Here is a 72,089-nt window from a genome sequence, read left to right as displayed (position 1 = left end):
CATTTTTCTTCAAGGAGTCCTTCACTTCCTTCTCACTAGGACTCGGCATGAGTTGCCTTAAATTTTGTTCAAAGATGTCCTTGGTAGTTTTCTTTGCACTTTTCCATCTAGGTTTTACTACCTTCATAAGTTCATCAGGGATTTGTTGTGCAAGCTCATCTGGGGAATACTTCCATTTGCCCAATTTAATCATAATAGTATCCTTAATTTTCCTTTTCTCTTCTACGTTCCTTGTCTCATACTTGAGAAATTTGAAACATGCCATGCTAGTTACTTCTTCCATTTCCTTCAGTATTTCTTAAAGTGTAGGTGTAGATCTTTTGAAGATAATCTACTCGACTTCATCTTCACCTAACCTCAATTTCTTCTTAGATTTGGCTGCCCTTCTAGTGAATATAGCAGGGTAGGATTTGGTAGGTCTGGTTATGATGAACTTCTCGTTCTTCTTGGGAGGTGCTTCCTTCTTAGATTTAGATTCCCCTACCTCATCCTCTTCATCATCATCTTCTACATCATCACCATTGCCTTCTATTAGCATGAGAGTAGAAGTTGCTTTGTGTCTTTCATTAACTTTTCTATTCTCTTCCTTCCTGTGTTTACCAGCTTGAGGTAGCTTGATCTCAAGCTCAATTATTGCCTATGCTTCATCATAAGTTCTAAAATAGGTGGCTTTATGATCCACATTCTCTTTTAGTAGAGCTTCAAAAATATCCTTGGTGTCATCAATGTTAACCTCATACTCTAGAGGCTTAACCCATGCTACTCTATGTTTGACTGCCTGGATGCATACTTTGTCATAGTCAACCATGAAACAAATATCTTGCTCATATTCTTCCACAAGGCTCCTAGGTATCCTAAACCTATTTTGCATCTTCTCTTTTAATGATTCAAAATAATTATCCATTATGTTGTCAAAATTCTCATCCATTTCTGTTATATACTCATTGATCTAATATAAAACAGGAATATCCTTCCTCCATACTACTAAACCTTTGGAAGGAAAAAATTATGAACAAAGAAGAATAATATATGTCAAAAGAAAACCAAGTTATTCTTTGACACTTTGATGCTCTCCATTTTCTTGTTGAATTGGTTCAATAGTAACTTGGCAAGGTCAAAGGATAGATTATTCTTTACTACCTAGTATGTAGGATCAATAGCTTCACATGATATGTTGTTCAACCAACTAGAGCTATATATTTTGTGTGTAATCACATGTATGCCAAATTTTAGCTCCATGTTTGTTACGCCATTAAGCTTTATACCTCTTTCATCCCACTCGGTAAGAGTTCACTTAGCCAATTCGGCTCGACCTAGGGTTTTGGTTGTCTTTGCTTTGTTTAGCATTAGAAGCCCAGTGATTATGTGAATCATTTTCTTCATAATCTGAATGGGTTAGTCCAACCATAACTGGCCATTGTGAACATGGCTTAGAATAAATCTAATCCATTTGACATGAAAGTCTCTTGGCACATGTGAAATATGTGTCAAACCCTTGGTTTCCAAATGTTGATGTTTAGGCTTCAATGCACCATCCACACATAATTCATTGAACATTTCATTCATCTCTAGGGTTCTAAGTTCCTGAATAGAATAGTGGTAGAATGAATAGATGTCATGAACGAGTAATACCTTGGGTGGAATTTAAGACTATGCACCAATTGGGTCGAGCGTCTCTGCAATTGCTAGACTCAACTTGAAATTCGGTGCCTTGCAGTTGACTCCACGAACCAACATTTCAAAACCTTTCTTGACTTTGTTGCTTGAAGATGCCATTGCTTGGTAGGGTTTTTGAAAATGTGAGAAATCTTCAACAACAATTACTTAAATCACTTGAGGCTCTAAATTTTCTTTTCACAAATAGCTCTAAAAATTTGCAGTGAAACAATGCAATTGATACTTTCATTTAACGAATTTCCTCATTTTCGATCACCACTAATCCTTTGTACTTCATACTCGCTTGGTGACAGGTTGTCCTCTACTCAGTTTGGTCTTTAATGCTTGGGAGACATCTACAGCTCAGTAGAGTCACCAACACTTGGTAGGAACTACCAATTTTGTGTCTGTAACTTGGAAAAATATGCAACTCGACCTTGCTCAGTAAGGTCTTATGACCCAACCTTGCTCGGTAAGGTCTCCTACTTCTTATCATGCTTGGTGATCCCTATGCATCTTTAATGTTGATGTGGATATTTCTTCTTGCTGGCCAAAACTAATGTTAGATGGATTTTTCTTAATCATAGTTCCAATGATCTTCATAAGGAACTAAGTTGAAATGATTAAGCCACCCAACTCATTGACTTGGGTGTCATTCACTTTGTGATCTTGGTTTGCATTCTTTGGAGATTTTGATACCCATTGCTGCCTCATTTTTTCTTGATATTGTCAACTTTGGCTTTCTTTTCATCTTCAATTCTACCTATGTTCATATAGTTATTAGCAAGATGTCCAAGTTCTGTACAAATGAAACATCTTTTTGTAGTATCTCTTTTCCTCATGTGATATTTCACACAGTTTTCTCCAATGCGCCCAAATTCACCATAGTAGTGACATCTACACCATGTGTTGTAATCCCATTCAAATATTGCTTTCAGAATTTGTTCTGTTGGGTTCTGCTTCTTAGTTTTGCACTCTGAAGATTTGTGTCCTTGCTTCTTGCAATTGTGACATTTACCTTCAAACTTAGGGTTCTCTTTAAATTCACTTGCTCTATGATCATGCTTATTGCAACTATAACACTTTTTATTAAATTTTGCATTTCTATTACTCCAACATCTTTTTGATGTATGACCTATCTTACCATGATGATTTCAAGTAGGTCTTTTATTCTTTTTAACTCCTTGCTCAGATGATTCACCTTCTTTTGTGTATCCTATTCTAGCTTTGCCTTTGTGTTTATATTGACTTTGTTCATTCAATTTATTCATGCTCTCCTGAGATTTCATCATTCTTTCATAGGTTTTATTTTCAATGTTGAGATCATTCTACAGTCTTTCATTCTCTGATCTTAGATTCATAAGCTATTCATCTGCATTAGTGAGATGATCAATGGAGTCTTCTTGCTAAAGGGATAGTTGTTGAATTTCATTTTTCTTTTCTTCTATCTCTTCTTATCTTTGTCTTTTTCTTCCATGACTTTATTTCAATATATATGATAGGCTAAGTTACTAAGAGGGGAGGGGTGAATCAATAACTAAGAAAACTTTACTATTTAATTAATTACCAATTAATCCTTCATATGTATTTAGATCTAATTGCATGCATGAGAAATTGAAAATATTAAGCATTCAAAACACTTTGACACACAATTTTGGTGACCCAGAAACCTTCCAAATAGAAAGTAAAACTGGGGTGGGGATGATACCCACAAGCTTTAGTACTGCAGTATAAAGTTGGCCTATTAAGGCTTATAATGATCACTCCTAATGATCTACCCTGCTAGAAGCTATAAGGACTGCTAGGTCCACCTTGTAAAAGGATTTACAAACATACAATAAAGTATGCACTTGGTAAAGAGATTTACAAAAGACTGTTAAGTCTACCTTGTGAAAGGATTTGATTGATCCACCTGTTAGGATGAAACAATGTCTGATCTCTGATCTGCAACTTGGTTTACTGAATGAGATACCTTTGAGTGTAATGATCACCTTGCAATGATAGATAAATCTTTGATGCTCCTTATACTACTTGTAGCCTTGTACTTTGCTCTTCTACTCTTCTGTACTTGTTAAGTTATTGAGAGAGGAGGCGTGAATCAGTAACTAAGAAAGCTTTACTCTTTAATTAGTTACCAATTAATCCTTCATTTGTATTCAGATCTAATTGCATGTATGAGAAACTGAAAACATTAAGCATTCAAAACACTTTGACACACAATTTTGGTGACCCAGAAACCTTCCAAATAGAAAGTAAAACTAGGGTGGGGACGATACCCACAAGCTTTAGTATTGTAGTATAAAGTTGGCCTGTTAAGGCTTACAATGATCACTTCTGATGATCTGCCTTGTTAGGAGCTATAAGGACTGCTAAGTCCACCTTGCAAAAGGATTTACAAACATAAAATAAAGTTTGAACTCGGTAAAGAGATTTACAAAATATTGTTAAGTCTACCTTGTGAAAGGATTTGACCAATCCACCTATTAGGATGAAACAGTGGCTGATCTCTAATCTGCAACTTGGTTTATTAAATGAGATACCTTTGAGTGTAATGATCACCTTGCAATGATAGATAAATCTTTGTTGCTCCTTATACTACTTGTAGCCTTGTACTTTGCTCTTCTGCTATTCTCTACTTGTTACATTACTTGATTGTATTTCATTGGATGTGATACAATACATTACATATATACCAATCCAATTTACAAATCAACAAAGTCAACGACAATACAAGTTTACACAAAATACACAAAGTCGGTTCAAATTGTAGGAAGTTAGGTTCTAAAGACTAGCTCGGTGAGGTTCTAATACTCGACATCCACAGTCAATGCTCAACATCATCATGCATTCGATAGACATAGAAGCTTGGTCCATACTAATCACTTTCCAAGTAGTTTGAACTCGGTCTGCACGGGTGACTCGATGAATATTACGAAACTTAGCATATAAACTGAATCACTTGATTTATACTACATGGCTTGGTAAATGCTATAACTATGAACTTGGTATAAACTAAATCACTTGGTTAACACTAAGTGGCTCGGTCAACATTGGATTCTCATTACTAATATTGTAAACTCGGTAAGCACTACATAACTTGGTTTGCACTAAGGAACTTGGTAAACCTTATGAAGCTCGGTTTACACTATTGATCACCATTATGGTAGAAACTACTCGACACAAACTGAATACTATCTTTTGGATTTAGTAGCAACTATAGAACTCGGTAGAGACTAAAATTCTTGGTCAACTCTATTAACTATACAATATGCTTGGTAGATACTTACAATCTGAATAAGTGTGTGTCACTAAGAACAAACATGACTGTAATGTCAACAAACTTCACATAATCTAACTAATTGGATTTCTTGCTCTATTTTTAGCTTTCTAACTTCTTCTTAAAGTTTGGAATTCTTTTGCAATAGGTCTTTGATTACTTCATCAGGTTCATCTGAATTTCTTTCTAGACATATGTCTTCAATTCTTTCTTCAGTGTAGATATTGTCATTCATTTGTACTGCAAGATCTTTCCTTCTTTTTAATGATTGAGAGAGTTTCTCATTTTCTTTCTTGAGTTGTCCAATGGCCAATTCCAGATCCAACTTTTCATTGTCAATAGCCTTATCTAGCCTGTATACCTCTATTACCTCTGATGTTTTCTCAAGTTATTAAACTTTTGATGTGAGAACCAGAAGCTTTGATACCAATTTTTGGAAATATAAGGTAGGAAAGGTTACTAAGAGGAGAGGGGTGAATCAGGAACCAATAAAACTTTATCTTACTTCACCAATTAATCCTTCATATAATATTATGATCTAATTGCCTACATGAAAGAAATAAAACATTCATAACACTTTGACACAAGAATGGTGACCCAAAAACCTTCCAATTAGGAAGTAAAACTAGGGTGGGGATGATACCTACAAGCTTTAGTACTAGAGTATAAAGTTAACCTGTTAAGGCTTACAATTGACCACTTCTAGTGATTTACCCTATTAGGAGCAATAAGGACTGTGAGGTCCACCTTGTTAAAGGATTTACAAACATACAATGAAGTATGCACTCGATTAAGAGATTTGGCAAAAGACTATTTAGTCTACCCTGTTAAAGGATTTGACTGATGCACCTATTAGGATGAACCAATGGTTGATCTCTAATCTACAACTCTGATTTGCTAAATGAGATTCCTTGAATTACAATGATCACCTGACTGTGATAGATAAATCTTTGTTGTCCCTTGTACTACTTGTAGCCTTCTTTAATTTGCACTCTTACTCATCATATACTTTCACATTCTTATTTGGATATGATACAATGCCTTACATATATACCAATCCAAATCACAACTAACTTGAGTCGGCTACAATACCAATTTCATCATAATTCACAAAGTCGACCCAACTACTATAACTTAGGTTTTGAAGACAAACTTGGTGATGTTCTAAAACATGAAAAACATTGTCAATGCTCAGGAAACTTTGGCACTTGATTAAACTTGAAGCTCAATCCATACTAATCACTTCCAAGTAGCTTGAACTCGGTTAGCACTTTGTGACTCGATGAACATTGAGAAACTTGGTAGCTGCTAAATCACTTCGTTGACACTGCATGACTTGGGTAACACTAGATTTACATTGTTAACACTCTGAGCTCAATAGAAAATATAGAGCTTGGTTAACACTACAGAGCTTGAATAACACTATGATCTTCTTCACTTCCACTAAATAGCTTCATAGCCTCTGCTACACTTGGTTTGCACTAAACTTTGTCTTTGAAGCTCTATAAGCACTATGTAGCTTGACAAACACTACAAACTAACTTAGGTGCTTGATAGACACTGTATTTTGACTACTTGGCTCAAGAACAATAGAATCACTTGGTTAACACTATAAACTAAATGATAAGCTTGGTAGCAACTATAGAGCTTGGTAGTAATGTAACCATTTGACTAAGTGTTGAGTCATTGATAGACAAATTGACCTCATTTTGATTTTGACAAGGTAGTGACAAAACACTTAAGTGATACTCTAGCAGAATTATAGTGTGAGCTAAGTGCAAAGAGTAAGCCAAGCATAAGTTTTTAGACAGTGCATTCTGAGAAATATACTTAGTTAGTGCCAAGCACTAGTAGGTGTCGAGAAGATAGTATGTTCCAAGTCACTCAAGTGTCGAGCAAGTATATACATGCCAAGTGATTTAGGTGTCAAGCAAACAATGGATGCCGAGCTGTTTAGAAGCTGAGTAAGAACATTAAAGATATAGTGAATGCCAAGCATCATAGACTTTAGGTGTTGAGTAAATAGTTTTTGGCATAGTTGTGTGTAATGACACAAACTTCTATGTAAACCATTTTTGGGCTGATCTAATGATTGTGTTACGATTCTAGAAGATAAGGATGGATGTATATTGTGAATCCCTATGCATGAATTGCAACCAATTAGAAAAAGGGATGTTTTAATTGGCAATATGGATCAACCATAATCATTGATTCTAACCTAATCATGGTCTACCTATGTCTACTTAAGGAGACAAACCCTAAAAGAGTTTGAGTAACGAAGAAAAGTAAAGGATCATGGTGTTGAATCATTTTAATAGGTGATGCAAAGAAAATCTCCTAACAAAGTAGCCTTAATATGTTTCAAGTTCTAACAGACTTTTGTAAAATGTCTTAACCAAGTGCTTATTTTATTTTGAGTTAAAATCCTCTATTAAGGTGATACCTAATAGTCTTTGTAGCCTTTGACAAGGCATATACCTCACAAGATAGATCTTATATTATGATCAAATAATTGTAACCTTAATTGGGTACACTTTACAATTGTAGTAGTGAAGATATGTGGGTGTCATCCCCATTCCAATTTTACCTTCTCTTTGGAGGGTTTCTGGGTAACCAATATCTTGTGTCAAATGTTATTTGGTTTATGTTATGTATGAAATACATGGATAGTTATTTCAATTTACATATTTGATTTTGAGATGGATGTGAGGTGATCATATTATTGTTGATTCAACCACCCCCCCTCCTCCCCAGAATTCACTTTTCCATTAATTAATTCCAACAATTTGACATAATAACAATAGACACATAATCTTATGATGATAACAAATAGGCTCAAAAATATAGGATGCCAAACTAATTTTGGGAGAAGAAGTTGCAAAAAAAATGTTTAATCTAAATATGAGAGCTTATCTTATGGATTGCAAGGTTCAAGTAATTCTAAGAAAATATTTTCTTCATCTTCTTAAACCCCCACTTGATCTACCAATATGAATCTATTGATCCAATCAATGAGGGAAAGTAATGGACATGAAGAGAGTGGAAAATAAAATCCAAATTCCTTCTGATGGTGGGTAGTCATTTCTTGAGCTTTTAGGGATTTGATGTGGAGAGAATGGGGAAACATGGAACAAGTTCCTCTTTGTTAAGATTTATATCATAATTGTAAGGTCTAGGAATGGATCGTTCTTCACTGATATTATATAGTACTTTTTCCAAGTCCCCTAAATAATCTTTCTTGAATAATCTTCTACATAATGTATATATACAATATGTGTCTTATTCTACTATATTGGTTATTGCTACAAACATTGAAGGGATGTTGTTGAGAATACAATATCTATTTGTATTGAAGATGTATTATTTCCCTAAGATTTGATAGACAACCCCAATAACCAAAAAATTGGTAGATAAGAGGATCAATTTTAGATATTTGCCTATTATTGGACCATCAAAGGCAATTTGGAGGCAAGGTTCCTTAAGTTTGACTAGGGTATCCATTAGAAACCTTAGAATGAAGGGAAGCCAAAATTTAAAAAGGGGATATAAATTGAAACAAATATGATTGATATTCAAAGAAGGATATTGGGTATTACTTAAGAACATCTTCACATCTAAAGGTGAAAGGCCTAAGTAAGGAGGGAAGCAATAAACCGCAATAAAGAGTAGACTATAAGGAAAATGCATGACTTGAACGAGGATTATTATTGATAAAAGAGAGCTCATGAATAGAGAAAAATGATACACTCTAAAAGCAAAGGAACAAAAACAAACAGGAAACCAAAGAGACCAAAGAAGGAGGAGAATAAAATGTAATATCATAATTATTTAGATGGGGGTTAGAAAATAAGAGAAAGAAAGTATGATAACAAAGAATGTATTTTAGAGCCAATGTGAAAATTCAAAATTATGGTTAGAGAAACATATTATGAACAAAACAATAAATTATAACACTAATGATGAAAAAAAGATTAAAATGAAACATAGAAAGTATAAAGAAATCAAAAGAAATGTTTGAAGAGCACAACAACTTGGACCTCACTAACCTTTAATTATGTGGCATGGTAATCTTGTGATTAGATATCTGAAGATTATCTAGGCTACAAAATGAAATATGGTAGAGTTAGAGGGGAAACAAAAATAAACACCAAGAAATGAGGGCAAATAGTGATAACAAACAAAAAAAACTAGAAGAAACAAGGAAAGATAAAAATAAAGATAAGGAAAATCACATTTGGGATAGGGAGACTGCTAGAAATATGCTCCATATAACCATTTTATATATCCATAAATGGGGATGTTTCATTCGAAAATGTATTTTACAACTTTTCAAAGGAATAATACCTCCATCTTTGGATACCAAATAAAACATGTCGATAAAGAAATAGGGATAAGAGATTAAAAAATACAAACAAAATGCTAAAGAAATAAAAGGAAAAGAGATGTGAAGAGATGTTTAAAAAATAAAATCATCTATTGGTTCAATGTCGAATATATGCTAAATATTAGATATGCTAGGTAATAATCAAAAAAATGTTATTAGAATGATCTAGGCTTAATAAAAAATAGGGGACAAACTTGATAGCAAGCACAAATCAATGCGGATTAAATGAAGTAGAGTCTAAATTAGGAATAACCTTATAATCTAAATGAAATTGACAATAATCTTGATTAATTTCAAATGAATAAAATATAAGTCAAAAAATTACATCTATAGAAAGGATATCTCTAAATCACACAATTTCAGGAAAATAAGGTAACATTCAAGTAGTATTAGATAAGCATCAAATATTAATGATTAAAGTAAAGTATTTCATATGATAAGTAATAAAACTTGAGAGTTTTTTAAAACACAGAGAAAGAAATAAACCAAACTATACTTCTACTATACTAACTTTGAAGCTAATTCATTATACAAAGGTTGAGATTCTATTTCTATATACAAAGTAAGATTCTCTATTTTTAGATGCTAAGATATTATTCCAATCTACAATACTAGATTGAAGATCTAATCTTAGATTGATAACCAAAAACTTATCCAGAGAAAAAAGGACCTAGATTTTTTAAATCAAAATAATGTCCTCATCTGAGTCATTTGAATCCAATCCAATTTGAGCTTTAGATTTTTCTTTAGAAGAGTCCTTATAGGCGATTTTCTTCTGCCTGCTATTCTTTATCAGCTTCGGGAAGACAAATTTCAGCCTTTGTAAATTATTGAGGTTGATATTTAAGGGAATAACATAACCATAGGATTGAAAGTAAGGAGAAATCCAATATGGATTTTCTTCTTTGATGAAACCAAACCACCATAGGAGGAAATGTGCATCTTTTTCCATATCTGGCCAATTTTTCTCAAAGGTTGTATTATCTCTTATAATCATAGTAGGCTTCTTTATTATTTTGGAGAAAGAAAGTCTACTAATAAGGGCATCTTGTTAGATAACTAAGAGGGAGGTGAATCAGTTATGTTTAGTTATCCTATAGTCCCTTCGAACACTTTAGTACCAAACAAACTTCATAAACATCATAAGAATTTACTCAGTGTTCTCATTCAACTTCATAATTAACTCACACATTCAATTTACTTAAAATTGTTCTTTCACTATTTCTCTTATTATCGAATTTTAGTAATTAACTTGGTCATTAACAATCATTTACCTAGTTGTAGTAAAAAGTAACTACCATGTAAACCAACTTGGAACATGATAGCAATCACATATTTGACACAAAGATTTTTAACATAGAAACCATGTTAAGGAAAAAACCACTTGGGACTGGCAACCCAAAATTTTCACTATTGTGAAGTGAGCTATGCTAGGAGCAAACCTTGTTAAAGGTTTACATACACATTGTAAATGTGACCTTGCTAGAGAATTTACGCCAAAAGATCATCTAGACCTTATCACTACTTGATCCTACCTAAAGAGTGACCTTCTCTAAAGGATTTATAAACACCATCAACGTTATCATATAGGATTTCATAGACTTGTTAGGTCCACTTGATTAAGAGATTTTTCTTCTATAATGATTAGAAAGTAATAATACAAGTTGATCTGTTAGGTTTAACACTACATTGCTTGTTCAGATCTCCTTTATGTTTGGTCTTTTTCTAATTTCTATCCTCTGATCTCTTTACTTGGATGACTCACTTCTCCACTCTTTCTCTTTGCTTTAACTCTATTTTGATCTTGTCTCTTCTCTAATCAGTTCATGTGGCTCTTAGTTATTTTTCAACAACTTCAAACTTGATCTTCTTCCTTAACATTTGATCACCATTCAACTAGAATTATTAGCAACCAAATAGTTGCTCAACTACTCCTTAAATAGTAGTCTTTGTGCTTCCAGATTCATCCAATTATTATTGCATGATTTTCAATCTCATATTCATTGCATTTAGTCACTTAGCAAATAAAAATATATACTCATCCTTGTCCTTCTTCAATCTCCATCATCAAATCTTCATTGCATTTTTCCAACCATTGATCTTGTAAAAAACTTTGACTTGTGCCTTTAAACTTCTCAAACATTCTTCATTTCCACCAAAATTTGGCCCTAGATTCCAACTTTATAAACTTGTTATTTTTGTTACTCAATGAACATAACATTTCACTTGAGTAAATCAACACTCAATCAATAATACTAAACTTGCTTGGGTAACACTAAACTTTTTCCTTGCTTAGCCAACTGTTTGGTGAACACTGTCTTCCTTCTTTAACCTTGTCACTCAGTATAGCTTGTATAGTTCATTACATTACAATATTACATGATTGTATAAAAATCAAATGAAAATTACATTATCACTATCCAACTCATTCAAGTTCCCATTAAATACCATATTTATCAACTCTATCATCAACACACTTTTTGCAAATCCTCTTCATCAATCAAATTGATATAGCACTCTACTAAGTTAGCATAATGTCTAATCAACTAAGACTTGACATCAATGACAACACAAATACTAAAATGACTCTTTTACATAAATTTATAACATTCTCAATTACATCATCAATTGGGGATAACAATCTCCCCCTTTAGCATTAATGGCAACACATAACATATGATTTTACATTACCAAACATTACATAAGATAACCAATGTATGCATTGATAATGATACAACTATTCAACTCTTTATCTTCATTTTCATTCTATGTATCTCAATATGTATCTTCAAAAGAAAAAATTTTCTTTCAACATTTCTCACCCTTAGGATATGATCTCTTTTTTAGTTTCACCTTCATGTCTTTGATTCTTTCATATTTACTCCCCCTTTGAATAACATTTGATGATTCTCTCATCTTCCTCCCTTTGACATCAATAATTCTTTTCTTTACTCAATCTCTTCTTTTTCTTGTTCTCTCCATTTATTCTCCCTTGTATACTTCTCCTTTACATATTATCTCCCCTAGTGTACTACTAATATTCTCCTGTCTGCTATACTTCTCCCCCTTTGACAACAATGCCAAAGGTTATTATAAGTTCCAAGATGAAACTTATAAAACCTTGTAGTTATCCTTGTACCTTGCATGTACTATTTACATCAATTTCATCACACTCATCTTCACAACTTCAAGAAATCCTAAAGAGTGAGCTCTTGCATCGACTACAAAGATATTTTTGTTCATCCATGAATTGATGCAACATACATCTTCACCTAGTGAATTTTGGAGAGGTGTAGGACCTCCAATTTACTTCTTAGATACTCAACAACATCCTTAGGAATTGTCTTAGTAAATATGTATGTAATTTGTTCTTTAGACTTCACATATTCAAGCATTACTTGTTTCTCTTGTACTTGTTCCCTCAAATATTGATACTTGATTGATATATGCTTTGTTTTTGCATGCAGTACTAGATTTTTTGATATATTTATTGCACTAGTGTTATCATAATAAATAGTAAAAGGCTTGGTTATCTCTAGTTGCATACCTTCTAATAGTTGATGTATCCATACAATATTTGAACAATTGATTATAGCAACAACATACTTAGCTTCAGCAGTAGATTGTGAAATACAACTTTGTTTCTTACTTACCCATGTAATCAATCTTTCTCCTAAAAAAAATCTCCATTTCTTATGTTTTTTCTATCATCCACATCGCCAACCCAATTTACATTCATGTAGACTTTAAGATTAAAGTCATCATCTTTCTTACACCATAGGAAAAGTCTTTAGTTCCTTTAAGATATATGAATATGCTCTTCATAGCAGTCATGTGTATCGCCTTTGGATTAGATGAAAACCTTGCAACTATACTAGCATCATGTGAAATATCTAGTCTACTATGTACAATATATTGTAGTTTACCAATCATTGATCTATATTATGTTTCATTTACTTTTGCAGATGTATCTTCCTTTGATAATTTCACTCCAGTCACCATAGGTGTATTGACTAGCTTAGACTCATCCATTCCAAATGTCTTCAAGATTTCCTTAACATACTTAGATTGAGTCATATATATTGATACTTGATTGATATATGCTTTTTTTTTGCATGCATCACCAGATTTTTTGATACATTTATTGCACTAGTGTTATCAGTAACATGCTCGGTTATCTCTTCTTGCATACCTTCCAACAATTGCTTAATCCATACAATATTTAAACAATTGATTAAAACAACAACATACTCAACTTCAATAGTAGATTGTGAAATACTACTCTATTTCTTTCTTACCAATGTAATTAGTCTTTCTCCTAAAAATAAATTTCCACTACTTGTGCTTTTTCTATCATCCATATTACCAACCCAATCGATATTTGTGTAGAATTTAAGATTAAAGTCATTATCTTTCTTATACTATAGGAAAAATCTTCAGTTCCTTTAAAATACTTGAATATACTCTTCATAAGACTCATGTGTGTCTCCTTTGGATTAGATGAAACCTTGCAACTATACCAACACCATGTGCAATATCTAGTCTACTATGTAAAACATGTTGTAGTTTACCAATCGTTAATTTGTATTTTGTTTCATTTACTTCTGCATATGTATCTTCCTTTGATAATTTCACTCCATCCATTCTAGATTTCTTCAAGATTTCCTTAACATACTTAGATTGAGACACTTATATATATTGCTTTGTTTGATGAAATTATAATCCAATGAAAATTTTGATCTCACCAAACATCGACAACTCAAATTTTGTACTCACTTGATCAACAAATGTCTTACATAATATCATTTTCTCCAAATATAATATCATCCACAAATATTTCAGCGATCAACACCATATCATTATATTCACATTTCAAATACAAATTACTAGTCTCACTTGTTCTAGCAAATTCAATCTTAATCAAATAAGAATGTAACCTTTCATATCATGCTCCCAATGCTTGTTTCAGTCCCTGCAATGCCTTGTTCAATTTCAAACTATATTCCTCTGATTAGGTTTAATGAATCCTACTGATTGTTCTATATAGACTTCTTCTTCAAGTATTCTATTCAAAACTATAGATTTGATATCCATTTGATAAACTTTGATCTTATTGTAGGTAGCATAAACAAATAATATTCTTACACCTTCTAATCTTGCCACATGTGCAAAAGTCTCACCATAATCTATTCCTTCTTTTTGAGCATAACATTTGCAAATCAGTCTTGCTTTGTTTCTTACCACTTCTTCATTTTCATTCAACTTGTTTATGAAAGTCCATTTTATTCCTATCACAATTTTGTCTACAGGTCTTAGTACTAATGTCCATGTGTTTTTCTTCTCTATCTGGTCAATCTCTTCATTCATAGCATTTATTCAACTCTCATTCTCCAATGCAACCTTAATTGTTCTTTGTTCAAAATTAGTTATTAAATAGGTATATTCTCTTAAATTACTTTTTGTTTGTAGTCCATCACTTCTGTCACCAATAATTTTCTTAGGGGAATGATTCTTTCTCACATATTTTTTCAATGTAGGTTCAATTCTCTAATTCTCAACATTTTCTCCACCCAGTAGGATTTAAGATTCTTTCTTAGGTTGTATTGTCTAGTGGTCAAGTAAAGCACTTTGTGACTTGGGTAATACTATCTGATGCTTTGTAGCTCTTTATTGTAACTCGGGCAGTGTATTTGGTATGTCTTCATACACATACACAAACCTTGTTGTAATCTTCTACTTCCTTCTTTCTTTCCACATCATTCTTATCTACAAACTCATCAATCCTCACATTTGTACTTTCAAATATTTTGTTAGTATATATTTTTCAAATATTTATAAGCTTTTCTCTTAGATGAATAGCCAAGGAATATACCATATGATGCAAGAGCATCCTGGGTTGCTTTTCTATCCTACTTTTCTTTGTTGTTTTAATAAGTTCTAGCATTGTTTGAATTGCAACTTTGATTGAGTTTGAGTTTTAGTGTTGAATGAGTTGCATTTTTTACTATGTTTGAATTTCAGTGTTGGCTAAGTTGCAATTTTGATCGAGTTTGAGTCTAGTGTTGGCTGAGTTCCAATGTGTGTCAAGTGCTATATTGGTCAATCTTAATTAGTGTTCATTTTCCTGATGCTCAGTCATTTCTTTGGTCAAGTTTCCTATGCATTGGTTCTTTTGTGAGCCAACTTGTTCATTTATTTTAAGTTGTGCATTTAATGTAAGTATCGTGCATTGGGATATGTGTAGATCATTATGTGAAGATATAGAATCTTCTACAAGTCATTTTGGTAAATATAAATAAAGGTGTTTATGCTTTGGTCAAGTAACATGTTTGGAGGGGAAATTTAGGGGCAGTAGCATATAGAGTCTAAATCAACAGTGAGATTGTGGATCTTGATTTGTACTTGTAAATAATTTTGTTCAAAGGCCTTATAGTCAGGCATGTTTGTGGATCATTTAATGAATCAATAAGATATTGTTGTCTCTCTCTCTCTCTCTCTCTTTCTCTCTAGTGTTGCTCTCTATGTTTTTCTTTTGTCATGTTTACTCAACAATGTGGTTTGATAATTAGGTGTGACTCTGGCCCTAATTACCCAACCTACCTTGTGTTAGGTGGTATCAAAGTGAAGTTCATCCTTGTGGAGATTGGATCATGTAGAACCCTAGTTATTCTTGGTTGTAGGGTGACAAATATGAGTTTGACTTATAACTTGTAGAGGGTTATGATCTTGCAAGAGTTTGGTCAAAATGGTGCATGGTAGAGCAAATGTTAATAATATTATTATGGGTATGTTGAGACAAATTGCAACCAGATTAGTGTAAGGAAACTTGCAACAAATAATATAACTATTTCCACATAACCCATAATATATCTAAAATAAATATGCAATTAAAATCCACATGCAAGAGAATAGACAACATACCCACAAAAATGTGACTCAAGATATACCCTAGGAAATCCTCATTGAGGGAAAAAACTCAGTCTCTAAAAGCATCCATCACCATGTATTATTCAACAAAAAACATCATTGCAATACAACCATGGAAGCCTTCAAAGCCATAACCACTACCAAGCAATCCATGTGAACAAGCATGAATCCACACATCCCATGCCATGCTTCCAACCTTCAAAAATGCTCCCTTGGTCAACCTATCAAGCCTTGTCTTGCTTGACTCTTTCCCTTTTTTGCCTTCTATCTTCACCCACCAATAACTACCCTTGTGGTTGCTTATATTGTAGCAAGTCCCACAAAACCACTAATTGGTATTACATAAACCATGTGCTACCTAACTCATTTACCCCACATTTAATATTGAGCATTTTAATTATTTTCTCCAATATTAAATAATTAAATAGAATATTATTACAATGTTACAATACAACTCATCAAGTATATCCCATGAGAATCTTTACATGTTGCACATCCATCTAGGTGCAACATTACATAATAAAATAAAATAATACAATATAAAAATATTATGCAATGTGTGCAACACCCATAATCTCAACAATGTCCCACTTGTTGTATACATTGCATATGGTCAATCTGTAGCCACATAAATGAATAAGGGAACAATCCCTCTTAGCACATCCACCATCATGGATCAAAGTACATGAAGTGCTCCATCCTGGTACCCGCAACAAAATCAAAGTATCCAGCATCTCAAACATGAATGATCCTACCTCCTATTATGTCACTACCACCAAACATACATAGAATCCATCCAAAGAGAAAGCCACCCAACCTGTCCCATTAGAAGATCATAGAATCCTCTACCAACTAAAATGCCAAGCACAAAAAACCTGATCCAAAGGTAATCACATGTGTCCATAGTTGTCAAAATATCCATAGCTAAAATAGCACCCACAACAAGTGCTAAACCCATCCAACTATCCATACTCCAAAGGTATACCAAGTGAATCTCACAACATCAACATATCCAATTTGTAACCTGCAATCACAATCCTCAAGAGCAATACCTACCACATATATACCAAGAAGCTCCCACTACAAAAGATAATGTCAAGTCTATAACCAATCCACTCACAACATCTCAAAGAAGTGAATCCATGCAGTCTCAAGGACATCCACAATACATAAACTAATAACCTACAAGAACAACTCTCATACAATTCTCCAACAATCTCCCAAACTCTCTACAGCCAAAAAAGGAATGAGATAAAGGAAAAACCATGTCATCTCTCACATGACATACATGAGTACAAATTAGTGATCACAATCTTTAACCAATCTCAAATCCAATGTAAGTGAAACCGAACATCTAGGAAGATAACCAAGACCAAAACTATGCAAATCATAACCTGCATCATGTCCTTCTACACACACCTCTAGATGTAAACTGTGCAATTATGATCTCCTCCATAAAAACCCAACCAAGAAGCCTCAGAAACACCCAAACCATACCATATAACTAATCATGGATGCAATCCTCTCACAAAAAGATCAAACTCATAAACCTTTCCTAATCCAAGCAATATGCCCGATATAAAACCATCTCCCAAACTCAACTAGCATAACAACATATGAAAATGGAGATAACCAATGTTAAACCATCTCTCAAATGAACCCTCTAGAACTAACTCATGTATCATGGTTCAAGATCCATATCCATGAAAGACAAGCATAAACATAATGCACTTGAGAGAAACAATGGTCTATACCTCTCAAGTAGAAAACTGTTGAGTAGACCAAGAGTGGGGAATGCGAATGCTCATCAATATATCTGAGTCTCCAACCAAGACTCATATAAGAACAATCTCCTCTCATGTCCATATTAGGTGAATGCCCCTCAGACTTCCTGCTAAAACCATCAATTGTCCCAACAAATACTTCTCTAATCCAAGAGAAATCAACATCACCACCATCTCTAAGTATCCATGAGAACCTTTAACCAATCAATCCATGCCAACTCCAAATGCAACATAGCAATATCATGAAGTATCCAAGAAATGATCAATGTACTTAATACCAAGAAACTAAACCAAAATCAATGTGAAATATCCAACCATGGCCTCAAGAACATAAACATGAAAACATGATCTAACCATCTCAACCAAAGACATAACATGATCCATATGAACATACTATAACATGTCAACACTCTAAACATGTATCAAGAGTATATCATGACATAAAAAATGAAACCATCCTCACACCAAGGATAACATGTCAAATGAAAGGATAAACCACACCTTTACCAAGAGCCCTATGAGTCCTCTATATGTAACCATCTCCACACACCATGAAGATAACTAAGAATGCCATGAGCCCTCAAGATCTAACCATCTTCACACACCATGAAGATAACAAGTGCACCATGCAAATGTCAAAGATTCTTCTATAGCAACAGGATCTAAGACAAACCTCCAAAATTTGCAAACACTCAATAAATATTTCAATGCCAAAAAACTCCCACTCAATCATGGTAACAAGTCACCTATGAAATCATAAAACCCATCTCCTACATGAAGATCATCCAAGTCTACACTTACACAACCAAAGTGTCAGTACCAAGTGAAACCAAGACCTCCAAACCAAGAAGATACAAACTAATCCTGTATTGTCACGTCATCACTACCGCAAGCTCTCACTAAATCATGTATCCAAGCTATCCATGACAACATGATGAAAAAACCTTCCTCTAACCATAAGAATCAACCAAGGCATCAAACCATTAAAGAACTCAAAGTGCACATCATGAGCTCCTCAAAAGAAACCAAATAACCATGATCCTCAACCAATAGGATATACCACCACAACCAAATCAGGAATCCAAACTAATGAACATCAAGGATGTACCTATATATATAATCATGTCATGCCAAAATTCATGGCACCATGATCACATTCATGAACCGAGCATCTTACTCTCAATATGTCTAACCTGTCAGCATAAAATTGTCAACCATAATCCTCCACCATGACTATACCTAGTAACAACATCTCATTCCTTCTATATGAAGAAAAAAATAGCAAATCATGTGACTTAGGGCATAGACAACCCAAATCCAAGCCACCGATATGAATATGCACCAATAATGAAAGATTAATGGGCAAATAGAACCCATAACCAAGCTATAAATGCAACCTGTAAGTATAGACTGCTTACAACATTGCACAACTTGTAGGTCCAACAAATCATCACACATATCCAAAACAAAATATTGATAATCATATCATCATGAGACCAATCTAAAATATAAGCTGAGTATACAATGACATCAAATCTTAAATCTCCAAACATACAATGTCATAAACTCACAATGCTACCATAGTCAATATATACCATAAACTGTTTAGATTAATATATCACAATATAAACCATGCCAAACTTGCACCAAATCTAAATCAATGTGTAGAGCTCTCCAATAGCTTTCCGTTGACTACTCAAAGTCCAAAATCTAACTCTGTATGCCCAAGTTATGCCCCAATTTGTGCTCAAAATAAAAAACATCTAAATTTTGAGCTCTTAAAACCTTAAAAATGTCAAAATCACAGACACACACCTACACCAAGTTGTAGTGCTCTAAATTATCTTTTCAACGCCTATAAGAAGTTTGAAAATTGATATCTTGAGAGAAAGTTATGGTCATTTTACTAAGATAGTCTTTTTACCATGTTCACTGTGATTTTAAAAAAAAAAAATTGTGACGAATTTTTTTGACAAGATTAAATTTAATGGCTATCATGGGCTGAAACTAAAAAATTCTTTCATTTCCTTTGAACATGGCCAAACTAGGGCAATTTATGTATCAAAATTTATGGAAATGTCAACCCAGATCCAATGGTGAGGTTTGTTTTTACCCAGGAGGTCATTTCTACAAGCTCCCCCTAAAACCCTCATTTAAATGAAACATCCAAAAATACCTTTTTGTCCAACAATTTCACATGCCCAAAATCTACCAATATCCCATCATAATAGCAAACCCAAAACTATCAATCAGCAATAAACAACTCATATATATTGCTCTTTTTGTTATCCTCTCATGCATTCCCATGGATTCAATCTAGGGTTACACTAATAAAACCATAGCTCTGATACCACTTGTAAGGAAACTTGTAACAAAAAATATAACCATTTTCACTTGATCAATAATAGATTCAAAATAAATATGCAATTAAAATCCATATTCAAGAGAATAGACAACATACCCACAAAAATGTGAAACAAGATATACCTCGGGAAACCCTTATTGTGGGAAAAAACCCAGCCTCCAAAAACATCCATCACCATGTATTATTCATCAAAAAACATCATTGCAATACAACCATGGAAGCCTTCAAATCCATAGCCACTACCAAGAAAACCATGTGAACAAGCATGAATCCACACGTCCCATGCCATGCTTCTAACCGTCAGAAATGCTCCCTTGACTAACCTGTCAAGCCTTGTCCTACTTGAGTCTTTCCCTTTTTTGCCTTCTATATTCACACACCAACAACTACCCTTGTGGCTTCTTATATAGTAGCAAGTTTCACAAAACCACCAAGTGGTATTACATAAATCATGTGCTACCTGACCTATTGATCCCACATTTAATATTGGGCATTTTAATTCTTTTATCCAATATTAAATAATTACATGAAATATTATTACAATGTTACAATACAACTCATCAAGTATATCCCATGGGAATCTTTATATGTTGCACGCCCATCTAGGTGCAACATTACATAATAAAATAAAATAATAAAATATAACAATATTATGCAATGTTTTTTGTCCTGCCCCTTGGTTCTTTCAGGTTTCTTCCTTTTATTTGCGAGGGGCTATTTCAGTTGTTGCTTTTAGTTAAAACTGTTACGCTTAGTGTTCCTTTTTTTGCTAGTTCTTTGTTATGTATGGGGTTCAAGGTCTCGTTAAAACCTGGTTTCCTTAATAAAAAACAATATTATGCAATTTGTGCAACACCCATAATCTCAACAATTAGATGTTGTGGAGATAGCCCAGAGAAGAGGACTACATCTTGATGATGTTGGTGATGACAAAGGAGAATCTAGAGCATGAAACCCTAATCCTAAACTTGAGGTGGAATTTGATGAGGAAATATTATTGTGAGTCCTGTCTAGGGCACATTCAAAGCCTATTGTTAAAGCAAAAAGTTATGATGGAAGATTGGACACCAATGCTTTGTTGGATTGGATGTCTGAGATGGAAAAATTATTTGAATTTGAAGGCACTTCTTATAATAGGAAGGTGAAGATAGATGTTACTAAGTTGAAAGGTCATGCCTCACTTTGGTGGGATCATTTTCAAATCGATAGACAAAGGACAAGAAAAGAAAAGATATGAACCTAGTTGAAGATGGTTGATAAATTGAAGAAGTCATTCCCTGCTTATTGTCAAGTGAACTTGTTGAGGAAGAAGAAAAATTTGAGAGAAAAGGAAATGATTATAAAGGAGTACACTAAGGAATTCTATAGATTGGACATCAGATTTGGAGATGTTGATGATGAGGTTGAGAAAGTTTCAAGATACCTGAAGGTTTGAGATCTGGGATTCAAGATGAGATAAGTTTTGTGAAACTAGATAATGTGGAAGAAGCATATCAATATGCCTTAAAAAGATGAGGAGATCTTGACAAAGAAACATGAACAAAGATAAATAGGTAGAGGTGGTAGATTTCATAGAGGCAAAGGTAGATCTAACAATTCTGTGCAAGATAAGCAAAAAATCAAGTGGAAAAATGAAGACAAAGCTAAGGCCAAGTGGAAGGGTGGTAGTTCTTACTGAGGTAGTTATGGAAGAGGACGATTTAGTGGTAACTATTTTAAATGTGGTGAAGAAGGACATAGAGCCTTTGAACATGTAGAAATCATGGAAGGAATAATGAAGGTAATAATGGCTAAAATGTTGTGGTTCAAGGAGATCTTGAAGGTTCATCGAGTGGACTTGAGGCTAGAGAAAACTTGATGGTAAGGAGAACTTTGTGGGGTGAAAGAGTTGATGAGTAACCTATCTCGAGGAGAATTCTTTTCAAAACTAGATGTAAGATGGCTAGGAAATGTTGCAAAGTGATAATTGACAATGGTAGTTCAAAAAATTTGGAATCCAAGGAGTTTGTTAGAAAGTTGCAGTTGCAGACACTGGGACATCCTAAAACCTATCATGTTTCATGGATCAAAGATGACCATAAGATACTTGTGAGTGAGAAATGTGTTGTGAAATTCAAGATTGGAAATTACTTTGATTAAGTTATGTGTGATATTATGCCTATGGATTGTTGTCATATTATGTTGGGTAGACCTTGGTAGTATGATAGACATGTTGTACATGATGGTAGATTGAATCAATATATTCTTTGGGTGAATGGAAGAAAGAAAACATTGTTGCCTTTGATTGAAGTTCCAGATGAGGTAAATTTTACTACTATTAGAGTTGGTATACTTAATGGGAAATAATTCGTAAAAGACATGAAGAAGAACAAATTTTCTTTGTTGTAATTCCTAGAGGACCGAGTTGTGATAGTAATGGCTGAGAGACAAAAGATAATATTGGCCGAGCGACAGAAGTATTGACTGATAAATGGGGATGTTGTTACATTTGAAAATGTGTTTTACAACTTTTCAAAGGAACACTACCCCCATCTATGGATGCCAAAGAATGCATGCCAATAAAGAAATGAGAATAAGAGATAAAAATATAAATAAAATGCTAAAGAAAGAAAAAGGAAAAGAGATGTAAAGAGATGTTTATAGAAGAAGACCATCTATGGGTTTAATGTCAAATGAATATATGCTAAATATTAGATATGCTAAGTAATAATAAAAAAATGTTATTAGGATGATGTAGGCTTAATAACAAACATATGACAAACTTCATAGCAAGAATCATTGACAAGGATTAAATGAAGTAGAGTCTAAGTTAGAAATAACCTCATAATCTAAAGGAAATTGAAAATTATCTTGATTAATTTCAAACAACAAAAATATATGTCAAAAAATTACATCTAGAGAAAGGATATCTCTAAATCACACAATTTTAGGAAAATAAGATAACATTCAAGCAATATCATATAAGCATTAGACAATAGTGATTAAAGTATAGTATTTTATATGATAAGTAATAAAACTTGAGATTTTTCTTAAACATAGAGAAATAAATAAATGAACCTATAATTCTACTATACTAACTGTAAAGGTAATACATTGTGCGAAGATTGAGATTCTATTTCTATATACAAACTATGTGTCTCTATTTTTATATAATAAGATACTATTCCTATCTACAATACTGGACTGAAGACCTAGTCTTAGGTTGATTACCAAAAAAATTATTTAGAGAAAAAAGGACCTAGAGTTTTTGAATCACAATATTGTCCTCATCCGTGTCATCTAAATCCAATCCCATTGGAGCTTTGGATTTTTCTTTAGAAGAGTCCTTATAGGAATTTTTCTTCCACCTTCTATTCTTTATCAGCTTTGGAAAGATAAATTTTAGCTTTTCTAAATTATTGATGTCGAGATTTGGGGGAATAACATAACCATAGGATTGAAAGTCAAAGGCAGTCTAGTATGGGTTTTCTTATTTGATGAAACCAAACCATCACAGGAGGAAATATACATAGTTTTCCATATCTATCCAATTTTTCTCAAAGGTTTTATTATCTCTTATAATCATAATATAACTCCTTACTGTTTTGGGGAAAGAAAGTCTAGTAACAAGGGCATCCTGTTAGATAATTGAGAGGGAGGGTAGGGCTGGGTGAATTAGTTATGTTCAGTTATCCTACAGTGTTCTCATTAAACTTCACAATTAACTCACACATTTAATTTACTTCAAACTATTCATTCACTATTTCCCTTATTACCAAATGTCAGTAATATAACTTAGTCATGATTACTGACCATTTAATTAGTTGTTGTTGAGTTGTAGTAAAAAGTAAATATCATGTAAAACAACTTGAAACATAACAACAATCACATATTTGGAAAATTTTTTTTTAATGTGGAAACACTATTAATGGGAAAACCACCTGGGACCGACAACACAAAATTTTCACTCTTGTGAAGTGAGCTCTGTTAGGAGCCAACCTTATTAGATGTATTCAAGATTTCCTTAACATAGATTAATTCACATATATACATTGCTTTGTTTGATGAACTTGTAATCCACTGAAAATCTTGATCTTCCCAAACATCATCATCTCAAATTCTGTGCTCACTTGATCAACAAATGTCTTACATAATGTCATTTCCTCCAAATATAATATCATCCACAAATATTTTAGAAATCAACACCATGTCATTAGATTTACATTTCAAATACAGATTACTATTCTCATTTGTTCTAGCAAATCTAACCTCAATCAAATAAGAATGTAACCTTTCATATCATGCTCCTAGTGCTTGTTTTAGTCCCTACAATGCCTTGTTCAATTGCAAACCATATTACTCTGATCAAGTTCAATGAATCCTTTTGATTGTTCTATATATATTTCTTCTTCAAGTATTCCATTTAGAAATGTAGATTTGATAAAATTTGATCTTCTTGTAGGTAGGATAGGTTAATAATGTTCTTACACCTTCTAATCTTGCCACAGGTGCAAAAGTCTCACCATAATCTATTCCTTCTTCTTGAGCATAACCTTTGCAAATCAGCCTTGCCTTGTTTCTTACCACTTCTCCATTTTCATTCAACTTGTTTATGAAAATCCATTTTGTTCCTATCACATTATTGTCTTGAGGTCTTGGTACTAATGTCCATGTGTTGTTCTTCTGTATTTGGTCAATCTCTTCATTCATAGTATTTATCCAATTCTCATTCTCTAATGCAACCTTAAATGTTCTAGGTTCAAAATTAATTATTAAATAGGTATTGTCTCTTAAATTACCTTTCATTTGTAGTCCATCACTTCTGTCACCAATAATTTTATCAGGGAATGATTATTTCTCACATATTTTTCCTATACAGGTTCAGTTTTCTAATTCTCAACATTTTCTCCACTCAGTAGGGTTTAAGCTTCTTTCTCAGGTTGTACTGTTTGGTGCTCAGGTAAAGGACTCTATGACTCGAGTAATATTTTCAAATTCTTGGTAGCTCTTTATTGTAACTCAAGTAGTGTATCTAGTACCTATTCATGCACATACATAAACTTGTTGTAATCTTTTGGTTCCTTCTTTCTTTCCACATCGTTCTTGTCTGAAAACTCATCAATCCTCACATTTGCACTTTCAACCATTTTGTTAGTAGTTTTTTTTCAAATATTTATAAGCTTTTCTCTTAGATGAATAGCCAAGGAATATAACATTTGATGCAGGAGCAGCCTGCATTGCTTTTCTATCCTACTTGTCTTTGTTGTTTTAACGAGTTCTAGTGTTGTTCAAGTTGTAGCTTTGACTGAGTTCAAGTCTAGTGTTGGATGAGTTCCAATGTGTGCTAAGTGGTATATTGGTCAATCTTGATCAATGGTCATTTTCTTGATGTTTGGTCATTTCTTTGTTCGAGTTTCTCTATGTGTTGGTTCTTTTCTAAGCTGACTTGTTCATTTATTTTAAGTTGTGCATTTAATCTAAGGATTGTGCATTGGGATGTGTACAGATCATTATGTGAAGATCTAGAATCTTCTATAAGTCATTTTGGAAAATATAAATAAAGGTGTTCATGCTTTGGTCAAGTAGCATGTTTGGAGGGGAAAATTATGGATAGTAGCGTATAGAGTCTAAATCAACAGTGAGATTGTGGATCTTGACTTGTACTTGTAAATCATTTTGTTAGCCACAACCTAAAAGGCATTATAGTCAAGAATGATTGTGGATAATTTGATGAATCAATAAGATATTTTTGTTTCTCTCTCTCTCTGGTGTTTCTTTTTGTGTTTTTCTTTTGTTATATTTACTCAGCAAGGTAGTTTGATAATTAGGTGTGCCTCTGGCCCTAATCACACAACCTACCTTGCGTCAGGTGGTATCAAAGCAAAGTTCATCCTTGTGGATATTGGATCATGTAGAACTCTAGTTGATCTTGGTTGTAGGGTGACACATACATACACCTTCATTATGAAAATAGAATTTGGATCCTCCTTTTATAACCAACTAGGGGAGGTTCTAGATCAAGATCAATGATTTATATTTCTCCCTTTTGCCACTTAAACCTTCCATTTTTGAGATTGGTTAATCACATTTAATAGGGATTGAAGGTCCATGCCAAAATGCATAATAATCTCCTTAAATTACTCCTCAGTCATTAAAACATGCAATAAGTTGGCCAAAAATAGTTTACCTTGATGTTTGTGCAATTCAAAACAAATATATCAAAATAGTGTGCTTGACATGTGAACATTCTTAGGCTCAATCATGACTAATCTTCATGCTATCCCTCAAATTTTGTATGCTCAACACTTACTATATAACTCAACATGAACTGACTTTATATAGCTCAATGAAAACTACCTTCTGTATCATTCAGCATACATAGGAGTACTTGGTGACCATCAAATTTCTCAAAAATAATAATTGCTCAGTCTTAAATGAAATATGAACAAGTCTAAGTCTATTGCTCAGTCTTAGTAGGATGGATTGGTTGCAATGATGACTAACGAACTCTTCCATATGAATGACTAAGCGTTTGACACTAATATACAACAAACTGTAGGGATTGACAATCTCCCCCTTTGAAATTAGTGGAAAAAACACTTTGTCATGATTCAACATTACATTTAAAACTGAAAAATATATTACTCCCCCTTAGACTATGAAATGGTCTCCAAAAGACTTCACTATAGACAACATATATACATGACTTTTAACATACTCTCACTTAAAAATGAGTATCAATTACAAAATGTTCAAAGAATCATATCTTTGATATGCATCTACATTTCTCCTTTGATATACTTTCCCCCTTCATGATATTTGACATTAGCGGTAGAAACACTTTGTCGTGATTCAACATTACATCCAAAATTGAAAAATATAGTACTCCGTCTTAAACTATGATGCAATCTTCAAAAGATTTCACTATAGACAACATATATACATGAATTCTGAGATACTCTCACTTCAAAATGAGTATCCATTAAAAAATGTTCAAAGAATCATACCTTTGATATCCATCTACATTTCCCCTTTGATATACATTCCCCCTCTATGACATTTGACATTTCTCCCTTGTTTTTGTCACTCATGGTTGTTGGGGTGAAGGGATCAAACCATACTTGTCCAAAAATAGTTTGTGAATCTATATAACCATTGCAAGTGCATTTTCCCAACTTGATCTAACAAATTCCAAAACTGAATTTTTTTCTCTAGATGAATAGCTAGATCAACTAGATTTTCTACAGTAGAGAGATCTGAATCTCTTTTGGCTATCTCCTTTGCAAATGACAACTCTCTTTGCATCACCTCCAAATGAGGTATCAACATTGAATGAATGGAAATCCATTTATCTCTCATTCTTCCATCTATCACTTGTAATTCAACCAATCTCCCTTGAACAAAAAATTAATCTTTTATAATGAATAGAGCTTGAACTTACGTCCATGCTCAAAGAATGTCTTGAAGAATTCAAATCTAACTACAACTTCTCAATTTGATCTTGAATATCTTGTGTAAACCTTGGTACATAACATAATGTTTTTTTACAAATTTTGAATACTCTATACCACACCTTCCATATTATTTACAAGATCATAAAGTTCAACTTGCCTTCTATAAATATCTATTGACACTTTCTCCACAACTTTATTCTCAAATTTATTCTTAGACTAGTGCAATAATTTCTCATTTGCATATATACCATCATTATTTATCTTTTCAAAAATATGAACCAATTAGACCATAATGGGAACTTTCTCATCAAAATATTTGATATCACATGCATCAACAAAGATATCCTTAATCTCTTGAAGTACCTGTTTCTTTTGATGTTCCCTTCTTAATTCTTCTTGTCTAGTCCTTCTTGCTAATAGATCTTGTAGTATTTGCATCTGTTGATATGTCAAGTCACCAGTATCAAACTTGGGAATCATTATGAATTCGTCAAGTGTCACTAGCTTTCCAAGTGACCTTGCCTTCTTCAACATTTTCTTCTTTGGTGTGCTGTTGCTTGACAATGCTAATTATAGTGAGTGCAATGAGATATCTACACTCATCTTTGCTGCTCTTGTACTCCACTAGCATCAATACTTGCTAAAGCTGACCCCTTCTAAGTTACAATCACCTGATGTTCAGGTGTATCACTAATCCGAGCTTCAATTTGTGTAGAAGGTCTTACACTCGGTCCATTCTCTTTTTTAGTTGCCTTCTTCTATTCCTCACCCTATTCTTGGGTCCTTGCATCTCTAGATGTCTCTATCCCTTTGTTCCCTTGAAAATAGGTCCTAAGAGTAGTTTTGTTCCTTCACCTATAGTAGTATTATCTACTTGAATGTTGTGTACATCAGTTTAGCCCTCTTTGGTTTGATCTAACTTAGTAGGCTCTTCATTTATCTTCTCTTCAACTGTTGATCTACTCTATTCCTTGACATCTATGACTAGTTCCTTTTTTGAATTTGTTGTAATTTTGTATTAAAGTCAACAAAAATAATAGGTGTTTTAGTTATTGATACAGTTACCTATTGATCCACACCTTGCTCTCCAATCTTTGGATATTTCATGATTTGAATAATAAATGGATTGGAGGTATCTATCAAACTATCTTTGATGTATTTATGAGCTTCCTCCCCTCATTCTTTCTTGGTAGGCACTACCTTTTCTAGCTTGGTTGACACTAGAGTCACATTAGGAAAAATATTGTTAGGAGTTTCATCCTTAGTGATGACTATCTCTGTCTATCTTTCCTTGTCTTGAGTCATTTTCTCCACTGTCTCCACTAACTATTATGCATCATTATACAGATCCTTTGTATTATCTGGTTCTACTTGTTTATCTTCTTTTTCCTCTTCCACTAGGGTCGACATTAGCTCAAATGATTTCTTCCACACAAGTTTTCTTTCTTGTACTACTCTTCAATTCTATTCCTCAAATTTTATAAGCCCTTGTCTTAGGCACAAATTTCCTTGCAAAATCTCTTAGGGCTATAAATATACGAGTCTTGCCTAAATCTGGCATTGTTTGGGCTAAAGTTGTTTCCCTTATTTTCCCTTCTATACTTAATGCCCATTTCCACTTAGAATCCATTTTATTATATAATTCCTTAGGTAAATCCTTACCTAGTTCTATAGGTGGATATTTGAAACCAACCATCATATCCAAAACTTCTTGTTCAACCTTTTCCTTATCTCCTCTATCTAAGGAATCATATTTTACATGTTTGAATCTAGTTAGGCTTGTTGAACTTCTAATTTTTTCACATACCTTTTCTATATCTTGAGGAGCTTGCCTTGGCATTATCTAAAATTTAATCAGATCCTTTGATTCTATCCTCTCTCCTTCATCATCCTCTTCTTCATCATGTTTGACAATGACTCAGCCTCTTCTTTTGACATTTCTTAGAATCCTTGGGCTCTGATTTCTTCTTCTTGGGAGACTTGCCCTTTGCTATCCTGGTAATCTTTGCTGTACCTTTATTTGGCCTAATGGTTGCATGGGTAGCTATCTTTGATCCTTGTCTATTTACTCTTCTTTAAGGTGTAGAAGTGGGTGGTGTCACCACTTGCTTTAGACTCCTCTTGACCTTAGGATCAACAATCATAATCTTCTTACCTTTTGGTACCTGAGGCTCGGTAACCACTAGCTCTTTCCCTTTGGATTCATCTTCTTCATCATTTTTTTCATCACTATTCTGATCTTCCCCTTTGCCTTCAATAATTTGTCGGGATGCCTCTCCAAGTTTTCCTTCTAGATCTTGAATCATTTTCTTTCTCTTCTTGTCCATCTTAGGGACATTTGTCTGCATCACCATTTTTATCTTTGTAGTTTCATATATGTTGAATGGCTTAGTATTCTTGTCAATCTCTTCTTATAGTAATGTTATTACTACTGTAGACACTTCATCAACATTTACTTTATTTTTCATTAGCCTTAGCCATGCAACCCTTGGTATGAATACTTGGGCATAGGTGTAATTAGTGTCTACCATAAAGCATATATGATCATAATATTGATATACCACTAACTTAGGGATTCTCATCCTATTTTTCATTTTCCTCTTAAACTCATCAAAATATCTATCCACAATTGTCTCAAAATTCTCACCTAATTGCTCAATGTCAGTCACTGGCCTATTCTTATCCCACATAGCTTCTCTAATGATAGGAAACAAATTATGTACATAAAAGAATATGTATAGTATAAGTGAACCAAACTTACATGAAGTATTCTTTTCCTTTATGATGGCTCCCACATCCTCTACTAGTTGGATCAACTACAACTCAGCCAAGTTGTAGCTATGGTCCTTATTAACAATTTTATAACCCAAGTCAACTGCTACACAAGGCACACCATTTAGTTAGCTTGATTGATAGAATTTATGAACAATCATTCAGGCTACAAACTCAATAATAGGTTTATTAATTTCATCAATTGATATCCCTCGATCATTCCACTTCGTCTTGGTAAGTTCTTCAATCATATTTTTGGCTTGACATCAAGCGACCTTCACTCGGTCAAGGGTAGGGTAACCAATGACTTGATGGATGATTGATTTAGTTATCTTCACTGGCCCATTTTTTGGCCATAACTTCATATCATTCACCCTTCTCAAAATGATCTTAATCTACTCAAACTGAAAACCTTTTGAAAAGCTAGGGCATAGATAAGCCCTTTCTTTTCAACTACTCTATTTTCTTTCTTCAAAACTTCATTCTTGTATAGATTGTCGTATGCATCCCTCATCTCAAAGTCTCCAATTTTTCCAATCTCGCACATGAAGCATGACCACACATCATGCACCATAATGGCTCATGGAGGGATATATGACAATGCCCCAAATACATCTCCGATCATTGTGATCTCAGGATAAGTCTTGAATTTTTATGGGGGGCATGCAACATTTCATACAATTTGGGCATTACTATCGTTCAATGCCTCCTTCTTTCCACTTCCAGACATATTAGATGTCATTGTGAACTAGGGTTTCTAAACTAAAAATAATTTCAAAAAGTAACCAAACTTTGTTCAAATAAACCTTGCAAACTTAATTCTGCCAATGATACACACTAGATCTTTGCAAACTTCACACAAATTGCTTTGGAATTGTCGTCAAGTCATTCTAAAAACTTTCAAATTACTAGGTGAATGAAGAAATGAACTCAAAATTCACTATATACCTTCAAATGGTCAAAATACCATTGCATTTAATGCTTTGTACATATAGTAGGTAGGTTCAAAATGCATAACAATTGTCTCAACTTCCATAAGATAACTCAACATTCATACTTCCATTCACTAGCTCAGTTACAACACCAAATCAGTTGCAACAACATTCCAAATCTTAATCATAGCTCAGTCCACACATATCAGCTCAGTCCACATAGGAGCTCAATCACCATTATTTCTTAGTTAGAATAGACATCAATACTATCCCTTGGCATCAACTACACTCCAACTTGGTAAATATTTTCTTTACTTGGCTCATACTTTAGATCTATCCTAATGCATCTCATCTTATGTAGATATAAAATTTCACTACATCACATGTTAGGAATTAATTTATGATAAATTAATCAAAATATAGTCCCTCACATACCTTCTTTTCTTAGTTTGAGGTAGTGTGATCACTTGATCCATTGGATTGGGTGATCTCACTTACACTATTTCTACTGCTATTATGCTCATCCTTCCTTCGCCATGTTTGATTCATCTCATTTCTTGTCTAGTCTACATCAACAATACTTTTTCCTTTATTCTATTCATTTCTTGGTGCTGGTGCTTGGGTCCTATAGTTTTTGTTTAAATGTCTAATCTTATGACAACTATAACAAACTATACTACCTTTCATCTAACTCTTGGATTTTCCTTTGAATTGTGTTCTGATACAATTTTATCCAATATGATCATATTCACCACACCAATGACAATTTTACCATGTATTGTAATCCTAATTGTATGAGTTACCTTGCTTGGGTGCACTTCTTTGCTTTTTGGCAGTCTAGTTAGGTTTTGCATTTGATCTGCATACTTGAGCTCTATGTCCATACTTCTAACAATTGTAGCAATATCCTTCAAATATAGGTGCAATTGGTGTATTACTGACTTTGGATCTACATTCATGTGCTTGATGTCCTTGTTTCTTGCAATTAAAATAGTATCCATTGAAATTGGGCTTAGGTTTTTTCTTACCAGTCTTGCTTCTGCAAAAATTTGTTGTATGGCCTAGTTTTCCACAATAATAACATGTAAGTTTGTTTTTCTTTAGCTTTTCATTCCTCTATTCTCCACTCTTTGATGATTCTCCTTCCTTGACCTAAATGAAAAGTTCTCAACATAGCCTAGTCCAGAGTGTCATGGGGTCTTATGTGTGATTTCATAAGCTTTTGATAGTATCTCATAGTTTCTTTGGGTTTATTCAACCTTTTAATGAATTCTTTTGTAGACCTCAACTCATTCCTTAGATAATCATTCTCATATTTTTGATTTGTAATCTCCACATCTTTCCTATTGAGTTCTTGATTTTCACTTAGCAATTGATTGAGCATATCAAATCTTTTGTGAGTGAGTTTCTATACATCAAATATCATTTCATCCAGTCTTGTGGCCATTTGTCTTTTGTCTTCATTAGACATTGTCTTTTCCTCTTCATCTTTCTTTTTATGTTTAGTCACTTCACACAATCTTACTGGTTGGATTTCATGCTCTCTTTTTAGATCTCTTATCTCATCATTCAATGTATTGTTCATTTCTAATAGATCTGCTATTGTTGTATCATTGGAATTTTCATCATCAAGTAGTCCTTCGATGTCTTCTTCTTGATATTGAGTATCATTCTGTTGGTTTTCTAAATCCTTCCTCCTCTTTAAGGATTTCTTCAATTCCTGTCTTGCTGCTTCAAGCTATATGTTAAGCTTCTAATTTTCAATGATCTTTCCCAACTTATAACTCTCCATCTCTAAGATCTTGACTCTCAAGTGGGTAGACTTTTGCTAAGAGAATTAAGCTATGATACCAATTGTTGGAAGTTAATTGAGAAAGAAAGATTTTTTTTTTTTTTTTTTTTTTGGGGGGGGTGGGGGGGGGGGGGGGGGGGGGGGGGGCGGGGGGGCGGGTGGGTGATAGGATCTATATAACTTTTATCCTTTGAAACAATTATCAAACCGATATCTTTCACCACTAACCCTTATCTCAATAAATAGATGAATCACATAAACATATACTACAATGATGTATTTGATCTAATAGATAATCACATTCATAAATGTGCAAGTAAATGATCAACACATAACACAAAGATTTGTTAACCCAAAAACCCTCCAAGGTGAAGGTAAAAGTAGGGTGGGGATTGTAGAGTTTAGTAGATCATGTTTGGTGTAGACTTATCAAAGTGTTTGATATGTATTCTAAAATATAATGGACTGGTGTCTTCCTATTAACAAACTTAATATACTTGCTGTAAACTATAATAACCTTCTCTCAGATCAATATTACCAAAGTGATTGATATGATCTATAGAATGGAAATTATATATATATATATATATATATTGAAACATGACATAATAGAGTCATGAATCTATACATTCATGTCTCAACATACATACTGGTTCATTAAGTTAATGATAACCGGTGTCATATACAACTAACATATTAACCCCGATATTAATATCTATTAGCATAAGACACCACCTGATATAGAATTGAAGATGGTACTTCAACTTATTTAATGGTCTGCTGATACATATATAATCGGCAGTGAATATAATATGATCTAGTGTTAGTCATCTAAATTAATACTATTACACAATATTAACAGATAATGCCACATAGTATTAATAGATAAAATAGATTTCAATACTATACTATAAATATTAGAATATATATATATGTAACTTACTAGTTTAAGTCAGATGATTCAACACTCAACTACTAACTTCCTTAACACTCCCTCTTTAGCAATGAGGGATTGAAACTTTTGTATGCAATTGAGTAGACTTGATTATATCTGATGAAATATGACATCTGGCAAAAATCTAGTCTGAATAACCATAATAATTTATTTTCATGATGTTCAAACAAAATCTAGCCTATAACCATGATGGATATCAATGTGTCTGGCAGAATCCGACATATAACAATGACACTAATTTTCATGATGTCTGGACAAAATTTGGCCTATAACCATGATGGATATCAATGTGTCCAGTAGAATCCAATATTTAACAATGACACCAATAACCTTCAATACTTTTAGTATTTAAAGGTTGGTCATCTATTGATAAGATTATCACCTTATAATAGAGACCTTTAATAAAGAATATGAAAGATCGTCATCTTTCATTTAACAAGTTTGCAAACAATAATATAATATAATATTCATGAATAAAGTTTACAAAAATGTAATTACATATTTTTCATACCAAGTTTAGGTCTAAAATACTCTATTTTCACTCTTGCAAGAGATTTAGTGAAAATGTCAGCATTTTGATCATTTGTGTTAACATAAATCAGCTTGATCACATTCCTATCAACCATGTCTCTAATGTAGTGGCAAGGAGTCTCAATGTGCTTTGAATGATTGTGGAACACTGGATTTGCTGAAATTTTGATGCAACTCTAATTGTCACGATGGATCATAGTGGAATCTCATTTCTTCCCAAATAATCCAAATAATAGCTTCCTTAACCAAACTACTTCACGTGCTCCCATGGAAGCTGCCATATATTCTACTTCAGTAGAACTCAAGGCAACCATAGAATAGTTTCTACTAAACCATGACACCATTTCTAAATCGAGATTGAAGCAACATTTGGTGGTACTCTTTCAATTTAAGGAACAACCTATCCCAATCAGAATCTATGTAGCCTTCAAGTTTGATTTCAACATTTCTGTACTTTAGTCCAAGACCAATAATGCCATGTAGATATCTCAAAACATGTTTAGCCACCATCAGATGTATTTTCTTAGGGTGACACATAAAGTGACTCAGAACATTCATAGCATAGCAAATGTCAGGTCTGGTGTTAATGAAAAACATGAGAGATCCAATAATCTATCTGTAGAGGGTAGGATCAATAGATTCTGAATGTGCTACTTCCTCTTTTAGCTTGTGTAGATTAGTTTTAGTGGAATTGAAAGTGGCTTGCTGTCCATCATCCCAAATCTATTCAAAATATCATGAGTATATTTTCCTTGGTTTAAGAATATGTAATCCTTCTTTTGACATACTTCTAGAACCAAAAAATAATGTAGTAAACCTAGGTCTTTCATGTCAAATTCAGCAGCAAGGTCTTGTTTGCATTTAGTAATCAGATGATCTTCACCTATTATTAAGAGATCATGAACATAAAGAACCAATATAATCATGTCTCCATTAGATATCTTGAAATAGATGTTAGGATCAACTTCATTTTTAGAGTATTCTAATTTGATGAGATAACTGCCAATTCTTTCATACCAAGCTCGAGGGGCTTATTTCAAGGCATACAATGCTTTCTTTAGTTTACATACATAAAAATTTCCATTTTTTATTATGAAACCTTCAAGTTTTTCAATATAGACTTCTTCATTTATGACTCCATTTAAGAATGCAGTTTTCACATCTATTTGATGAACCTTCCATCCTTTTGCTGCTACTAAGGCAAGAATTGTCCTGACTGAAGTAAAACAAGCAATAGGGGCAAAAGTTTCTTCATAATCAATACCTGCTTTCTGTGAAAAACCTCGAGTAGAAAACCTCACTTTATGTTTCTCAATGCTTCCATCTGCTGCATATTTGATTTTATATAACCATTTAGAAGAAACAACAGATTTGGCTTTAGGTCTAGGTACAATGTCCCAGACATCATTTTGAAGTATTGATTGATATTCTTTGACAATAGCATCTTTCCATGCTTGAAAAGTTAGATCTTCTTCAATAGATGTAGATTTAGATTTAGTGAGCTTAGTTACTAGTGTAGTATAACATGATTTGTTTATGGTTTTCTTGACTTCCTTAGTGATTTCATCTGGTTCAATATTATTTTCTTCAATCATTTTCCTTGCCCACAATGGTCTCTTTTTGGTATTAGAGATGTTTCTATTTTCTATATCTAGTACTAAACTCATTTCTTTTGATATATTCTCCCTCTAAATTTTAGATTATGGACTTTCATCTAAGTCTATTGAAGGCTGATCATTTGTGCTTATGGATAGTTTTAGAGTACTATTTTCCTCAAATATGACATCTCTCTACTTACTTCTACTAATCTTTGTCTGGGAACATAGATTCTATATCCTTTTGAGTTTTCACTATACCCAACAAAAATTCCTTTCTTTCCTGAAGGTTCTAACTTAGTTCTTCTTTCTTTAAGTATATGTATATATACAAGACAACCAATGTTCCTGAGATGACTTAAGTTAGGTTTATTCCCTGTGAAGACTTCTTTAGGTGTTATATTTTCTAGGATAGAGTGTGGACATATTTTTTGGATGTATACAACAGTATTAGTAGCTTCTACCCAGAATGAAAAATGTAGGTTTTGATCAGGAAGTATAGCTTTAGCTACCTCAACAATAGTTCTATTTTTTCTTTCTGCTACACCATTCTGTTGAGGATTATAAGGTACTGTATACTCCCTCTTAATCCCAATAAATGTATAAAAAGCTTTGAAATTCTTAGAAGTATATTCTCCCCCATTGTTAGATCTTAGTCTTAATTTTCTTTGACACTTGATTTTCTACCAATTCTTTGAATTCTTTGAATTTTGATAACACTTCATTTGATTTCTTAACTTTTAGAAAAAAAATCCAAGTCTTCCTAGAGTAATCATCGATGAAGATTATGTAGTAGGAGTAACCTCCTAGGGAGAGAGTTGGCATGGGCCCACATAGATCAAAGTGAATTAGTTCTAAAATTGATTTAGACTTGTGTTCACTAGTAGGGAAAGGTTTTTTAATGTTCTTTCCTAGAGCACAACCTCTACATATACTTGTATGGGTAGAATTTAAGTTAGGGATTCCAGAGGTGATTTTGCCTATCTTAGGTAGTGAACTAAAACCAATATGTCCAAGTCTCCTATGCCATATTTCATTAGAATTTTTTATTTCATGATTAAGATCTTGGTTTTGAATATTAAAAAGTTTATATAAGGTCCCATCTCTAGTCCCGATAGTGATAGCATTTTTAAGACTTGTGTTTTTAGGCCAGTACAAGACTTTGTCTTCATTGAAAGTAACTTGAAAACCTTCATTTGTTAATCTAGAGATTGAGATTAGGTTTCTTTTTATTCTAGGTACAAATAGAACATATTTCAACTTTAGTGTAATGATAGTCCTTAATTGAATAGAACAGGTCCCAATGCCTCTGACTGGATGAGCGGAGTTGTCTCCAATAGTAACTCCTTTACATCTATAATTTTCAAGTGTGTCAAATTTGTCTTTGAATCTTGTTATATGTCAAGAAGAACCACTATCTATTATCCACACACTTTCATTATAATTTATCTCACTTGACAAAGCAGAGTAGAAAACTAGACTTTCATCTTTCTTACTTTTGGCTAATGATGCTAAAATTCTTTCCATTTCAGGACATTTTATGAAGATATGTCCAAATTTATCACATTTAAAGAATTTAACTTTAGATTGATTAGTATTGTTGACCTTATTATTCTTTTTCTTATAGTTATGTTTCTTTCCTTGATGATTAGGAGTTGGGAAAAGAGCTTGATTTTCACCCTCTTGATTTGATACAATACCTCTGGAGATTAATCTTGACTCTACTAATGTACAATCAGCTTTTAGTTGATCAAATGAAGGGATTGAAGGTCTAATAAGAGCTTGAATAAATGCTTCCCATGATAGTGGTAATCCTCTAAGCGCTAATATAGAGAGTTCTTGATCTTCTATTTTGTTTCTAATGGAATTTAAGTGATTCTTAATTTCAAAGATCCTTCCAAAATAAGATGAGATTGATTCTTCCTTATTCATTTTAGTATTCATCAATTGATTCTTCAGAGTGATCAATCTGCTTGAGTTGTTTATTTCAAATGCATTTTTTATTATAGTGAATACTTCAAAGGCTTTCTTCAGATTTGCAATGGAAGGAAGAATGTGATCCTTTATGAAGTCTATTATGATTTTCTTGGCTTTATTGTTTCACCTTCTCCAAGTGATTTTTTCAGTTTCATCTTTAGGAATTGGATTATCAGATTCAATGAATGATTCTAATTCTAGTTCTTCAAGAATTGTGGTAATCCAGATTTTCCATGAAAATTAATTTATAGCACCTTTGAGTCTATCCTCTACTCTCACATTATTTGACATATTTGTAGTACCTTTGATAGTCTCTCTACCAAGTAGGCTTTGATACCATGTAGAGTTTAGTAGATTGTGTTTGGTGTAGACTTATCAAAGTGTTTGCTATGTATTCTGAAATATGATGGACTGGTGTCTTTCTGTTGACAAACTTAATATACTTGCTGTAAACTATAATAACCTTCTCTCAAATTAGTATTGCTAGTTGTGATTGATATGATCTACAGAATGGAAATTATACTAATATAAACATGATGTAATAGAGTCATGACTCTATACGTTCATGTCTTAACATACATACTAGTTCATTAAGTTAATAATAACTAGTGTCATATACAACTAACATTAACTCTGATATTAATATCTATTAGCATAAGACAACACCCGATATAGAATCAAAGATGGTGCTTCAACTTATTTAATGGTATGTTGATACATATATAATTGGCAGTGAATATAATATGATCTAGTGTTAGTCACTTGAATTAATATCACTTTTGATGATCTACCCTGCGAGGGGTTTGCCCTATTAAGAGCTACAAGGCTTATTTAGTCTACCTTGATTAGAGGATTTAAAACTTACAAAAAAGTAAGCACTCTATTAGGAGATTTACACAGGCCTGTTAGGACCACTTTTTTAAGAGATTCATCTTGATTCACTTTGCTAGAGTGTATTAGTACCTTATCCTTTGATTAACACTCTAATGCTTGATAACAAATCTCTTCTTTTCTATGTGTGAGCCTCTTTTTGATCTAATATAAATCTACTATGCACTTCACTCTTCTCCTCAATTGCTCTGTCTAATTCTCTTTTATAATGTCACTTCAAGAGTCCAAACACACACACACACATACACCTTCATTATGAAAATAGGGTTTGGATCCTCCTTTTCTAATCAACTAGAGAAGGTTCTAGATCAAGATCAACAATCTAGATTTCTCCCTTTTACCACTTAAACCTTCCATTTTTCAAATTGGTTAATCACCTTGCATAGAGATTAATGATCCATGCCAAAATGCGTAATCATCTCCTTAAATTAATTCTCGATCATTAAAACATGCATTAATTTAGACAAAAATGGTTTACCTTAGTGTTTGTGCAATTCCAAACAAATATATCAAACAGGCTTGCTTGACACATGAACACTTTGATGCTTGGTTATCATGTTTTCCCTCAACTTTTGTATGCTTAAAACTTACTGTATAACTTGACACAAACTAAATTGCATAGCTCAGTGCAAACTGCCTTCTATCTCACTCAGCATATGTAGGAGTGCTCAACGACCATAGACTTGCTCAAAAATAACAATTTCTCAGACTTAACTAAAACATAAACAAGTCTAAATCCATTTCTTGGTCTGTGTAAGATGGCTTGGTTGCGGTGATGACCAACCAACTTTGCCATAGGAATGACTAAGTGTTTGACAATAATAGACAACAAACTATGGGGCTCAACACTTTTTTGAGCCAACTTGTTCATTTATTTTAAGTTGTGCATTTAATGCAAGGATCATGCATTGGGATGTGTGTAGACCATTATGTGAAGATCTAGATGTTAGAAATATATAATACTGAGAAGGGGGAGGGTGAATTTGTGTTCTACAAAATTTTGCCCACAACTAAATATTATTAATTACTTTATAACTTGCATATGAAGTAAAACAACAATATTGAATAGTGAATAAAACCATACACATAGAGAACTCATAACACCATTATTTGTTAACTAGGGAAGCCTTGGCAGAGAGAAAACCCCAGTGGAGATGATACCCACAAGATGATCCACTAAAAAAAAGAATCTTATTAAGGGTATTGATCCTATTAGGAGTCTATCAAATACGTATAGTGTCTGGGGTTCTTGTAAGAGGACTAGGCCCTATTAAAAGCCTCAACCCTATTAGGAGTTGGTAGAACAATTACAATGTATGCAAGAAGAGCTCACTTCCCTAACATGTAATATACATCTAAGTTTCTTCACAAGAATAGATATACATACAGTACTATCTCAATATTTTATTTCATGCTTCCTTTGAACATACATCATATTTTACATCACACAAGGCTCGCATATCACATATACTTCTTTCAAAAATAATTTTTATCACATACTCACTTTTAAAAAAAAGAAGAAAAAGAGAAGAAGGGGTAAATGCTTTGACCTGGAGCTATGAACCAGTGAGGCCACAAATGGGGGACCTCATCCCCATGAGATTTGAACCTTGATGGCAAGGATAACAACACAACAACTTAACCATCATAACATGCCACTATTGGCAACATACTCACTTCTTATTAGTTGTGCAAGATATGATATTTACTTATACCTTGCAAATTATTAAAACTCTGATTAGTCGGCCTTGAACCTTCTAGACACTTAACTAATTATAAAACTAACTTAGGGTTAACATCTAGGATGTTGGCCCATCATATTTAAGTAATTATTTTTTATCAAAATAATTCCTTAAGTTGTAAAATTCATTTTACTATTGTGCTATGTTCTATTTTGTCAATTACCTATATTGGTAATTCTTTTGTAACTAATGATGTACCATCCATACAGATCTCCACACTGATATACATCATCATGACACTATCAATTATCAGTCATCAACTATTCATTTGCTAACTTAGACTTTGTCATCCGTACATACCGAATTTGTCTATATGCTGCTACAAACTGTCTAATATTTAGACAATTTTCTATCTCCTAATTTCACACTGAAATATGTTTCCATAAATGAAAACACTCACTCATCTACCTATCCATATTGTAACAATCTCCCCCTTTGGCATTGATGGTAACATTTGGGAAAATTGGCTAAGTCCCAAAATGATGCCATAGAAAACAACAATAAATACAAAAGAAACTACTCAAAATTGGCCTTCAAAACTTAAATTTTTTATTCATGTCTTGATGGATCATTACATTCGTTATCTCTCCTTTTACAATTGTTTCCTATATATATATATACATTTTTATACAATTTTTCTTTACATTCTTCTCCCCTTTGACATCAATGAAAAAGTTGTCAACATATGTACAAAAAAAAAGGGTTACCTTTCTCTATTCAACTTGATATTCCTGATATACAATCTACAAAACCAAGTCTTAGCTTTTTAAGCTCCTTCTTCCATTTTTCTTTTACTATATTATATATACTAATAAGTGCATGAAGTGCATATGATGCTACTTCAACTATGCTCAAGTCTGTATTGAAAAATTTGTCATAGGATACCTTTGCTATTAGACACTCCTCCAATTACCTCTACAAATGCTAACTTTAGGAGATAAATATTCTCTAAGAATAGAGAATTTCTTTATCACCTTCTCCTTTTCCAATTCAATGCCTCTAATAGCATTATGAAATTTCTCCATTTTTGCTTCAATGTCTTCAATGTTCTCATCTAGCTGCTATAATTTGATAGTGAGTGTTTGAAGCTCACTCATTTAGCCTTTTATCAAGTTATCAAAATATGATAAGTAATTGTATGACATTGCACATTGTCCATACAATTTATTTCCTTCATCTATGCTCTTCCCTAGCTCTTTAATGCAAATATTTAGAGTCTGCAAATTATTTATGACATTTGTGCATACTGTGTCAAATAGTGATGCATCATGCTTAGTATGAGCTTGCACTGAAGCAATGTTAGAAAAAGTGGTGAACTCTACATCAAATTATCTTATCATTTCCATGGCCTTCTTCTAAATTTCAGGCTTTGCAATAGTAGTCTACACTGTCTTCTGCATTCTTTCTAGAACTTCTGCCAAAGTTCTCTCTAAATTCTTAATAGACTTGTTCTTCTCCAATAACTTGCTCAAAGAAGTCATCAGACCCTTTTGATCATCATCCACATCTGATACTACAAGAAATGTATGAATTTTTGCTATTGGGTTAGCTGCTGCAATAGGTGTAACTACTTGTTGTTCAGTAATTTTCTTCTCTTCTTCTTTCCTTGAACTTTCTCCTTCTTTTCTTCTTTCATCCTTTCTTCTTCTTTTCTATTTTTTTCTTTCTTTCTTTCCTCTTCCCCTTTTCTCACTTTTTCCTTCTCTTCTTCTCTTCTTCTTTCCTTCTTTCTTCCTCCTTTCTCTTTTCTTCTTTCTTTCTTTCTTTCCTCTTCTTTTGCTTTTTCTCTTCTAATCTTCAATCCTCTTTACTTGTTCTTTCCTTTTCTTTTCCTCTTCTTCAATATTCTTGCTTTCATTGTTTCTCTTTTCTTCTTCCTCATTATTCTCTTCATCAAAGCTAGAGTAGGTAGTAATATTGCCAACAATGTTGCTCCCATATTCTAAAAAAGGATTTTCTTTATCATGTACAATTATATGAGTACTATCCACTTGTATGGATTTAGCCCCAATTACTATATGTGGAGGTGAGTCAATTTGCTGAGTTTCCTCAACCTCTTCTTCAACATCAGTAGGTGTATTGACCTCAAAATACACAAGGCTTACCCTTTCTAGCTACACACTCTCCTTAGTGGCTTTTGACATAGAAGTCATATAGCTAACTATGGCTTCCTCAGTTTCCTTATTTACCTCTTCATAATTTCTTCCCATAAGAAGAATTTCTCTTCTCTTATTTCTCAACAAAGGCTCAATACTTTCTTCATCATTATCAGTGCTTACTTCACATAATTTCTTAATCAGATTTGTTCTCAATTTCATGTCTTCCTCTATAATTCTTCTCTTCCTATTAAGTAGCCTATTATACAAGTCTTCAAGGATCTTATTCTGAATACTATCAAATCTTTTATTCCTTAGAATCACATTCTTATTATAGCATTCTCTAAGTTCCTTCTATCTATGTTACTGTACAAACTGTAACATTTATTTAATTGAACAAGACTATCATTCTCAGTGATCTGCGTTTTCATATTTTGAACCTTAGGTTTCTAGAATTTCTTACTAGTTGATGTTCTGCCTTCACCAACTACCTATTCCATGACCTTCTCGTTAGTCTCTTCCTTAGACTCATAAGATTCACTGGTCTACAGTGTTTTCCTTCTCTTTCTTGGACCATTAGTGGTTTTCTTGGTCCTCTTTCTTAGGGACAGTGTAGGTTCTTGCTTTACCTTTACCAACCTTTCAGATTTCCTCTATGTAGATGTTGTAACTACCACATCTTCATTAGGTTTCCTCTTCAATCTAGGTTTCTCTCTGATAGGTTGCACTTGTGCAACTATGACATAGGGTGCAGTAGGTATCTCTATTGTACATCCTACTATTGTCACTCCCTTTGAAGGTGCCGCAATGACAATAGGAGTAGTTGCCAATACCTTTATTTGACTGTTGGCCTTCATTTCCAAGGCTATATGGGTAAGTGCACCAAGATGGTGTACAAAAAGGTGGACACCCCCCAAAAAAGCAATAACCTAACTAGGTTATATGAAATTTCAAAAAGTGGCTAGGCTTGGTTACCAAGCCTAGCAAATATACATTAGAAAAAAACTTGATCGAGTTTTGAAACCTGATTGGGTGTCTAGGATGAAAAATCTATTCAAAACCTAATCGGGTTATACAAAACCTAATCGGGTTATGCATAACCCAATTGGGTTATTCAAACCCCAATTGTGTTTTGAAGAAATACAAATATACTCCACTCTGGAAGCCATAACTTTCACATCAAGACTTCGATTGACTCTATTTGAAATGTATTGGAAAGATATTGAAGAGATCTACAACATTATGCAAGTAAAATAATAGTAGGAAATTGATAATTTCTTTTCCATCCATTATAATCAATCATGGTCTAAAATAAGTAGTCATTATTTTCCAAACATGGGGCGAATAGGTAGGTAAGAGTACTATGATAGTTTTTATCTTTTTATCATCTCTCCCACTCCCTCCATCCCTTTCTCACACAAAAAATCAATCACTCATTCACTCACACCAACTCCTAACCACCCCTCCCTCCCTACCTCTCTCTTTCACACACACACACACACACACACACACACACACAAATTACCTTATCTCTATTACTCTCTCTATCCTATCTTATTTCCCACGTCTCTCTCTCTCTCTCTCTCTCTCTCTCTCTCTCTCCATCTTATTTCCCCCTTCCTCTCTCTCTCCATATTTCTCACTCTCTCCATCCTATCCCCCTTGTCTCTCTCTCACTCTCTCATCCTATCCCCCCCCCTCTCTCTCTCCTATCCCCCTATCTCTCTCTCACTCTCTCTTATCCTATACCATCATTCGCTCTCTCTCCATGTACAATCCCCTCTCACTCTCTCTATCCTATCTCTCTCTCTCTCTCTCTCTCTCTCTCTCTCTCTATCTCTCTCTATCTCTCTCACTCTCTCTTATCCTATCCCCTCTCTTTATTCCTATCCCCTAATATCTCTCCCTTTCTCTTTCTCTCTCTCTCTCTATCTCTCTTTGACTCATAATCCCTAATCCCCCTCTCTCCCCAACTTCTGATCCTTGAAATGGGAACTTCAGAGAGAGAGAGAGAGAGAGAGAGAGAGAGAGAGAGAGAGATGCAGAGAGTGAGAGAGAGATGAAGTGATGGAGAGAGAGATAAATTGATGGAGAGAGAGGGACATGAGAGAGAGAGATTAGGGGATATGATGGAGAGAGAGAGTAGGGGATATGAAGAAGGAGAGGGGAAAGGATAAAAGAGAGTGAGATAGAGATGGAGAGAATAAGAGATAGAAAAAGTGATGGATAGAGAGGGATGCATGAGAGAGAGAGAGAGAGATTAGGGCATATGAAGTTTGTTTTGGATTCTTGGTATGACGTTTGTGGTTATAGATTGGTGCTGGTTCACTCAATTGCAAATGGGTGGATAGGAAGGTCTACCAAAGGATCATCTGATATGATCTAGGGCAAGATATTGATTCTTTTTGTGTCACCAATAGATTGGGGAGAGAGGCATGATGGGACTCCTAGGTGAGGGACAAAGGTTGTTGTGATGCGACATGGATGAGTAGACTATGTAATGGCAGAAGCACCATTGAAGGTGACCAACATAACTCCATTGATGAGAGTCCTTAGTGAAAAAGAAAGTAGTGGAGGTGTTGATGTAGTGATAATGATGAAGAGGAAAAGACAGTTGCAGATTCTCACCTAAGCATTTCCATGGGACATGAATTTTTTTAAAGCTTGGGAGTATGGTGCAGGAGCACCTAGGCATTAGGATATTGAAGATGATCCCAAATGATATTTTAATGGTTTAATTTAAATCCATATTTTTGGATGTGTTATTCCATGTAATGGAATAAATTGTAAAGCCTAAGGGCAATAAAATTGTAAAGTTGTCAAAATGCATAAAACTTGTAAAGCATGAAACAATGCAAAAATGCATTAAAAGTTGTCAAAAGGAAGATCGAAAGTCATAAGGGTAGTTAAGTAGTTTCTAACTACCTAAATATGTATAAATATGATATATTGGTCAAACAAAATCATATTAGAGAGAATAGAGAAAGGGGAGAACATTTTGGAACAATTAAGTGAGTTTGAATCTCTTATTTTGATTGGTTTTTTTGTTAAGTTGCTGTTTCCAGGACTTGTATAGACATATACAGCCTAGAAACCCTATATATTTATAATTTTTAGCTATTATAATGAATCATCTTTCTTATTCTTTTGGTTTGATCATGTTTTATTAATTTTGGAGGAAGTTATGAGGTTTTTGGTGGAAGTTAGTATTTGTAGATTCAAGATTTCTGAGAATAGTCATATTAAAATGCATGGTAAAAATGCATATGGAAGAGATGAGAACTCTAATTAAATTAATTGGATATATATTTGAGCAATATTTCATTTCCTTTTGGTTTGGTTCAATTTTATGATGATTTGTGGAATTTATGACTTTTTTAATGAAGACTGGTTTTAAACCCTCTTCAATGGAGTTACAGGCAAATAGTGTATAATGATTTATAGATTGGAAAAATAAATAGATTACATATCATGAAACTATAATAAAAAAGGATGAATTAGAAATTTATTTGGCTTCATTTTGATTTTTTTTGAGAAAGATATTAGATGCCCTAGGCAGGCTTATAAGTTTTGTTATTGGTTTATGACAACGAAAATGGGTCTTGGTACAAAGACCATAACTTGTAATTTTTTTATTGGATGGGTATCATATTTGGATATGTTTTAATATTACTAGTTCTTTAAGACTCCTTTAAATTTTCTTTTCATGAAAATATCAGAAACAAAGGCTATGAAAGATATTCTATGGAATAGAAATTAGACTATGCAAATGGTGAAGTATTGATAGACTTGCATTGGAAGTGTTTTGTTTTGCCTCTTGAGATGTATAATAATGGAATTATTAAATGAATTTGGAAGGGATCAACATGGATCCTACTGATTGCTTGGTTTTTTATGATGCTTTGCATCAGATGGGGATGTGTGTGTGTGTGTGTGTGAGAGAGAGAGAGAGAGAGAGAGAGAGAGAGAGAGAGAGAGAGAGAGAGAGAGATGGGTCATTAGTTAGTTAAAGAATGTGAGAGGTTAGGAAAAGTAAGAGATATATCTTAGGATTTATTTAGCTAGTGAGTGATTATGTGTATGTGTTTTTGAGAGAGATAGAATTAACACTATGTTAGCATTCATGTTTATCTATTGCTTATGCATTTGGAAAACAATTACTACCTATTTTAGATTATGCTTAACTAAAATTGATGGAAAATAAAATTTTGATGGCATAGGATTGATCAATATCTTTCCAACACAATTTTAATAGAGTCAATTGAATTTCATATGTGAAAGTTATGGCCTTCAAAGTAAAGCCTACTTTTAGTTCTTCAAAACCTGATCTGGTTTTGAATAAACCAATTGGGTTTTGAATGCAATTTTTCATTTTATAACTCAATTGAGTTATCTAAGCCCTATAAACCTGATCGAGTTATGGCTTAGTGATAGCATAGGGAAATGACCCAAAGGCTTGGGAGACTATTTTCCCTCTAATTTTTTTCCTTTAGACATTTTTTCATCTTCTAAGATGAATTCTCATCTTTTCCTTCATTAGGTTTTCTAATGGTGAAGTGGGTATCTCTGAAATCACCAACATAATCTTACATAACTTCTTAGCTTTCTAACAATATAAATTTTTCTTTTTTTGGACAACATCAACATTGTAAACTTTAATTACTTTTACCAATGCCTTGACATTTCTCACAAAGATATGCCTACCATTTTTTTGATAACTTTTTATATACTTAACCAAATTTAGAATAAATTATATATTACTATTCTACACTTGATTCTATATACTTTTTTTAAAAAATAATTTTATTTTTGATTATTTTGATGCAAGTTATGCTTAGCACATGAACATGTACCAAAATTTTAGGATGTAGTCAATTCAATAATTCATAATAGAAAAAATGCTCATAATAAAATTACAAAAAAATACACTTCTGGATATGACTCTTAACTATCATCCTACCAAAGGGATATGCAAGATACTAAATATAACTTGATCTTTTGTGCTGCACACGAAATCAACTATGTTATGTTTTCTAAAAAAACCAAGGACCTTTTTTTCGTGTGTGTAGGGTTTGACCCACCTAATCTTATCCATTTTGTAAAAACTCAAGTAGTTTAGAAAGTAGATTCATAGTACTACAATTTATATATTTTATACATCTCATCATTTTTAGTGGATGACCCTCAAATGTCTCGTCCAAATTCAAGTTTACTTGATTTTAGAAAAAAGGTGTCCACTTATACCCCCATTTTTATACACCATCTTGGTGCACTCACCCATACCCTTTATCTTATTAAATTCCTACCTTGTCATACCCGATTCTTTGAGAATATATTCTATTCTCTTCTCAATGTTATTCTTTATTTCCTTGCTATGAAGTTCAGAGTAAACTTCCTTCTTCCTTTCTTCATAAGTTCCCCATCTAGGGCATTCAATATCTCTTTCTAATTGCAATATTATCCTTGCATAACCTTCAATGAGTTCTTCACTCATTTCATAACCCGTAGGTTCAATAAATTTAACCTTTGGTTCCACTACCTCCATACAAGTTGTATCAGTTTCTACCATAAAAAACATTTCATCCTTGTATTTTTCTACTATAAAAGGAGGGATTTTGTATCTCTATTTCATTTCCAATTGAAAATTCTTCCTCATTTTGTCTATGTCTCTATCTCTAACATCTTCAAGTATGGCCCTGTAACACTAGGTGATCATCTTCATCGTACACTCATTACTATCCCAACTTGTCATTCTAGGGAATTGCTTAGTTGCATGGAAAAAAAATATGTTAATAAAGATTCAAATCTAAAAACTACATTCTTAGATTTCTATAGCTTTGCAATGTTATCCAATAATTGTACTCTAACAATCCCACACATGTTCACCTTTTTCTTTCAACAACCATTATGTATGTTGCATGTAGAAATCTTGCCTGCACAAAATTTACCCTAGAACTATGGTTGAGCTTGTATCTAATATTTTTTCTCAAAAATCTAACTCTGGTATCCTCAATTAGGAAAACCTTCATATTTCTTCCATCAAACTTTGTCTTCAAATTTGCTTCAACAATCTTTCTGACATTTCTATCATTCACTAGGTTACATCCTTTTTTTCTCAATCCTACGACCTTATGAATTAGGTCACTATCAATTACAATAGGTATATCTCCTACCCAAAACATCTCTTCATGTACTCTTCTTAAGGTAATCCTACTCCATTCATGATTATCAATTTTTGTATAAAACATATAATTGATTAGGTTCAACTCATTCAAGTATCTGTACTCAAGTTTTAGGAAGATTTTATTTCACATTATACCTAGATCCTTATGAATGTCTTCAAATCCAATACTCTCAAATTTACAATAAATGTAGCTTCTAACATCTTCTACGAGAAGCACATTAGGAAGATTTGAGAAAACACTCACAAAGGATCATCAATTAGAGAAACAAATGGGTGCTTCTTAAATTTGTACCTCGGTCTCTCACTAACATCACATATAAACTATCTTGCCATTATGCTAACTAATTATACTAAAAATTCGAATTGAAAGCTTCATAAAATACCTTAGTTATTGCATATTAGGGATTCTTCAACTTCACACTCTAGATGCTTCAATTCACTCTTAATTCACTATCAAATCACTCACAAATGATCTAAATGATCAAATGGTAGTGAAAATCTTGTTTGCAATCCTTAAATCATTTCAAATTTAACTTTGCATTAAATGCATATCTACTTCATCTTCAAAATTTGTTTTTGATTACCAGTAAGCTTGCTTTCTTCCATATGATTTACTGCGATCATGAAAATGTTCATGTACTTAACCATAGCTTCCTCACTATTGTTGAGCTGTCATTTTGCATGATGTTGAATGAAAGAGATCCTTTCAAATCCATCTCTTGAAAAGCTGATCGAGGACCAACTCCAAGGTTCTGGGTGGTCTTGCAACCTAATAAAATCTACTGAATTGAAGATAAATGTGTATGTTCACGAGGAGGCCTTTGCTAGTTCAAACCAATTTTAGATAATTTGTTTGATCTGTTGTTCTTTGAAAAGTAACCACAAATGAGATATATTTTTTGTATTTTTTGTTTTATGATGAATGCAATTTATTGATGCAACTATATGAATTCCTATTTTAACCAAGTGTTAGAAAATAAAATACAAAGATAGGATAATGAGATATTAAAGAAAATAACTTGAAAGGGAAATTCGTAATGGACATAAACCACATTAACAACATGTTTGTGAATTAAATCGTTGAAAAGATCGGGTAGGAAACCAATGAAACTAGGAACAACACTCCCTTAACTCCACTAATGCAATCATTGATAGGAACTCAATATAAACCAAAAGATGTTTCACATTTCATTAAATCTCAAGGCCACAAAAAGTGCACTCATGCAAGACAAGACAGTACACAACAAGAACAATAGGTAATCCTTTCTCCTATTCATTACATCAGCAGAATTTGTTAACACAAGGCAAATACCAGAACTAAAAGATCACACAATTATAACAACACAATAAAACCATTGGCTTCATTATTATTCATGAAAATAACACACTCTAGCAAGAATAACTACACTCAGAATGAGAGCACCAATAACATATATTATTGCATCAAAATAATGACCTAGAGTACATATTACATCCATGTATTTATAAGAAAACATCTCCTCCCTTTATTTTAGGAGTGAGAGCTCTTAAAATGAAAACTCATGCTAAAAACTAACAAAACAAGTCTAATTATATATAAATTGACTCTCTAAATGGTGTGAAGTAGGTCTCCACCCTTGTTTATTTCCATTAATGGGTGCATGAGCCTTTACATGACATAAAAGAATGAAAGAATAGAAGATAAGAAGGGAGCTATGAGATGATCTAGAAGTCTCTGGGAGCTCTAAAATGGAATCTTGGCCTTCTCTAGGTGTTTCTAAGATTTGAATTGCCTTCAAAATACATTTCTCATGCATGGAATACTCTAAAATACCAACTGGTAGTTAACTATCAATGCATTGCTTCTTCTTCAAAACTGTTGGCACACCTCTGAGAAAAGTGCACCTATGGACCTTGGTGATAAGTTCCAAAAAATCCAAAATTCTTCTAAGTATCAAAACCGCATTTCCAACATCTGGATTTTCTTCCCCTTTATACCAAAATGATGTCTGGATATTTGTTCTTAAACTTCTCTATTATTCCGTCACTAGGGTAGCCTCTAGAAAATCTAAAGCTCCATATTTATCTTTTACAGATTGCCAATAATTACTAACTTCAATCCGAGTTTCCACAAAATCTTCAAGCTTTATGTCTAGCTCCAACAATACCTCTTTAGTCTTAAATGCTTGTCTTATGTCTTCATTTGACAAAGCATCCTTGAATGTTCCTTGAAAATTTTGGACCACTAATTACGTTGCAATAAGCTTGGTCTTAGCCTCATCTTCAAAAATCTCAAGGCAAGCAGCATTATAGTACCTTTCTGCTTCGAAAAATTTCTTGAGTCTGATCCTTAAGCCTCTAGATCTACACGTGTAATCCTTTCATAATCTTATTCTTAGTTGATATTTTCTCAATCCAGTTGTCGAGTTTGTCTAGCTCCTCAGTAGTATATACTTTCATTAGCATATGATACCTTTGATTCTTTGTTGATTTCATCTCCTATAGGTCTTTAGCCTAGGTATGTACTTCATCCATTTTCTAAAATCTTGGTTCACCATGGAAACCAAATTGTCAACATCAAATTGGATGTAGTGTAATAGGTTCAAGTTACCCTATATTATCTGCACACCTTTCTCTTCAAAATTGTCATGTCATTATTGACATGCTTCCAAAAATGGGTCTAGCTAAGATGCATCTATTCCTCTTCACTCTAATGCTGCTGCAAGAGTAATCTCTAGATTTTCCAGTTTGATAGGGCCCATAACTTCATTCAAGTAGCCTCTTAGTAGCTCACTTTTCTTCCATAGTGCTATCAACTTGGACTCATCCTAGTCCATGTGCTTGAACACCTCTTTAATGCCTTTAACGATCATAACTTTGGCTATATCTACCATAGGTCTTCCTAATATGACCTTCTTGATTTGGTAGTCCTTAGGAGTCAGTTGTTTGGTGTCAGCTTGCAGAGGAGGAATGGCTATATGTGAAAGCAGGTCCTGATCTTGGCTCTTCATTATGAAGGGCAATGTTCATGCATCACCCATAGGTGGCTAAGGCTTCTTGATTTATTTTACTAATTCTCTTATCTCCTCCTTAGCTATTAGGTCTATCTTCCTTTTCTATCAAAACATAACCTCCGTCTTTAGCCAGGCTAGTGTGGTGCCCATTGGAGTCATGTACTTGGCTAGAGAGGTTGGTCCTACTGCCAACTACTTTCCCTTATTAGTCCTCTCTATCGAGAAAGATCTTCAGTTTGAGTCTTTGTATCTGGTTGGGCTAAGGTCCTCACCTCTATATCTTGAGAAGTTTATTGAGGCTCTTCAATTATTTTCCCTTCCTTAGATACGTCATTAGCATGCAACTGATAGGGCTCTACTTCCTCAGTCACTTGTTCTTCTTCTTTTTTAGCCTGATGAAGTGGAGTCACTGAACCTTTATCCAAAAATGCCAAATCTTGAGATGGTGGTGGTGGAATGCCCAAAAGTCCTTGAGGTAGAGGCGATAGTTGATTCCAGTCCTCTCCTAAGGGTTTATTTGTGGGAGTATCTCTTATTTTCTCTCCCACCATCTTAGTGCCCATTGGCATGAAGTCAAAGTCAGAGAGGTTAAAGAAATCAGTTTCTTGACCCTCCATATTAGCTATCCATTTTCCTTTCTCATCTTTTATGTTGATACCTAGATAGGCTCCCTTGGAGTAGATGGAGGTGTCACTGTGGAGCTTCTTCTCCTCTCTTCCTCTGTGGCCTTAGCTGAGTGGGTTCTTTGGCTTAAGGGGACAAATTCAATATTCTCCCCTTTTTCTTCATCATTTTCTTTTGGGATGGCCTTAGGCACTTGTGGTGACAAAGTGTTTTTCTTCTTTAGTCTCCTTCTCTATGTTCCAACCATAATTGATTCAACTCTTGCTCTTTTTGGAGCTAAGGGGGAGGCTTCTTCCTCTTCAGTTTGTACTAGTAGTACCCTCTGCTCCTCTACCTATTATTACTCCAACTATTCCTTCTCTTGTGGCTACTCTTGTGCTAGCTCTTATGCTTGAGGCTCTACTTTTGCCTATTACTGTGGAGGTGCCTATGCTTTAGTTGTTTATTTCTTGGGTCTAGAAGGTACTATTTTCCTCTTTGTACCCCTATCAACTCCAAAGTACTCAACCTCCCTCTCATGCTTTTGTACCATTTTTGGTCTTATTACATATTGAGTAGGGAAGGTTCACACTATGACTTTCACACATTTTCCTTTAATTGGCCTTGCAATAGCTCGATGATTTAAATATATCCATTCTCATCCCTCCCTATTTTAGCATTCATTATTGGTCAATCATAGCTTTTATCCCTATTGTATAGTGGATTGGTGACATTTTCGATATCCTTCTCCATGACCTTATGAGGGATCTTCATATTTAGCACTTTTTATGCTAAGAATAGATTTATTCTACAACAGTCCCTTATACAAACATTGTAGTCATCTACAATGTTCATCCAATGGTCCTCCAACACATCTTCATGTACAAACTCTTTCCCTACTAGGTGTTGTATCATGCCAATGTTGTCAAAGTATGGGTGAGGGGAGTTGTATTCTTCCAAGGAACATTGATCCCACTCAGAATCAAAGGTGATAATATCCTACTTCTATTTCACCTCAAAAGCACCAATTGTGATGGGCCAGACCCATGTCATCTTATGTTGTCTTCTCACTCTGTCATATGCATATGTGAGTTGGTGTACAATCTCCAAAAAAATGAGCCTATCATATGGGTATCTTGGGAGGTTCTTTGGGCATAGTAGAGTACCAACTACCCTAAGATAGGTTAAAATTTTGAATTGAACGTAGTAGGCACCAATTTTTCTGATCCTGGCTATTGCCTCTACCAACATTCTCTTGACATAATCAACTTTGATGAACCTAATGATTATAAACATGAAACCGTCATTCACCACCCTATATTCCACACTTTGTAGTGGGAGATTCTTCTTCACCAATTATGGATATACCACATAGGGCCAACTATTTTCATCTTGCATGCTTCCCCTTTTGTACAGAGGCTTGGGTAATCTATGGTTCTTGCCACCAGTAAATACACCATGTATAATGTCATATGGAATCATGGGTTGGATTTGATGGCTATAAGTTGCTCATCCAAGTTATCACTTGAGATGGTAGGCCAATCAATTGTCATCTTTGTCATTCTAATGGTTTCAAAGAAGTGGACCATCTAGGTTTGAAGGTGTCCTACTGTAGGAAGTCCCATAACTCCACTCAAAATCACAATTACATATTTGATGTCATCCTTCATATACCCCCTTGTCATATAAATTTTACCAAATATGCAACTCACTGGTGTTTTGTTAAACAAGAAGGAGAATTGAACTATTTCCAATGCTTCTTTCAGATTATCCTTATACCATCATTCTGCTCTATCATATGTTATCTTCAAATATTGATCCACCCTTGGGAGATGGAATACTTTCTCAATGTTCTGGGGTTGGAGGTCTAGGACTATCTCTCCTATAACACTCTTAATGACCTTCTCTTCAGTCACATAGTGTTCTGCAAGGGTCATTAGCATTTTAGAGGATTGGACTAATGTTGGATGTGACTCTGCATTGACAAGGCCTGACCGAATGAGTGTTGACACCATTGCATATCTCTCTTTACGTTTGTTGCAGATTATGAGGAACACATTCCAGTCTATAGGTCTAAGTTCAATATCTTTGATCTTGGTGTGTCCATCTTGAAACCTGTTAGGAACCTGTGTGTTCCTTCTGTTTATTTTGTTAGAGTAGTGTTGTTGGACACATATGCTTTGTAAGTCGTCCCGTGAGTATATTTTATTATCCCACATGCATAGGTAGTATTACTTTTCTAGATCGTACTCAGTATATAAGAATAGGTTGAGGCCCTTGATGGGCACGGACGAATTTATTGTATTGAGCTTGCTCAAAGGAGGTTACCCCCTCGAAGTGGCCTGCGATCAGTAGATTCATTCTGAGTTCTGCTATCACTTTGTATTCTGTTATTTCGAGCATTCTCACGATATTGCTATAAGGAGGTTCTTCACATCTGGTATCAGAGCACTCTCTTGGGCTCGCTGGGTGGAAATTACATCAAATTTTTTTCTGTCGTGGCCTTCAGGTTCCTCTCACTTCTAATATCTCTTGTTATTGCAATAACTCTTTTCAGTTGTTCTGTCTGTGAGTGAATTTTTCTAAGTCGACTGTTCAAAAAAAAAAAAAAAAAAAAAAAAAAAAGAGTAAAATTTTTTCTGTTTTTTAGTCGTAGCTTAGCTTCCTTGTTTGCTTTCTGTTTCTGCTCATACTTCCGCAGAACGTCTGCAATATCATTTCGCATACTTCCTTCCTTGGCGACCCAACCCCAAATTTTACATATCAAAGCCCTAAATCCCTCATTTATCTAATTTTAGGGTTTGCCCTATCTTTTTCACCTCTCATCCAATCGCCACCAAACTGAGCCACAAGATTCAATTCCTCATTTTGCTCCCTTATCCCTCTTGGACTGTTCGCCTCATTTCGCCTCCCTACCCTTGAAACCCTCATTTTTCTGTTTCCCTTGTCCCCAGATAGTCTCCCACCACCCGTCGAACACCCATTTCCTATCTGAGTTTTACCCAAATCCAAGTTTGCCGTAACTAAAAAAGTTTTTGTTTCTCATCTTCTACCCATTCCAAAAAAAAAAAAAAAAAAAAAAAAAAAAAAAAAAACCTTGCTTTATGGTTGTTACGCGTACAGGAGCAAAAATCATGGAAGAAGAAATGGCATCCCTCAAAACCAAACTTCAAGATCTGGATGACAAAATTCTGGGTCTTAACTTTCAGCAGTCAGCCATGAGCCGAAACCATTCAGGAGATACTGGGTCCTCTTCTGGCAATTTTCGTGGACCAAAGCTTGATTTTCCACGCTTCGATGGTTCTGATCCGACTGGATGGATCTATAGGGCAGAGCAGTATTTCAGCTTGCATAATACTTTGGATAACCACAAAGTCCCCCTTGCATCTTTTCATTTGGAACATGAAGCTCTTCAATGGTTCCGTTGGTACATCAAGGCTAATGTAGGCCCAACGTGGAGAGACTTGTGCACCCTCATTTTGCAGCGCTTTGGCCCTAGTTCCTTTGATGATTTCACAGGAGCACTCACTAAACTGCGTCAAACAGGCACTGTAAGAGAATACCAGACAGAGTTTGAAAAATTAGCTAATTACACAGAGGGCTTGTCTGATGAATTCTTTCGTAGTTGTTTTGTCAGTGGTCTGAAGGATGCACTTCGCTCAGAAGTCAAAATGTTTCGACCTACTACAATGATGGAAGCCCTTGGGTTGGCTAAGTTAGCGGAAGACAAGATTAGTGCTCTACAACGCTCCAGATCTAATTTTGTTCCATTCAGAAATACAGGTTCTCACAACCCTCCAGTCATACCAGCTCCCAGAACTACTCCGATCAAGCACTTGTCTGAAACAGAGATGCGAGTCAGGCGAGACAAAGGGCTTTGTTATAATTGTGATGAGAAATGGTCTCGGGGCCATAGATGTGTTCAGCAAAAGCTCTATCTCTTGGATGTGGATTCTCCACTGGAACTGGAAGAATATGTAGATGCTCAGGAAACAGTGCATGATGAGGTTGAGCCTCACCAGCCTGAACCTCCTTCACCAGAAGCTCCACCAGAGATATCTGTCCATGCTTTGGTAGGAGTCACTACTCCACAAACCATGCGAGTCCAGGGTTTCTTCAAGAAGATCCCTCTTACTATACTCATTGATTCTGGTAGCACTCATAACTTCATTGATCCACGAATAGCCAAACAGGCTGATTGCTTTATCCATCCCTGCTCTAGCTTTGAAGTCATGATTGCCAATGGGGGCACTTTACCTTGTAAAGGGAAATGTCGCAATGTGCGTCTCTCTATTGGAGATTATAACATGCGCTCTGACATGTTTGCCTTACCCTTAGGTGGCTGTGATGTGGTTTTGGGTGCCCAATGGTTACGCACTCTTGGCCCCATTCTCTGGAATTTTGCTGAACTTTGGATGCAGTTTTCAGCCGAGGGGCACCAACACACTTTGAAAGGCTTACAACCAGGGTCTCTTAGCATCATCAGTTCACACCGTATGGGAAAACTTCTTAAGAAGAATTCACATGGTGTCATCGCTCAGCTCCATTCCATTCAGATGCAGCCATCAGCAGTCTCTAGCACTCCTGCCGATCTCCAACACATTTTGGACAAGTATTCTGGTGTATTTGCTGAACCTGTGGGATTACCTCCTTCTCGTCCAGAGGACCACCGTATTCAGCTCCTTCCTGGCAGTGTTCCGCCCAACATCAGGCCCTACCGCTACCCATTTCATCAGAAGACCAAAATCGAGATACTTGTCCGTGACTTACTGAAGCAAGGTATTATTCGCCCTAGTACCAGTTCCTTTTCTTGTCCAGTTCTGCTTGTTCGCAAAAAAGATGGGTCATGGCGACTTTGCATTGATTTCCGAGCACTTAATCATCTCACTATAAAGGACAAGTTTCCCATTCCAGTTGTTGATGAACTTCTTGATGAACTTCATGGGGCTCATTTTTTCTCCAAGTTAGATCTTCGTTCTGGGTATCATCAAATTCGGGTTAATGAGGAGGATATACCTAAAACTGCCTTCCGCACACATGATGGTCACTATGAATTTTTAGTCATGCCCTTTGGCCTCACGAATGCTCCTTCAACATTTCAGGCAGTGATGAATAACATATTTCGACCATACCTCCGGAAATTCATTCTGGTCTTCTTTGATGATATCCTCATATATAGCAAAACTTGGGCTGAGCATCTCCATCATCTGGAGCTTGTCTTGCAACTTCTCTCTGATCATCAACTCTGTGCAAAACTATCTAAATGTGTGTTTGGCCAGGAGGAAGTGGAGTATCTCGGGCATATTTTTGCACACCATGGAGTGCGGGTGGATCCTACAAAAATAGATGCCATGAAAACTTGGCCGCATCCTAAAACTCTCAAGAGCCTTCGGGGTTTTTTGGGGTTGACTGGCTACTACCGCAAGTTTGTCAAAGATTACGGGAAAATTGCAGCACCATTGACAGCTCTGTTAAAAAAGGATGCCTTCTCCTGGACCCCTGTTGCTCAGACTGCATTTGAACAACTGAAACAGGCTATGTGCAGTACACCTGTTCTCGCAATGCCAGATTTTTCCAAACCCTTCACTATTGAGAGTGATGCTTGCGGCAATGGATTGGGTGCTGTTCTCCTGCAAGATGACCATCCTATTGCGTTCACTAGCAAAGCCCTCTCTGGTAAGAATCTAGCCCTCTCTACTTATGAAAAAGAAATGATGGCTATTTTGCATGCTGTACAGAAGTGGCGGCCATACCTCTTAGGGAGTCATTTTTGCATCAATTTCCACACCTTAAGCTTTGAGGACAAAGCTTTTTTCTAAGGGAGAGGGGATGTTAGGAACCTGTGTGTTCCTTTTGTTTATTTTGTTAGAGTAGTGTTGTTGGACACATATGCTTTGTAAGTCGTCCCGTGAGTATATTTTATTATCCCACATGCATAGGTAGTATTACTTTTCTAGATCGTACTCAGTATATAAGAATAGGTTGAGGCCCTTGATGGGCACAGACGAATTTATTGTATTGAGCTTGCTCAAAGGAGGTTACCCCCTCGAAGTGGCCTGCGATCAGTAGATTCATTCTGAGTTCTGCTATCACTTTGTATTCTGTTATTTCGAGCATTCTCACGATATTGCTATAAGGAGGTTCTTCACAAAACCTTGATTTCCTTGGTGCCCCTTGGTACTTGAATGCTTGTGGTTTTGGAGCTATCTTTTCTACCATTTAAGAGAATGAGGATGCCATTTTATCTACACATGAAAGACAAACATTAGTCAGAAAGTTAAAACTTAACTTAAAACAGACTATAATTCACCTTAACATAGATCAAAATTAGACAAAACAAGACAAAAACTAGTCAAATCCTCCCCAAAATACCTTGTTGTGCACTTCAGCACACCTAGCGCACCTTGTTAGGTGCACAAGTGTGCATTTTAAGCCATCAATGACCTTTTGTAGTGCAATTGAACACGTTCACACTACACATGGCAAGAGGGTAGGAAAAGACTAAGTTCATGTCTTTTTGCAAGCACAAAAGTGCACACATGCACACCTAGTAGAGGTGCACATTTGCACACTTCCATAGTGCCTTAGGAGCTTTTCATTGTTTTTTCCTAATGTTTATGTTGGAAGAGGTGTACATGTTCACACCTTCATTATGCTTTGGAGTTAGGTCTTACTTAGGTTAGCCTTGTTTAGGTTAAGTGTATGAAAGTTGGAAGGTGCACACATGCACACCTTGTGGAGGTACGCATGTACGCACCTTCATGGTGGTAACCTTATGTTAGTGTGTATGCAGGAGTGGAGGAGTGCAAGGATCGAGAGTGCAAAGGTGTGCTTCAAAGTAGAGGTAAGTGTGATGTGGGAGAAGGAAAGAGGCTGAAGGTCTTATATAGATCCCTAGAAAAACACATCTAGGAGGGTGCACAAGTGCGCACCTTTGGAGGTGCGCACATGCATAACTCTGGGTTGTGTGCACTTATGCACCCATGGGAGGTGTGCATGTGAACACTTCTAGGAGTGTATAGGTGCACATTTTTGAAGATACATATCTATGAAACTCTAAAAGGGTGTGCATATGTACACCTTGTAAAGGTGCGCATGTGCACACCTACTTGGAGGTGAAAAAATATCTTCTAGAAGATTCTTTTTGGGTTCCTAATTCTCCAAGTCTCTCTAGTAAGATATTGGGGCTTGACCTAGACTCTTGGGGGAGTCCAGAATTGACCCAGACTTCGAACTAGGAGCCTAGTAGGAAAAAAATTACTAGGGGGGTCAAGATTTCTAGGTGAAATAGGGCATGCATTATGAGACCACAACAAATAGACCCAACAAAAGGGAAGAAATGACAAAGGCATTTCTTCATCAACAAGCATTGTTAAATGATCACTGAATTTGGAACACCTCAAGAAGCTTTCAAGTTCCTTGACATTCAAAAGTTTAGAATCTCAAATCTTCAAGCTCAATGTGTGCTTAGAGTATTCATTTCCTTTGACGGCTTAAGGTTTAGTCTATCATCAGTTTCTAGCAACTTGGAGACAACCTTTTATTGCACCAATCAATTCATCAAGAATCCTCATAAGACTTGTTTATCAATCACTATCTAACTAGATAATAGAATCCATTTTGAGGGCTCTTGATGTATTATCAATCTTGCATTTTGATTCCTTAGCTCTTTTGATTTGTTTCACAAAGTTCACATGTTTTTCTTCCTTAAAGTGATTTGTATAGATGGTGGATAACCATTTTGTAGTGCATATCCCCTTTGTTTGATTACTTTTTAGGATCTTTAGGAATATTTATATTTAACACCATCTATAATTATTTTCTTTCTTCTATACCTTGACCACGCTTAGATTGTGTGGCCAAGGCATTGGTGTCCTTTCCTAGATTGGTCATTTATTTTGATAAATTTTGCATTCCTCTTTTAATGAACCTTGGAAAAATCTCACATCAGACAATGATCTTAGTAGTTCTTTGAAGAGACCCTTTGTTTGAATTGAAAAATTTGGATAATCCCTTGCCAATATCAACCTAGTTTTGAAAATCATGTAGATAATCAATCCTTAAATTTGTAAAGTGTTGAGAGCTATTGATCTACAATTCTAATTTCAAGACTGAAACTCCTTTACAACTAAAAGTAACATCTATTTTTAGTTGGTATAAGAAAAAAATCATCTGAATGCTTTGACAAAGAAATACCTCTTCCTTAAAGTTGAAACCAAAAGGATTGATCTATGGGATGCATCAAGAAAGATTATTTATTGCACCTAACCCCTAGACTGACAAGAAAAAACATATTCAACTTTAAAGCAAACACACAACTGAAAGAAAACACACAACATGAAAGAAAACACACTTGTAGAAAGTAAACACACTTGCAGATCAATTCTTTAAATTAAAAAAAAAAAATGTTTTCCTCTTTTAGGCCTCAAAGAAATGTTTCAGAAATTAGTGATTGAATGGAAATGGGTCCAATTCCCCTTGTAGAGAACTTAGCCTAAAATTATTTTCTCCCAAAATCTTCGCAATCTGATAAGGGCTAATCCACAAGCGTTGAAACTTGGTGTGGCTACTTGACTTTTCTTTTTCCTTGTCCCATAGGAGAACAACATTGGATATTCTGAAAGACTTTATTGTGGCCCGCTTGTCGAACCATGATTTCATGATAGGCTGATGTTTCACCAAATGCTCTAAAGTTGCTATCCTTTTCTCATCCAATTCCAAGAAATTCATTAATCTAATCTAAACTCTGTCAGCATCCTCAACATACCCTCTCATGAATTTCAAAATTGGAATCTTAAGATTGAGTGGGAATATTGGCTCTTGTGAGTAGATGAGTAAATATGGAGATGTCACCAAAGCATTTTTAATCCTTACTCTATCCATCCATAATGCATATTTTAGATGACTGTGCCAATGCTTTGGGTTCTCCTTTAACAATTTCTTTATTACTATGATGAAGTTCTTATTGGTAGACTCAACCACACCATTCCCTTGGGGATGGTAATTAGATGAGAACTTGATTATGACTTGATTGTCTAATGCCCATTGAGTAAGGAAAATTGATGCAAAAGATGACCCATTATCACATATAAGAAAGAATGGCATTCCAAACCTTGTGACAATGTGTTCTTCCAAGAAATTCGTAACTACTTTTGTTGTGTAATTTCAAAAAGTTTCAGTGTTTTTCCAATACATCAATAGTCTATAGCTATGAGGAAAAACATATGTTCTATAGATGATGGTGGGTTTACTAGTCTAATAAAGTTAAGACCCCACTTGGCAAAAGGGCATACCTCAAACACTAGTTGTAGTGGCATAGTTGGATGTCTCTCTTTGTTAGCACTAGTATGACGAATGTGGCAAGAGCGTACATGTTCAAATGTATCCTTGAAGATTGTAGGCCAAAAGTAACCTATTCTCAAAATCATATGGGTGGTAGCCTCTACCGATCCATGTCACATGCCATACTTATCATGAAACTATTCCAAAACCTCTTTTACTTCTTTACATCCCAGACACTTCAAATATATTCCCTCATAGTTTCTTTTATAAAGTTTTCTATCTTGAAGCATATAGGATTCACATTTCATCTTGATTCCTTTGCAATTGAAACTACTTATCCAGTTAGGGTATCGATTATGCAAAACATAGTAAATAATATCTTGATACCATACATCTATGATTATTCCTTGATCAATATCCACTTGAGACACTATGATCTTTTGTTGATTGTCAGTGATGATTTTGTCATCAAATTTGATTTCATTGTCATTACTGATCTCATTATCAGCTATCATCTTGGCCAATTCCTATCCTCTTACCAGCTTCATTGGTTAAATCTCCAAGTCAAACTCTTGTAATATAGTTATCCATTTCCCTCATCTTTCACCTAATTCATTCTGCATCAGTAATGTTTTGACAACAAGATTTGGCACAATTGCATATACCTTGCTCTTGAGTATGTAATGAAAAAAAATTCTTGATTGCTTTTATCAGGGAAAAGGATTATTTATCAAGATTGAAATAGTTTAATTCAATGTTCTTTAACAAAGAAGTCATGAATGCAATAGGTCTCTCATCCTCTTTTTCTTTCTTTTGAGTGAGAATCCTAGTGCATGAATGTTCTAAAGCAAAGGAGTAGATTTTAAAAAGCAAATCATAATCTAGACTTACAAGTACTGGAGCCGTAGAGATAGCTACTTTGATATCCTCGAAAGATTTTTTTATTTTAAGAATCCATTCAATTTTTTCTCTCTTTTTTAGTAAGTCATTAAGAGGGTGTACTATCTCAACAAATCCACTAATAAATTTATGCACAAAATTTATCTTCCCGAAGAAAGATTTCAGCTCTTTACAACTATGAGTAGGTAGAAAATTAAGAATCACTTCTATCCTTCCAGGATCAATGGATATCCCAACTTCAGAAATAATATGGCCAAGATGTTTTCCTTTTGTGATTCTAAATGAACACTTCTCAGGATTAGGTGATATGCCATACCTTCGATGTCGGTTAAATACTTGTCTCAAATCAGTAATATGAGTACTTTGATCTTTCGAAAAGATTGTTAGGTCAACCATATAGATAACTATACTTTTTTATTAGCCCTTTGAATGCTTCATCCATCTCTCTTTGGAATGTGGCTCTTGTGTTGATCAATCCAAAAGGCATCCTTTTGTATGCAAACATTTCCCATTTTTTTGTGAATGTAGTCTTCAACCTATCTTCTTCATCTACCATCACCTGGTTGTATCTAAAATATCCATCTAGAAAAGAAATCATTTTGATCCATTCATAATTTATAATAATTCATCAAGTAAAGGAAAAATGGGTAATTATTTTTCTAAGATACCATGTTTAAATTGCGAAAATCCACACAAAGGAAAATTTCTCTAGTCTTTTTCCTTACTGGAACCAAGTTAGCAACCCATGTAGAATGTTGGATTGGAAAGATAATTTTAGTATCAAGCAACTTCTGGATCTCTTTCATTATTAATAGTTCAATAATGGGATTCACCAGTCTCTGCCTTTGATGAAAAGGTTTGGCATCTGGTTTCAACGAAATGTCATGAATGATGATTTCAGGACCATATGTCTTGAGTTCTTCATAACTCCAAGCTTTGACATATTTATACTCCATTAGAAATTGAAGCATACTTTCTCTTTCTTGAGGGTTACAGGCATTTCCAATTCTCACCATCTTTGGATCCTCTTCCATTCCTAGATTATATGAATCACATTCTTCAATCCCCTTTTCTTCAATAGTTCTTTTACTACACGTTGATTCATCTTGATCAAAGATATGTTATAAATCTACCATTCCCTTAGGAATAGTATTGGTATTCAAATTTATAATCCCATCTTCATCTTCTAGCTCATCATCCTTAGGTTTGTCATTGGGAGTATCATCAATCTCTTGTCCTTTGAAAAGATCGTTGCACATGATGAAATCAAGAATGTGTTGGTCATCTTAGAAGACTTGGAAGTTTGTAATGTTGTCTAGAATGGATGGGGTAGAAACCAATTTAATTAAAAACCTCCTTAGTTTTGTTCTTTCAAAAGGTTGTAATGCATTCGCTAAAATTGTAAAGGCATTAGATACCATGTTCTTCTTCATTAGAATGGACCTTATGTTTAGGGCCTCAAAATCTTCCATCAAGTCCCAAAATATTTTTTGGTATGCCAGTAATCTTCTTTCATTGCAAGAGTAAATTTATTTCACCTGCCTAATCACCAAATGAGAGTCTCCTTTAATTATGAGAGCCTTGACATCTTTCTCTAATGTGAAGAGAAGTTTGCAAATCAATGATTCCTACTCTATAACATTGTTAGTACATCTAAGTTATCCTATGCTTCTTTTAGATTATCCTTGTACCATCGTTCTGCTCTATCATATGTTATCTTCAAATATTGATCCACCCTTGGGAATGGAATACTTTCTCAATGTTCCAAGGTTGGAGGTCCAAGACTATCTCTCCTATAATGCTTGTAACGACCTTCTCTTTAGTCATGTAGTGTTCCACAAGGATCATTATTAGTTTAGAGGATTGGACTAATGTTGGATGTGATGTCGCATTAACAAGGCCTAACTGGATGAGTGCTGACACCATTACATATCTCTGTTTAGGTTTGTCGTAGATCGTGAGTAACACATTCTAGTCTATAGGTCCAAGTTTAGTATCTTTGATCTTAGTGTGTCCATCTTGAAACCATGATTTCCTTGGTGTCCCTTGGTACTTGAATGCTATTGGTTTTGGAGCTATCTTTTCCACCATTGAAGAGGATGATTATGTCATCTTATTTGCACACAAAAGGAAAACATTAGTCAGAAAGTTAAAACTTAACTTAAAATGGACTATATTTTACCTTAACACTGATCAAAATTAGAAAAAACAAGACAAAAAGTATTCAATACCCCCCCTCCCCCCTCCCAAAAAAACCTTGTTGTGCACTTCAAAACACCATGTTAGGTGCACATTTTAAGCCTTGAATGGATTTTGTAGTGTAGTTATGCACCAACGCACCTTGGTGACGTGCACATGTGTACAACTATGCATGGCAAGAGGGGAGGAAAAGACTAAGTTCATGTCTTTTTATGAGCATAGAAGTGCACACATGCACACCTAGTGGAGGTGCACATGTGCACTCTTTCATAGTGCCTTAGGAGTTTTGCATTATTTTTGTCTTGATGTTTATGTTGGAAAGTGTGTGCATGCACACCTGATGGAGGTGCACATGTGTGCACCTTCATTGTGCTTTGGAGTTAGGTTTTACTTAGGTTAGCCTTGTTTAGTTTAGGTGTGTGGAAGTTGGAAGGTGCGCACATTCCCACCTTGTGGAGGTGTGCATGTGCACACCTTCATGTCGTTAACCTTGTGTTAGTGTGTATGTAGGAGCAGATGAGTGTAGGGACCACAAGTGCAGAGGTAAGTGCAATATGGGAGATAGAAGGAGGCTCAAGGTCTTAGATAGACCCCAGGAAAAGTGTACCTAGGAGGGCGTGCAGGTGCAAACCTATGGAGGTGTGCACATGCACAACTTTGGGGTGTGCACTTTTGTACACACATGGGATGTGCGCATGTGTGCACCTCTGAGAGTGCATATGTGTGCACCTCTGGGAGTGCATAAGTGTGCACTTCTAGATATGCACATCTATTCAACTGTAAAAGGGTGCACACATGCACATCTTGTAAAGGTGCACATGTGCATGCTCCTTGGGAGTGCAAAAATATCTTCCAAAAGATTCTTTCTAGGTTCTTGATTCTCTAGGTCTCTCTGGTTAGATGCTAGGGCTTGACCTAGATTCCTAGAGGATTCCAAAAATGACCTAGACTCTAGACTCCATACTAGGAGCCTGGTAGGAAAAAATTTACTAGGTGGTCCCCATTTCTAGGAGAAATGGGGTGTGCATTGTGAGACCACAACAACTATGTCCTCTACCTTCTACTAACTGCACAACTTTTGATTCACTTTCTAACATCAAATTTGATCAACTGATTCTCTGCCTCTACTGGAAGTGTTTAATCCAAATAGGATGACTCACAAACAATTGCTAACTTCAATCTTTTATTAGGTGCATCAAAATACTGCTCTTCTAAAACTGTATGAGAACTTTCTGGATTACTAGATTTCACAAATACTTCTTTGAATTCATCAACATGCTCTTTAATTTCTTCCTTCTAACTATTGTCCCTACCATTACCATTCCTTTTGTCATTTCTATTATTGTTCCTTCTATAATTAGGATTCCTATTGATATTCCTTCTATCCATTTTGCAAAATCTTGTTGTGTGTCCAAATTTATTGCATAATTGACATACAGGTGCATTCCTTCTTTGATTGGTTCCATTCTAACTTTGATGTGTTCTACAATTCCTTGCAATATATCCAACATTGTTACATTTGTAACATACAATCTGGTTCCTTCCTTCATTAGGTCTTTCTCCATCATTAGATCTACTTTGTGATCTCCCTCTTTAATTACTTGTAGGGTTAGTATTCCTAAATATTCTACTATTTCCATTACTACTATCAAACTTAGATTTCTTACAACCTACTACTTTATGTCCATAATGATAACAATTATAACAATAAAAATTAGTAATAGGTATAAAAGACTTACTTGTGCAATCTCTCTTCATATGACCAACTTCATTTCATATAAAACATCTACCTTTGAATTCATGTCTAACTTCCTTAGGTGATTCATCTTTCTTAGGTTCATCATGTTTCTTAGACAAATCAACTTGTTCAATTTCTTTAGATACTTCTATAGAAATGCTTGATTCAATCTTACCTTGATTAGTTTCTTTAGGCTAAAGGATCTCAACAACTAGATTTGGTTCTTTTCTAACTTCAAATTTCTTGGCTGATTTCTCTCAAATAATATATCCAAGCCTTGTCTTGTCATAAGAGGATCTCTGATAAAAATGTTTATCAATTTTCTCACTACTGGAAAAAAGCTTCTCTAACTGTTATTTAGCTTGTGTCAATTCTCCTTTCACAATAGTAATGTACTTTTCTAATTCTTCATGCTCTATTTTAATATAATGTAATTCAAATGTTACTTGAGTCAACTACGATCTAAGGTTTGCATTCTTAGTTTTCAAATCTAGTTTATTCTTACTCATCCTTCTTAAGACTTAACTCAAGTTCAATAATTTTTAGCTCATATTTCAAGATCTCATTTTCTTTCTTGAGGATTCTTACTTCATCATTATCACTAGTCTACTCATTTGATTCCTTTCTAGATTTTAGATGATCAATCTTATCTTTTAGTTTTCCAATGTAATCTTTTGCATATTCATATCTATCTTTTAGGTTGTCTCTTTTGTCTATAAGAAAATCAATTTTCTCAAGAGCTTCTTCAAGATTTCTCTTTAGTTGTTCCATATTCATAGGGATCTTACTCAAGCTTTTAAGCCTCTTCTGAGTAACTAGGCTCTAATACCAATTGTTAGAAATAGATAATACTAAGAGGGTGGGGATTGAATCAATATTCTACAAAATTTTGCTCACAACTAAATATTGTTGATTAATTTATAACTTGCATATGAAAGTAAACCAACAATGTTGAATAATAAATAAAACTATACACATGTTGAACTCATAACACCATTATTTGTTAAATAGGGAAACCCTGGCCAAGGGAAAACCCTGGTGTGGATGATACCCACAAGATGATCCACTTAACAAAATAATCATGTTAAGGATATTCACCCTATTAGGAGTTTATCAAATAAATATAGTGTCTCAAGTCCTTGTTAGAGGAATAGGCCGTGTTAAAAGCCTAAAGCCTATTAGGAGTTGCTTCAACCCTGTTAGGAGTATGTAGAACAATTACAATGTATGCAAGAAGAGCTCACTACCCTAACATGCAATATGCATATAAGTTTCTTCACAAGAATAGATATACATACAATACTGTCTCACTATTGTATTTTGCATTTCTTGTAATCATACATCACACAAGGCTTGCATATCACATATACTTCTTTCACTTATAGTTCACATTACATACTCACTTCTTATTAGTTGTGCAAGATATGATCCTTACTTATACCTTTTAAATTATTAAAACTCTAATTAGCTGGCCTTGAACCTTCCACAAGCTTGATAGTTAAAAAAACTAACTTGGGGATAACATCTAGGATGCTGAACCATCATAGTTAAGTAATCAATTTGTTGTCAAAATAATTCCTTAACCTATACAATTCATTTTACTATTGTGCTTTTAAAAAAAAAAAAATTCTTGTACTAGTAATTCCTCTATAACTAATGTTGTACTATCCATACAGATCTATGCACTAACATACATCATCATGACACTATCAACTATCACTCCTCAACTATGCATGTGCTAACTCAGACTGTGTCATCCATACATACTAAATTTGTCTCTATACTACTACAAAGTATCCAATACTTAGACAATTTTATGTCTCCTAATTTCACACACAAATACCAAAGTATATATGTTTCCATAAATGACAACACTCACTCATCTACTTATCCATATTGCCAACACTAGAATCTTTTGTAAGCCATTTTGGAAAGTATACATAAAGGTGTCTAGCCTTTGTTTAAGTAACATATTTAGAGGGATAATTTAGGGGAAGTAGTGTATAGAGTTTGAATCAAGAATGAGATCATGGATCTCAATTTGTCTTTGTAAATCATTTTTCTAGTTGTAACCTAGAAGGCCTTACAACCCAACATGTTTGTGGATAATTTGATGAATCAATACTTGATATATATCTCTTTCTCTCTCTAGTGTTGCTTTGGGTAAAAGCAAAAACCTATGTCTTCCTTTAGGATATCTTAGGGGGTTACGACCTAAAAGGGTTTCGACCATAACACTTACAATCGTACATATGTGGCACCAAGTAGTGTCGACATAGCCACTAGGGTTATGACTAAAACCCTTTTGGCCATAACACTTCCAACTGAAATGGTACAAGTTAATATATATGCACCACTATCACTTTCAGTAGCTTAGTTTCACTATAGAAATTTATATCTTTCTTGGAGCAAGTTAGAGTGTTTTGCCTGTAAGATGTAGGAGATTTTTTTTGTTTTTTTAAATTTTGTTAAGATTTTTTAGTTAGTATATGTTAGTATTACTTTGTTTTTTAGTTTTTAAAGTGTTTTATTAGTTAGATTTGTTGTTTATTAGTTAAATGTTTTTTATGTAGATAACTATAGTTAGATTCAATATTAGTTAATTCTGGTCATTGATGGGCCTCCAAAAGGCCATCATTCTAAGTTCTTTTTATCTTGTTTTCAAATATTAATCTTGCAAAATAGTCATAACTTTATGGTTTCAAGTAGATGAACTTATGTTTTTATGTATATGTGTGTGCGTGTGTGTGTGTGTTATGCCCTGCCAAGGGATCCAAAGAATTTTACTAAGTTTGCCAAACAATTTTTTTTTTTAAACATGAAAGATAAAACCATTCATAACATTTGCGGAAGCAATAGCAACAATTCAAATAAAAATAAACATAACATATATATATATATATATATATATATATATATATATATATATATATATATATATATATATATATATATATATATATATATATATATATATATATATATATATATATATATATATATATATATATATAACAAGCTACATTCTTTAAAGATCCCTTAACATTGTATCACATCTAAATTAACTATTCATCTAACATCCCATCTTTATGAAATAACAATGATACATCCAATGTACTTAAACAATATACAAGTGTCCTTTTGTAATTATATTTTAGTTTAGCTCAATCATCCACTATACATATCATATGGTATGAAAAGCTTAAAAGAATAAACATCCAAGTAAATAAAGTACATCATCATCATCTAATATTAATCTATGATGCAATAACATCAATGAAATCACATATCATACATGATACATCATCACAAAATATATAAAAATCCATCACAAAAGATAACCATATATCACAAACATAAATAACTAAGTGCACGGTTCCTCCCAACCTTAAATAGCATCATTAGACCATCATGGATCCTAGCCATCCCTCCGTGCATAACATTTCAAAGCACCGAAGAGATCATCAGTATTAACATAGTAGGAATGTCACTCCTAAAACATCCTACTAACATGCAAAGTAAAGCATAATAAATCATCAACTAACATATGCAAAGTAAAGCAAATCATCAATATAAGAAACATACCAGTAAATACATCCATCATAAGGTATATTATCTATCATAATGCTTCAAGAACATAATGAAGAATAAATACCAAGCAAGGATACTCTAGCCACGGTGTCTCGGACGGATCTCAAATGATAAGAGTGAAAAAACACTACCACTCGACCGCGTGAAACCTAAGTGGTCCACTCCCACTGTGCTGAGAAGATAATCTCAAGTCCCAAATAGGCTATCCATAACACATAGCACAAATCTTTAAAAGTTCATGAATATTAAAAGTATACTAACTCAAAGGTTCCAATCACACACAAAATCGACATCTAATTTTTAGAGGCACACAATGACATGTAGGAAACCTACTCTGCAAGCGGAAAAGTGTCATCGCAATTATCATGTACAAGTTACTCTGGCAATTAGCTAAACTCCATGGGTCCATACTAATCTCATGCGACCACTAGTATCCTCTCATACTGACGAGGCATACTACGAAATGCACAGTCGCAACTATGCGTTCTCACTACTCCCATCCTAGCCTGTACAAGCACTCAAAGCATGGGTGAGAACATCAAAAAAATTATCTTTTTAGGTTCATTTAATCTCCATTTAGTGTGTAAATATTATCGCTTATTAACCAAACTTACAATGAGTTACCCTGGTAGCCACTTAGGGCCCCGACCCCCATTGCAAGCCACTTTCCAACACTACAAGTAGATTACCTACCCTAAGCTCATGGAATCATAAATCTCAAAATCATAAAAGATAATCCATAATAAAATCATCAAATTTGCATAAAACCATCAAATATCCATAATAAGAATCATCAAATCTCCAAGATAAGAATCATCAAATCTCCATGAGCATCTGAAAAAGCATCATAGAAAATCATGATCACAACAGTTCTCTATTGGCAACTGAAGGCATCACTGATAATCATAAGTATCAATTGGTTCTCAATAACCAAAATAATCTCAAGATAGATCACAATATTCATTGGTTCTCAATAAGCAACCAAGAATATCTCAAAATCATACTGATCGAAGACTCCAAAATAGTTGAGTCAAAACATGTCACAACATGACATCATCAAGAAATAAATCCACATTTCAGTCCCATCATGGCGACTAGAAAATAATCCAAGGATAACTGATCGATGACTCAAAAATGATTAGCTCAAGTGTCTCATACATCTCAGCTTCACACATAAAGACTGATGAACAATAACAATAAGTAAATACAAATATTTCATAGAGCATACAATCACATTACCATGGTTGGGATTATAAAGATTGAGACTAAATAAAATCAACATGCCATCACATCTCATAACCCCCGAGCCTCTGGTAACAACCTAAGACTGGTCAACACTAGTCAACCCAAAACCCAAAACACGAAGCATATAGAATACACGATGCAAACACATGTTTTGGTTTACTAAATTCACATAGTTGAATAATGTGTAGGGGTTTCCAGTTTTCTGTTCGCAAGTATACTTCAAGTGTTTTAAGTTTCATCATTAG

The sequence above is a fragment of the Cupressus sempervirens genome, chromosome 5, assembly GCF_028749045.1.
Source record: "Cupressus sempervirens isolate cs-2001-9-10 chromosome 5, ASM2874904v1, whole genome shotgun sequence".
NCBI classification, from domain to species: Eukaryota; Viridiplantae; Streptophyta; class Pinopsida; order Cupressales; family Cupressaceae; genus Cupressus; species Cupressus sempervirens.
The sequence above is the reverse complement of the archived record's forward strand: the minus strand, read 5'-3'. Positions refer to the sequence as shown.